This window comes from Chanos chanos, chromosome 5 (genome assembly GCF_902362185.1).
Source record: "Chanos chanos chromosome 5, fChaCha1.1, whole genome shotgun sequence".
Classification (NCBI taxonomy): Eukaryota; Metazoa; Chordata; class Actinopteri; order Gonorynchiformes; family Chanidae; genus Chanos; species Chanos chanos.
In genome coordinates, this window is record NC_044499.1 from 41,303,315 (window position 1) to 41,365,063 (window position 61,749).

General features: G+C 41.1%; 3 protein-coding genes across 3 annotated transcripts; 1 reads left to right on the forward strand and 2 right to left on the reverse strand.

Annotated features, from left to right (window-relative positions):
* Positions 1-19,919: 19,919 nt before the first annotated feature.
* On the reverse strand, positions 19,920-20,816 carry LOC115812552 (gap junction delta-3 protein-like). The gene has a single exon (XM_030775033.1). The coding sequence runs from the start codon at positions 20,814-20,816 to the stop codon at positions 19,920-19,922; it is 897 nt and encodes a 298-aa protein (XP_030630893.1).
* A 1,994-nt stretch (positions 20,817-22,810) lies between these two features.
* On the reverse strand, positions 22,811-35,889 carry top2a (DNA topoisomerase II alpha). The gene is made up of 35 exons (XM_030775035.1): positions 35,863-35,889; positions 35,223-35,369; positions 34,825-34,915; positions 34,539-34,602; positions 34,292-34,437; positions 33,972-34,069; positions 33,619-33,831; positions 33,127-33,300; positions 32,930-33,031; positions 32,437-32,574; positions 32,066-32,204; positions 31,748-31,905; positions 31,432-31,557; positions 31,122-31,232; positions 30,864-30,969; positions 30,487-30,596; positions 30,273-30,365; positions 29,654-29,768; positions 29,002-29,123; positions 28,650-28,798; positions 28,171-28,402; positions 27,875-28,009; positions 27,310-27,510; positions 26,971-27,166; positions 26,621-26,712; positions 26,345-26,485; positions 26,173-26,256; positions 25,767-25,971; positions 25,302-25,421; positions 25,070-25,222; positions 24,085-24,253; positions 23,924-23,979; positions 23,649-23,783; positions 23,150-23,385; positions 22,811-22,963 (listed from the first exon to the last, which is right to left on the reverse strand). The coding sequence occupies exons 1-35, from the start codon at positions 35,887-35,889 to the stop codon at positions 22,811-22,813; spliced, it is 4,737 nt and encodes a 1,578-aa protein (XP_030630895.1).
* Positions 35,890-47,814: 11,925 nt separating this feature from the next.
* Positions 47,815-48,615, forward strand: lrrc3ca (leucine rich repeat containing 3Ca). The gene has a single exon (XM_030775833.1). The coding sequence runs from the start codon at positions 47,815-47,817 to the stop codon at positions 48,613-48,615; it is 801 nt and encodes a 266-aa protein (XP_030631693.1).
* Positions 48,616-61,749: the final 13,134 nt, after the last annotated feature.

The following is a 61,749-nucleotide window of genomic DNA, read 5'->3' on the forward strand; positions in this document are numbered from 1 at the left end:
AGTCTCATGGGTCTATGATGTGTGCTTTACTTCTCATGAATATGCCAGTTTGAAGTGCTTTAGTCTATGTCACTTTCGCATTTCTGTAAAATGAAGAAGTTTCAGATTCTATGTGTATTATTTTATTAGGGGGCACTTTACTGAAGTATCTAGAGAAACCAGTCAAGCCGATTCCATTGTGTACCGTCTGTACTTAATTACGTTTACATTTGAAAGAGAACTGGTGTAGTGCAGCCTCAGCATTTGAGTCATCTCATAATATTTACATAGATGCAGCATGTGGAATGACACCGGCTTTTGTGAAACCATGCATTCAAGAGCATAAACTGCGTCATTTCAAAGATAAAAGGGAAACGACAATATGATGCAGCATTTTAATCATGTCTGTCAGTAAATGACATTTGTAAAAGGAAGAGACAAGCACTGTTGTAAAAGCCAAAGCATATTGCTGTTTCCTCTTTCCACATACATTTGGAGAATCCTTTGCTGCAATCATTTGGCAACCAAGATGAATATTTGTCATTCCAGCAGCAATCCAGAAGCGTCAAAAATAAACAAAACGAATGTTACATGCAAGCGGGAGAAGATTCTATGGTGCTCGTGTAGCATTTCTGTTTGTGTGGTACAAGACAACAGAGCTCAAACAAGACACAAAACAACAATCCTTCAACTTCATGATTTATCTTTACTTTCCCGAAAGAAATGAGGACACATAAAACAGTTTTTGTTGTTTCGTTGTTGTTGTTTTTTTTTAAGTGAAGTCTCTGTTAAAAGAATGGGGTCGGATCAGAGCCGTTTTGTAATGCTATTTGGCTCTGTGGCGGAGAAGCTGGAGAGGTTGAGGGAGGTAAACGAATAGCGCCACTGCTTCGGGGGCGGAGAAACTGAGCTGATTGATATCCTGTGAGCAACAAACTCAAGTGACCCCATTCCCTGTTCTCTCTCTCTCCCTCTCTCTCTCTCTCTCTCTCTCTCTCTCTCTCCCTCCCTATCTCCCTCCCTCCCTCTCTCCTTTCCTCCCTCCCTCCCTCTCTCCTTTCCTACCTCCCTCTTCTGCTCAGCTAACACGCTAGTCTGCTGTCCAGCCAGCCAGATCTCTGGACCGCAGCCTGTAATTGTGTGTGCTAACAGAACAATTCTGCATATAAGAGAATTGAAAACCACAGGAAAAAAAACAAACCCAATTGAGGATCATCAGTATGAAAGTTATGACACTGACAATGACAATAACTATGACAATAACTATGAAGATGAAGAGGAGTAGTTGTTGGACTTCTGTGTGTGTGTGTGTGTGTGTGTGTGTGTGTGTGTGTGTGTGTGTGAGCATTAATTAAGAAATTGTGGAATTTGCTCACACATACACGTATGCATGCACACATTAACATAATACACTCACACATACACGTATGCATGCACACATTAACATAATACACAAACACACAAACCACCATCACCAGCACCACCGCCACCTCTTTCAAACTCCTTCTCAGTTAGCCTATAAAAGGATGAAGCCGTCTTTTAAACTGGAGTTAAACAGCTGGTGGTCTGAAACACTTAAGCCTCATGGCTGGAGAAAGCATTGAAACAGATCCCCTCTCTAATAGTCCTGAAACAGACCCCTCTCTGAGAGAGAAAAGAGCCTCTCTTTTGACAGTCTGAAGAGCCTCTGGAAGTGTACAGAAATCAGTACAATAGTGAGTGAAGACAGACACACAGTGGCAATTGGATGGGGAGATGAAACACAAAGCGATGTATTCTAGTTTACTCTCTGCAACAGAAACCTCCCATGTCCTGCTATGTATACACACACACACACACACACACACAGACTGAGAGAGAAATGCTCAATGTAATGGACAGACACAGATACTTGACAAAATTATACCATGACAACCGTCCCTTTTAAATGTGTGCGATAGATTCTTTATACGTAGTTGTAAAGAGCTGTAAAACACGCAGAATTGGTATGACATTGTAATTACTCACATCCAAACATGTCATGGCATAGCAGGTTACTTGATATTTGTCAAGGGCGATTATGAAAACTTTATCTCACCTAGTGACATTTTACATCCTTAAACGTCAGCGTAGTGACTACAGTTCAATGGTAGTGAAATTTCCTTGTTGCATTAACACGCGCACACACGCGCCCACACACGTGCACATAGAGGGGGGAGGGGGAGGGGGGAGAGGGTAGAAAGAAAATTTCTCTCTTTCTCTCTTTTTCTCTATTTTCTTTTCTCTCTGTGGACAGGTCATTTTCAGAAGCCTGTTTCTCTTGGTGCTGCCAGCCATCTAGCGGGTAATCCTGGGAGAGTGTGGCTGTAATCAGACAGCCAGTGGAAGTAATGGCACATTAACGACACTTCTGCAGGGGGCAATGAGCTGGAACAACAGTGGCAAGACTAATCACTAATCAATTTCAACAAATCTAATTAACTATTAATTAGCCTCCGGGGTGTAAGAGGCCTCCAAGAGGGCAAGGGATTGAGAGATGAGTGAACCAGCACGGGGAAAAGAGGGAGAAAAGGATAGAGGGATAGAGAGAGAGAGAGAGAGAGAGAGAGAGAGAGAGAGAGAGAGAGAGAGAGACAGACAAACAGAAAGAGAGAAAACTACATATGTAAAATGGGTTTGAGAGTATATGATGTTTTCACACCAGTGTTGTGAAAGAGTCTTTAAAGACAGGAGACTCTATCCTCAGTTTCAACTCTAACCTTGTCTAAGGTCAGATATGCCGAGTGTCAATCTCATCATTATGTAAAATTAGACAAAATCTATAACTAATCCCTGACAAGTCAAGACCAACCACTTGGCTGGAAATGACTGACAGTAGGGCTGCCTTAGCGGAGATGCCGATAGTAAACCCCCCCCCCCCCCCCCCCCCTACACACACACACACACACACACATACACACACATGCACACACAGCCTGTTTTGGGGTTTGATGTGTTAATTCTCTATAAAAACAGCGGCTTGAATGGTTGAAGGCAACAACTTTCTAGTGTGAAACAAGAAGAAAAAAAAAACTAGTGTAAAAAGGCAAAACCACAGAGGCTGGGTGAGTCCAAAAGCTGTGAAACACACACACACACACACACACACACAGGGGCACACGCACACACCACTTCTGAACACCAATAAATGGGCTTCGTAAACTGCAATTAAAACCCTGGGCACTAATTTAGTGGAAATGGCAGCCTGTAAAAACAGAGTGAGTGTAAGAGAGGGAGATGGAGAGTGAGAGAAGGAGGAAGGGAGAGAGGGAGGAGTGAGAAAACGAAAGAGGGATTGGACCACAGCAGTTAAGTTGAACTGACTCATTTTTGCCTCCAGTCATTTAAAACAGTATTTTGCTCCCTGCTGTGAGCAACCCAAATCCTGTTTAAAACACCGTATACACCACGCCAAGTGAGCATCTCACAAAATTTAATCAATTTGGCTGATTCAAAATAACACGGATCATACTGTAACGTAATGATAAGCGGCAATGTCTCGCTGAAAACTGTTGGAAATGAATACGGTTATCACACATACAGTCTTATACTTTATGATTATGACTTACAGAACATGGATGACAGCAAAACGTGACTGACACCCAATTTGACATCAAGTCAAGAGCTTTTTCATTGCAGGTTGTTGTGCATACTCCCTTGCTTAGTAGGTAGTTTTACACTCGGTGCCGTTACAGAAAGAGAGAGAGAGAGAGAGAGAGACAGAGAAAGAAAGAAAGAAAGGAAGAAAGAAAGAAAGAAAGAAAGAAAGAAAGAAAGAAAGAAAGGAAAAAATAATAAGCACGAAGAAAGAGTGTAAGAGGTGAAAATTGAGAGGAAGGTAAGGAACATATGGTGAGCTTTTTAAGATATGTTTAGGCTTCCGTGCTCGTCCTGAAAGTGTGATAAAAACAGAAGCATGAGGCGGATGTGTATGTGGTTTCGGTGTTTTGAATCACAAGTTGAATCTCTGAGCCATATCTGTCTTTCCTGTGTTAAGGTACCGCTCCCTAATACTGAGGACAGTCATAGGCCATGACTGATTTACCAGCTAATACACAAGAAACAGTCCCACCCAAAGTACTAATTTCAGAATCTGTAAGTGAGCAGGTCTAAAGATTGAGATGTTGGCATAGATGGGGGCACAGATCGTTAGACATGGACTGGCACAAGGCAACCAATCGGTGTCCGCCTGGCAGTGTATTAATCCCTTCACTAGAGTCACGTTTCAGCCGATCAGGAGAGCACCAGATGGCACAGCCTGGGCCAAATGAGAACACATAGTAATCTCTGTGTGTGTGTGTGTGTGTGTGTGTGTGTGTGTGTGTGTGTGTGTGTGTGTGTGTGTGTGTGGATAGACAGAGAGAGCAGACAGAGAGAGAAGTAATCAAAAAATCACATGATCTGATCCACATATTCTGTCTACTTCAGCGTTGTGACAAACATTAAATTAAAAGTAAAAGCAGCTTTTCAAAACAACGTGTTTCATTTAAACGTTTGCATACCTATGGCATTACCTCTTACGTGTTAATGTCGTACTAACACATCAATATTTACAGATAAGATCAGACAATAGGGTGCCCAAAAAAACTCTTGTGTATTGTGGGACATATGAAAGTCCTTCAATAGTACTGAGGCATGATGGGATTGCTGTTCTGGATGAGGATCAGGAAGGATGATGCCAAATCTGATGTGTGTGTGTGTGTGCGTGTGTGTGTGTGTGTGTGTGTGTGCATGTATGTGCTGGGGTGTGGGGCGGGGGCTCAGGGTTAAGTGACATATCCTTTTAATCGGAACAGAAGACAGGAATGAGTCACAAAGAGGGAAAGTTCAGTTCTTCTCTGTGCAAGAGAGATGCACCCTAACCACAGAAAACTAAAGACGGAAAATTAACATCAGTGATATTTGAGATTTTAAGATTTTAAGCTAATCATTGCCATCTTCTTTCAGTACAGTTGACTAATTTAGTATTAACCATAGAAATGAACATTGTGACACTGATCAGACAGATGTAGTTATGATAATGTGTTTTTTTTAAAAAAAAAAAAACATACTGGCATAACAATATGTCTTGCATCAGGATTACAAATCAGAATTAGATGAGTGTTTATTTGGCGGTCTCCAGATGTGAAGCAAGAGAACAAGAGAGAGGAAGCAAGACAAAGAGGGAGCGAGAGAGAGAGAGAGAGAGAGAGAGAGAGAGAGAGAGAGAGAGAGAGATTAAGGCTGCAGTGTCCTGTTTAGATTTGGTCCAGAGTCAACATGGAGCTAATGGACCAACTGACAGGGCAAAGCCAGATAGACAGATGTGGACCAGGAGCTCACACTGACTTCTTTTTTTTTTTTTTGTACTTAAGCTCACTTTCCTCCTCCCCTTTCCTCTGCCAAAAACCAGGTGTGTACAAAACTGCACCCTCTCCTCAAGTCTCCCTCGTAATACAACAGTTTTCCATTCTCTTCAGATATAGTTCAACAATTTTCCTGCACACTTCACACAACACGAAGGCAAGGCCTATAAGCCATAAATGAGCACAGTTCATTTGTGTGAATGTGTATTAAATAGTGAGTGAGAGGTAAATTAGATGGCAGAAAAGCAAGCTCATAGGTCTGCTCACGGCTCATTAGCCTCACTGTCATTAGCTAGCTGTTACCCATGTATTAGAGAGTATGCCATATAAATCCATGAATTAACATTAGTCAAGTAAATGGGAAATCATTGTAGATGTAGGTAATTCTCTCTCTCTCTCTCTCTCTCTCTCTCTCTCTCCCCCTCTCTCTTTTTCTCTCTCCCCCTCTCTGTCTCTCTCTCACACTCTTGCACTCTCTCTCTCGCACACACACACACACACACACACACTTTACGAGTTCTGTGGTAAATAAAGGCACTTGAATGAGACAGAGATGATGTTTGTCTTTGTAAACATGAATGTTCTTCAGCATTGCCTTTTTAATTTCACTCCTTTACCTCCCCACTCTCAGAGCGCTGCAGACGTTATTGGGCAGCGCGGTCACAGGACCTAAACAGAACAGGCCAGGATTAAACTTCATACGAAGGGCATATACGACATTGTGTGATTCTCACAGTCTGGAGCGCTCTGGTCTGAGACTCGGTAACAGATTCTCAGGGCACTATGCTTCCAGCCTGTGTCCCACTTACTGAGTCACACACCACGTTACATCACAGCGGGGGACGTTTTAAACTTTAAAGTCCTCCCTCCCTTACAGCCCTTCGGCAGAGCAGATTCACTCAGGAAGACAGCAGATAAACCATGCAAACCAGCGAGGGATAGCCGCGCTCTTTCTGCTTTCAAACGAGCCCATCCTTTCTTCTTTGCCCTCCACCGATGCCTCTTATTACTCCTCCACCACCACCCCCCCCCCCCATCCTCCACCCCCTGCCACAACCTCCCTTTTACACTCCTTTAAAGAGGGAGCAGGTTCGGCAGAGCGGAAAGCGCAGCTATGGTCTGATGTTATGGCTGACTGAGGGATGCGAGAAAGACGTGAAACTAAATAAAAAAGTAAAACAGGGCAAACGAGATGAGAATTGCCTTCCGAGCTCACACTCGAGAGGATAGGAAGACATATATAGACACCATGAGAAATGGAAAATGTGGTGTGTGTAATGGTATTTGACTGTGAAAATGTGTGTATGTCTGGGTGAGAGAGAGAGAGAGTGAGAGAGAGTGAGAGAGAGAGAGAGTAAGAAAACAGAAAAAAGAAAAGATTCAATCATGCCACCTTTTCGTTTCTTCCAACCTCAGTTTTTTTCAGTCTACTGAACACTTTTCTTCATGGTCACTGATCAAATGTTCTTTTTAAAAACATAAAGTTCATGTATTTTTAGTCAATTGGAACTTCATCCTTGAAACACATTGACGGATACACACAGGCATATAATCAATAGAGCCAAGACCACTGCTGAAAAAAGGGAAACTCTTACACACGCACCCCACAGAAACATCAAGTCAGACCTATTTCTTGTGAGTGTTACTGTGGCGAATGGTCATTGACTGTAGCACACAGCCCTCAAACACCAAGCCAGATCAATCAGACATATTGATTCAAATGTGGTTGCAATGTGTAAGCATGTGCCTATGTATATTTACGTGTGTACGTGTGTGTGTGTGTGTGTGTGGGTGTGTGTGTGTGTTTAATAGACATTATACACACATACATACATACACACACACACACACACACCCACAAGTGTTTCAGCACAGCATTCATATGTACACATAACCTGCATCGAAAATGTATGCTTTTTTACAGCCTGTTGCCTGAATCATACAGTATTCTTCATAGTCCTGGCACTAGATGTGGCACTATACACATCTATCAGTTCTCATCTTATCAACTGGACACACAGACACACAGGAAGTTAGCTCCCACAGTCAATACATTTAGAAGCATGGTGTTAGTCTGGGAGAGTAATGTTTATGAGAGATGTGCCTCGCAGCTCTTTGGGTACTGCACCTTATGTAGAATCACCTTATAAAGATGACTTTTTGTTTGTAAAAATTAATTATAGCACTCCATTGTCTCTATTCAAGACAATGCTTCCATTAAAATCAAGATAAAGAAATATCAATATCAGGTGGGAGACAGACAAAGAACAGAGAGGGGAGGGATAGAAAAATGAATAGATGATAGCATGTCACTGGAATAAAACACAGTCCTGCTCCTCTTCTTCATCTGGGACAGAAAGGAAAAACACACCACAGCAAAAACAAAGCATAACATCTCAGATGCATGTTAGGGAAAGAGAGAGTGAGAGCGAGAGAGAGAGACAGACAGACAGACAGACAGAGACAGAGACAGAGAGAGGGAGAATGAGAGAGAGAGATGATCAGCCCGCAAAACGATTGAAACATGAACTGCCTGCCTTTATGGTTCAAGAACAATGTCTTGCATTCTTTTCTCTGACCACAAAACTGCCAGGCACTCTTTCTCTGTCCCTCTCTCTCTCTCTCTCTTGCTTTCTCTCTCTCACACACACACACACACACACACACAAACACACACACTAACACACACACACACATACACACACACTGACACACACACATCTCTATAGGTCTCTTACTCTAGACTTGAAAGAGTGTTGAGCATGTTGGGGGTGCAATGAAAGCGTGTCTTTTTATCAGGTGGGGGACTACACACAGAGGGGGTGTGTGTGTGTACGCGAGTGTATGTGTGTATGTGGAAGATTTATTTGCCGTTGTCGGAAAACTTTGACCCCAAAGTTGTAAATCTGTCAGAGAAGTCTAGCCGGCCCAACAGGAAACGAGGGGGGGGGGGGTGGCGTAAGCACAGCCAGAGCTCAGCCATTTCAAAAGGAGCAGTTTGAGGAGAGAGACATTTACAATCCTGCAACTGATCCCCTTCCACCCACCAGCTGGAGAATCCTCTGCCCCTCACAGCAAAAAGAAGGCTTTACAATGCCTACATGTTGCATAGAGCAACACACATATGGATATATGCTACTGTGTGTGTGTGTGTGTGTGTGTGTGTGTGTGTGTGTGTGTGTGTGCGTGTGTGTATGTGTCTGTCTGTCTGTCTGTGTGTGTGTGCGTGCATGCGTGTGTACGATGCATGTCTACTATTACTCTGATATTTGACCAAACTATTTCCGCAGTCAAATGTGGAAGTGTCTTATCCAACCTGATAAGGATGGATCTCTCTCTCTCTCTCTCTCTCTCTCTCTATATATATATATATATATATATATATATATATATATAACTCATTCTCTGTCTACTCTAAAAAAGTCTTTCTCAAAATAGAGGCGTGAAGCTGTGACAAAGAATTCTCAAGTGTGTGAATGTAGAGGAGTACCTCCTCTGTGATCTGTGTGTGTTTGTGCATGTGCTTGTGGAGAAGAGCACTTTAGCAGTGGGCCTTACTCCCTCTGCCTGTGACTCTCCTCCTCTTGGAGTCTGGCACAGGCCCAAGTGATCAGACACGCTGCAGGGGGATAAAAAGACAATTCTGTGGGCTTGCTCTTCACCCGTTGTCCTGGTCTGAGGCCTGGTCTGGGAAAGGCAGAGGTTGGCTGAGAGTAGCACGCCGTCACTGAGCAGTCTGCAGACAGCAGACAGTGGAAGTGAATAGTGTTGTCAAAATTACAAAAAAAAACCCCAACAACATAAAAACAAACGTTGACTTCGTAGAGAAGAAGTAGCCCTCAAAATATCAACCAAAATAAGAGCAAAAAGTACCAAGGCAAAAAAAAAAACGTAGACGTAGCACCGGGCCACGAGTGATCCAGTTGTTTCACAGACTTCATGTCACACTCCAGAAAAAGTGACCAGAACAACGTCAAATGTTCCGGCTTATTCGCCATGGAAAACAGAAAGATCACCCCAGTATTCCAACTGCATCTCCTAGTTCAGTCAGACAGGCCTAGTATCAACATTTGTCAAGTTGTATTTGTATTTGTATTTGTATTTGTCAAGTACAGTCCAAAAATGGTTTGTTAAGACATGCGTTCAACTGACTTTCACTGACAGTCTCCAGCGAACAGGCAAGGGAATCGCATTCCTTTTGATTTCCAGAGGAGATGCCTGTTCGCGCTAAGTGTCGGCAGTTTAAGTGATTTTCACAGATTGCCCCAGAAACAAACATTTACATTTTTTGTTGTGAAAATTAAAAACACATCTACTAATATGCATTTTCTTTAGATTTACCCACTGCCCCAGCCACTCTAATTGGACAACCAGTTTGTAAAAATTCAACACAAATCAAGACATGTGAGCATCAATATATGACGACAGGAGAGTTACAAGATCTGACTATTTTATCTCTGTAAATGTATTTGTGTGAAAAGCAAAGAGTGTTGTCTGCAGAAATTTAAAGGTAAAAATTCTTGCAATTTCTACCTCAGCACTTAAAACGAATGAAATGTATTGCATAATAACACCTGACGGTTCTGCTCTGACACACAACCGAGAACAACAATCGCACAAATACACTGAGGTAATCCGATTTTTGGACAGCAGAATACAGACCCTTTACAAAAGAGAGCTGGATGTCATAACCTACAGCAATAATTGTTTTTTATCATGACAGAGTCCAGCCCATAAAATGTGGGTCCACTAATGAGAAAACCTCACTTTAATAGGACAGTGTATTGATCACTCTGGTACTGCATATACAGAGATGAAAATGTGTGTGTGTGTATGCGTGCATGTGCGTGTGACTATCACCTTTGTGATGAATAAATGGTGTTTATCATGATCGAGAGTGACAAGACGTGTGAAAGAGAGTGAGGAGAAAAACATTGAAAGTGTCCAATGAGGTGACTTTGTCTGTGTGTGTCTGCATGCGTGTGTGTCTTCACCACTTTTTGAGTGCGAGAGTGCAATTCAGGCACCTATCTCCACAGAGACACTGAAGTGTCAACTTCACACACAACACGTTACTACTAGGGTATGGGTGACAGAGATATACAAGTGTGTGCTCACTCTGTGAAACCACAGTCACGCAATGCCTGTGGATTTGCAAACGATGGTTTGTTAACCAGTAGCGTTACGGCACAGACCAGATACATCAGATGAAATGTTTAAGTGTGTGTCTGAGATAAAGAAGGAGATGGGGAGAAAATCAGATAAGAATTAATAAGTGTTTTCAAAACAAGCAAATATGTCACTCTTAGTGATGAAGTCAAGAGATCTGCTTAGCACCAGAGACCAACTTCTAGTTCTAGATTAATGGAAAAAAAACACATTGTACAAGATGACAGCTTTAGAAAACGAATGAAAACTAAATATTGTGTAAACTTCTTTTTTTTTGTAGCCTGTATGATTGAATGGACTTTCAGGTCTTGCTGAAAAGTACAGGGATTGAATAGAATGTGGTAACGGGATGTATACATCACGCTATTTTCCATATCTCTATCAGAAAATGAGTCCGAGTTGATTTTCCAGTGTGATAACACAATTTTACATGAAGTATTTCATTCAAATGATATTTCAAGACTCTCATGTTACAGTGAGAGGTATGCTGATTCACCAGAAAAGGCGTTTGCTGGTCCACTGGTCTGGTTCCGGTAAGGTGGGCAGGGCTGCCAGTATTTTTGGGGTTGTGGAGAAGAATTGGGAGGGGTGGCTGAATAATGTGTTGTGTTTGGGGAACTTGTTGTGGTAACAGATACTCATGCGGCTTTGCAAGGACAGAAGTGAAAGTTTGCATTTGCAGATGGAAGTCGCTGACACGTTCAGCTGAGCAGATGTGAAGATCTTCTGAGATTAAAACAACTTCTGAAGAACACTTGAATTTGGCAGAAGCGTCCTTGAAAAAAGAAGTTCTCCCTGATGCTCGTACAGCTACGCTACTTTAAAGTTCATTGTGAGAATATTCTAGAAGAAACTTTGTTCCTCCTGTGGGACTGCCTTGTTCTCTCTATGTCTCACTACTCAGATTTCAACTAGGAACATCACAGAGAAAATACAATTAAATAAGTAAATATCTCTCACACTTTGTCTTAGATGCTCAGGGTTATCTGAGGTGGGTGCGATTGTGAAAACTGTGACACGGGTTGGTTTTGGGGAAGTGGGTGACCACACAATGCCTCACTTTGACAATCAGACAGCAAAACAGCACTGCAGAGTTTCCAAAGACTGTATTTCATATGTATCTCATACTCACTAGCGACTGTGGGTCGGATTGAACTTTTTAGAGACAAGCTGTTGAAGAGAAACAAAGAAAGAAAAATGGATGAAGTCTGTCACCTATCTGAGGGAAACTTTCCATTTCCCACCCCCCCCCCCCCCTATTCTCTGAATCCAAAAGTCAGAGCTGTATCCCTCTCACTTTCTCCCTCTCTCTTTCTCCCTCTCATTTTCTCCCTCCCCTAAGCCCTCACGCTCAGTGTAAAATCAACAAGAGCCAGCAGGAAATGAGAGATCTCTACAGGAGATAACAAGCAGAGAAGGAAAGAGAAGGAAGAGAGAGAGAGAGAGAGAGAGAGAGAGAGGAGGAGGTCAGGAATACCATGGAGAAATTGAGGGTTTTGGCCAAATTTCACTCTATTCCCTGTCTCTCTCTCTCTCTCTCTCTTTTTCACTCTTTCCTGAACATACAAAGAATGAAGTCCCAGATGGATCAGTGCTGTTTTTGCCTGGTTGTGTTTTTTGTTCTGTGTTGTGTCTACAAAACAATGTGAACAATGTTGTGCTATTTTTGTAATTTTGCATGATTGTGCTAGGGATTAATGTACTGGTATGTGTTTAGACCGGTGTTTTGTTTAGTAGGGTTAAGGTGTTGTGACAGTAACGTGTATGTAACGCTTGTATTACATGTTTATGCATTCCATCTAGTGTTCCGTAGGGCTATGTGTGCAACACTGTTTTGTGAAGTTTGGTTCAGAGTGTTTTTGGTGATTCAAAAATTCCTTTACATGTTCAAGCTCTCATATGGGATATGGTCACAACACAGTCTCTTCATTTTAATGCATTTTTACACCAACATGAAAAAAACTTCAGAAAGATTCAAACACACCTTAGTGGTTTGAGAGAAGAAAAACAAAAGGCAGTCATGTAAGTTAGGTGGGAAGGAGCAATAATTAAAAACTACAACAACAACAACAACAACAACAACAAATCATTCAATTAAGCAAGAGAAGATCAAAATACAATAGTTTTAATAGCTTCTGCTTCCTCTTCCTGGTCTTTCCACAGAGGACCTGCTCTGTTCGGCTGTTCTACTTTCTCTCACCTGGTTAGACATGACACCCCTCCCTTTTTCTCTGAGTGCTGTGTCTCTTCCCCAGGAGAATGTCTGGTTGTTCTAAGAGGTTCTGTCAGACTAACAGACTTCTCTCTCTCTCTCCTCTCTCAGTGATTTGTGTTTGGTCACAAGTACTGAATGACGGAACCATAAAGGTTCACCATGTTCTGTCGACCGGTAATATGCCAGGAAAAGTTCTAAATGCATGCTAGCAAACACGTGTTATTCCACAGGAGTATACATGTAGGAGAAAAATATTATATAATCATTTTTTTATGGTTTAATATACTTTTTTACAATACAAAGTATTTTCTACAGTTTGTAGTTTGTGAATATAACTCCTTTGTGTGTGTATGTGTGTGTGTGTGTGTGTCCAGTAATCAGTATAAGTGTGTGCTGATTGTCTTTTTTAGTGGGGGGGGGGGGGGGGGGGGGGGGGGGCTGGATCAGTAACTCTGTAGGGGATGCACACAGCAACCTTTTCTCTCAACAACCTCTTCTCCTGTTCCTCCTCTCCTCCTGTTCCTCCCCTCCTCCTGTCTTTCTCTCCTCTTCTCTGTGTCACATCACATTTGGCAGAGGGTTTAAGGAAAAGGGCAGCATGACTGTAGATGACTCAAAGCTCCAGGCTGACAGGCAGGCTTGCTGTAAAGGTTACCCAAAGAGGGGGGCCTCGAGACGGGCTGTCACGCCGCCCTCGCCGGCCTATCCCTGGAGAACCAGCCGTCACTCCACCGCTCGTCACAAACTCACCTGTTCGTGCTCTTAGAAACTCCTTGTACAATTACAGATTAACACACGTTCATACCGAATAGACACAAACATGTACAAATGGCACAACAAGAAATGTACAAACATATGACGAAACATTGGCAAAAGCAGACACTACTAAAAGCCCTCAAGTGATAGTGAAATACAACAAACGTGTGCACTGCTAAGTGTTTGGTAAGAAGCATAGAGCCAACAACCCCATCTAGAGGTCAAAGAGGTCTACAGTGAGAATCTCAAAGACAAACAAGAGAGAATACACACACATAAACACACATTTACAAACTATGACACAGAGGATAACGGAGAACTTCAATTACACTGTGAATTAATATATATATATTATACATATATATATATATATAAACCACTCTACTATAAACTGGAACATTGCTGTTAAAGTGGTTGCAATGTTCTTCCAATATACATAAACACAGTGATAACACAGTAAACTCATTAGTGTTTCATTAACATTGTATATATGAGTTATAAGAGTGTGTAAACCGAATGGTATACACTCTCAGAGTTCAGTTAACACTGTCAAATTTTAAAACCCTCAAATACGCTCAGTGTGTACAACTATCTCTTCATTTCCCTCTTTTTCTAGCCCTCCATTTATAAAACGCTGACACTTTCTCTACCACTTAACTCAAACATCCTAAACTTTTCCCCTCTCTCTCTCTCTCTTTATCTTTTCTGAGATCTCACAGCACTCTGGCATTAATGTTTAGACTGGACTGCAGACCGCACACACTTCAGCATGTTTGGTGAAGCCATTCATTCATTAAATTATATAATGGGGGGGCGGGGAGGGGGCGCATAGATGGCAGGGGTGGGGGGGGGGGGGGGGGGTCCTAAGGGCTCGTTGACCCAAAAGAGAGCCAGAGAGTTTTCCAGAAAACTGGGCATGATTCACCGCTGCTGACAATGTGTCCTGAAGGTCTGTCATTTAGCATATGATCACGCCAGGTCATTTTATCTGCACAGAGGGTGTCATGAAGCTATTTTCTGCATACGTTGTATACATCCTCTGTGCTGAGCCAAGTTGGTTTCAAAATATTAATATCTTAAAAAGTCACCCAGTAAAACATCTTTATTGGGAGAGGAACACAGAAATAATTCATCAGAACTACGCCATGGAGCAGCAGGTCTCTATATGACCCTCGAGTGAGACAGAATGTTTTTTCCTTTATTCAGGAACGACATAATTCGGTGGCTTGTTATATTTATTGTTCTTTGCATTATTCCGTATTATAGTGTTTACAGTGTTTAATCATCAGCTTTGTGTCGGGTCTCTGATTTGCTAGACAGAGCAGAGCACATATACTGGTGCAGAAAAACACATGAATGGATGGTTAAGCTTTGTTTCCAAGCAGACTTGAAAGGTGTGTTCATTCATTGGCAGGCTGACCATGGGTGTGTGCAGTGATTCCGGTGGTATGGTGGTATTTTTGCCCTGTCACATCACATTAGGGCGCAGCCCCGTGTAACACACTGCAAGAGACGGATTTGGACGCACGCAGACGCACAGAGATGGGTGCATACAGACGATTTCTCTTTTTTTCCTCTGTCGTGCCCACACACACACACACACACACACACACACACGAGAAAAAAAAAAAAAGATGTAAACTGAAACAAGCACTCAGATACACTCACATGTAGAAATACACAGACAAAACCACACCTACAAGGACACACACACACACACACACACACACACAGAGCTCTCACAGGAGCACAGTAACACTACATCCAAAACATAGAGGAAGGAAGGAAACTAGAAAGCAGGAAGGATATTGTCCTCCAATAGAGGGCTATTCCTCATGAATCCCCTGCTGTTTCCCCCTTTGGCTGCTCCCACTCAGACACTAGTTAGTTACACCTCTATTGCTTTTCTATGCTGCATAATTAGAGCAGAATGTTTCGGCTGAAGTGAAGCGCATTTGAACAAACACAACGGTGATTTGTATAAGGACAGGACGTGAGTCACTGTGCGTAATGATAGCGACATCACTGACGCTGTAGGCATATGTACAGCGATCATGGCAAACTGGTTTCCCTGTGACATACAAAACAGCTCCAGATAATGCTGGGAAGTAAGAGTGGACTTAGGGTTTTTGTGTGTGTGCGTGCGTGTGTGTGTGTGCCTATGTGTGTATGAAAGAGTCATGTTCCACATGGGCAAAATGCACAAGGTGGGTTTCGCAGCCAAACAAACAGTCCTGACATGAGACATGAAGTAATCACTCAGAGAGAAGGAGAAAGCGAGAAAAATAGAGAAGAACGAAAGGGGAGTAGGGAGAGAGAAAGACAGAGACACAGAAATAGAATACAAAAGACAAAAAAAGGACAAATGAAAAAGATACAGAAAGTTGAGATAGACTGATAGAGAGAGAGAGAGAGAGAGAGAGAGAGAGAGAGAGAGAGAGAGAGAGAGAGAGAGAGAGAGACTTGGGGCCACAGGAGATGGTGTGAAAGCCCAAGAGACGACAAACCAGGGTGGGAAAAAGAGAGTGAGGGAGGAGGGTATGGAGGGAGATTTACTTGCTCTCCTCTCTTCCTCTCTTCCATGCAGGGAATCGCTCGTTCAGATGACCTAAATTCAGCTCCAGACAGCACACAGGCCTGCGAGGATTAAGAGAGAGGGAGGGAAAAAAGAGAGAGAAAAAGAGAAAAGTTTGAACCGTTAATCTTTTTTCCCCTCTTTCAGCAGCAGAACAGTTACGTAAAAGGCATCTATAATTCCCTTCCATGCGGATCAAAGAGGAACAAGGCCTCACAATCTGCATACGTGCTGCTGCAGCCTGAGGCATGGTGTGTGTATGTGTGTGTGTGTGTGAGGAAGAGAGAGAGTGAGGAAAGACCTACTTATTTTCCATCCACTTTAACTAATGAATTAGCCTATATTAAGTATAGCCACCACTGCAGAATACATTCCTTTATTTTACAGTTATTGGTGAAGGTTGAATGTCAAATCTATGTATAAAATAATTCAGTTGTGGCACTAAGAAGGAAGGCTGTCCCTCACAGTCACAGAGAGGTCACACTCACCTTTAGATGTACTGAAAACAACCACACCTATCCAGCTACTGCTGATAACATCAGACAGCGTCACTAACAATGGGCAACATCAAAAACACATATTTTATGACAAATTTGATCACTATTTCATGTGTGTAGGCACTCTTTGTGCTGAAAACAGGGAAATGGGTGAACCAGGTTCTTCTGCAGAGACAGAAACTGAATGGGGGTTAAGGTTAACTTATCAGCTGAGCAACATTTACACTTTAAAGCATCAACACATGGTGTCAGGTCTGACACTACAACTTGATCTTTAAGCAAAGACAATGCTTCCCCCTAGTGTCAAGATTGGAATATTGCTTTAAATGTGTCAAAGGCAGTGTTTCTAAGTACTGCTCCTAGTGGCCCATACCTGCACATTCAGGTCTTTCCCTGTCCTAATACACCTACTTCATCAGTGCCTTTATAATTAGCCATAACTCATTAATCCAATCAGATGAGTTAAAACAGGGTAGGATCTAAAAGCGCCATTGAACCTTTAGGAGCTGGATTGGCAAACCTTGCATTAGGCTATAAGATTTACTTATTGTAAACTCTGTTCAGCAAATATTTATAATAAAACATAAACTTCAGTTTTGAATATAATGCATTTTACAGCGATGTAGGAACACAGCTTTTCTGCCCCCCTGGCAGGTGACACAGAAATGCCAGAGATTATTTATAACAGACAGCAAATATTACCTAGAAATGCAATACATTGTATGACTCACTCAAAGATGACACGCGTTGCTATTTAGGGACAAGTCCTCTGTCCAGTATTTCAGTGCTAAACTACAGGTGCTGACAAAAAAAAACATTTTTCTGTCCCCTCAAATGTGTGAGCTGAGGCTAACCATTTTTGAATAAAATATATTGAAACACTTGCCCAAGCAGGAAAAAATTCACAGAACACAGTATGTCAAGAAATGTGAAATACTTTATTGCAAAAACACACACAAAAAAAGAAAATTGATCCATTCAACTGAAGAGCAACATGAAATGTACATATGTATATATATATAAACAGCTTTTAAAAGAAAGGTTCATAATTATGAGGGAAGAGTATGTAGTATATTAAGCTCATTCTCCTAAGACAATCTAATTCATAATGAGGGAAGAACTACTGATGAGACTGATTTGAGATCAGTGTTTGAGGGCAGGGCTGGACTGCCTCACATTCATCAACACACACATGCACTTTTGTCTATGTTCATATTACATTACATTATATCCTGTGCATTTGGCTGGTCTGCGGAGCGCAAGTGTTGTGTCAGTCAGCAGGATTGCAACTCGACAGTATTTGCGTCATCTGTCGGAGTTGATCGACGGAGTTCATCGCTTTACAAACAGAGAGGAGACCACAGTACTGATAGAAAGCTGCCCATGTTTCAGTTTGTAATCCTTTTTTACAGCAACGATAACATAAACACTCACTCAAACTCACTCTCCCTTAAACACTTATATTATAAATGTCAACATCTCTCTTTTCTTCTTTTTCTCACAATAACGAACAACAGGCATGACTGATTCACAAAAGTGATACTCTAGGCTGTTAAAGCAGAACATTTGGGAAATGTAGCAGAGCAGGTTTCATTATTCCTCTCCCTTTCACAGCACATTCTCATCTCTTTGATGCAAGTGTCTGTAACACTCATGTAGAGATTCACTGAAACGCAGTCTAATAAGAACATGGTTGCAGCATATAACAAGACCCTTTGACTGCATTAAAAAGTAAAATACATGTGGAAAAATTGCAGCGCAAACAGCATCATAAATTGTGTAATGACTGACTCACACAGTCTTTGACACAACTATTACACATGAGGGGTAACCACAGAGGTCTGTTTGAAGAGCAATAGTACGTTTGTTGAGTGCATTTTGACCATGAGCAACTGCCACCCTTAAAAAAAAAGGATATGAAATCTTTGGGTCTATATTGTAAAGTATAACTGTGGTTTCTTAGTTACTCACAACAAACAGTGATTTTTCCTCCTAATTTGGCATGCATTGTTGAGGAATTGTAAGTGAAACTACTCAAGCAATTCAAAACTTGTACAATACTCAGGATCAAGCTGGACTAAGGCAATAGTCAATGCTGCGTCATTCTCAGTACTTATCAGTTCCTGTAAATGTCACAGAACCCTTTTGTTCTTTTGTTATATATAATCTAAGACTACTTCAGCTAACAGAAAACTACAGAAGAGTTATCACACATTTTCTGTCAAAAACACAAGACAGGTAGTCAAACTGTCTTCAAAACTCATGTCTCAACACGTGACACTATATGAGGCAATCTGTTCAACTACATAAACATGAACCTTTGCCAAAAAATGATTTAAGAAAGAGAATATTCCAGATGAATCCAAATCACACCCAAGCATGAGAAGAAGTGGAAATCATTAAGATTTATTGGAAGAACTTTAATTTCTTATAGAGTAATGTTAAGGTTTCATACTGATATTGCTTCAAATTTGGTTTAAGGCTAATTCTGCTTGTCCAATTCCTGATCTTAATCCCTCAGAGATGAGATACAGAGCTAGCCCAGGAAGAGCAGTCAGAGTTCATTTCTGCCAACGCCATACCCACGATGAGAATCGAAAACGGGCCTTTCCTGTTTTTTTTTTCACCCAGGATACAACAGAGACAAAGAGAGAGAGAGAGAGAGAGAGAGAGAGAGAGAGAGAGAGGGAGAGAGAGAGATCTCCACTTGGACATGTTTTGACTCCGACACCCAAACTGACTCCATGTCATTTCCCTGAAAACACAGGTCCATATACCAGTCATAGCAATGGACTTCCACAAATACCCTTACCACACTTGACAGTCAACTGAACGATTAAGGCTATTTTAAGTCTCACTTAGACAACCTACTGAAAGCCTGTTTGAGGCATCAGAACAGGAAAAGATTTAAAAAAAAAAAAAAAGTGTTGAAGCACGAGTAGAGAAAAAGATATAAGCTCAAGTTGCTTTTGCAATAAAGAGTTGAACTGTCATCTTGTGCACATATGCAAGCCATTGAACATAAACTAAACACAATAATGTATAGTAATTTCTTTCTCTTTAGCAAAAAAAGGAAAAACATGGAATAACGTCAAAATGACATCATTTATTGATGGTCTGAAATTGAAGATGCCATTTTGCCATTTTGATTTCATTTGTCAAGTAATAAGTGAAACTGTGGAATTGAATTAAGCAACCAGTGAGTCATTACAAATGATTGTGGTTTCAACTGTGGAGATGCAATATTCTGAAAAATATATATTTCATATTAAAACAAAAAAAACAGAACCCTAAACAAACACAACCTGAAAAGCCAAATCCTCTCTCACATGTAACGACATGAACAAACACACATGGTCTGAACCTCATACCATCAATGAGTTGCTCTTCTGGCCGTAGTATCCCTTGAAACTTCTGCGTCCATTGCTGGGATACTTCTTGATGGAGCTGCTCCGCATGGAGCTCCCCTTTATCCGTCCACTCACCCCGGAGACAGACAGAGCTTCTTTGGCCTTTGCCTGCTCTCCCGTCTCCTCCTGTGCCAGATTCTGCAGGTTCTGGGAATAATATCCCTTCTCAGAGCCTTCATTGGTTTCCGAACTATCCCAAAATGCAGAGTCCCTCATCTGGCCGGCTTTGCACGAGACGTGAATGAGTTCCGCGAAGCTGGAGAAAGCTGAGAGCACTCCCACGGCAAAGTAGAAACAAAGGAGCACGGTCTTCTCCATTGGTCGAGATGTAAAGCAGTCCACCGTGTAAGGGCACGGGTAACGGCTGCAGGGGTACTGTGCCTCCACACGGAAACCATACAACCACCACTGGCCAACCACAAAGCCCACCTCCGCCAACAGCCGGAAGCCAACGTTAATCAGGTAGAGACGTTTGAGGTGTTGCTCCTGCTTGCTTTCCAGAACACTGCTATAGGTGGTCCCCAAACTTCGAGAAAGAACCTTTCGCTTATTGTGGTGGTGCATGGTGTATACAACAAAAAGCAGAGAGGGAGTGGAAATAAGCACAATGTGGAAAACCCAGAAACGGTACTGTGAAATGGGGAACGCTTCATCGTAACACACCTGTTTACAGCCTGGCTGCAGAGTGTTACACACAAACTCCTCTTGCTCATCTTCAAACAAGTCACTGGCAACTGTCCCCAGGATCAGCATTCTAAACACCAGCATAAGAAGCAGCCAGAATCGACCTAGCATGGGGGAGTGGGCCTGGAGAGTCCCAAATAGTCCACTTAAAAAGGCCCACTCAGCCATGGTGAGGAGCAGAGAGGACAGTCCAGCACTGAACCAAACCTATGCCCTTCTTAGGGCTTTAAGGGACAAATTGACCACTGGCTGTTTTCTGAAGATGAAAGCTGAAGAAGTGTAAGTTTTCCTTCCTTTTCATGCAGTCCATGAGAGGTTGTAATCAGTACTATTAAGACAATGTAATCCAGCTCCAAACTGTGGTCCACAAATAAAGGTCAACTCCATAAATATGAAGTTGAGTGAGTATCTGTCAGTATGTGTAGGAGCATGTATCTGCAGATGAGGTACAACCTGGGAGAGTTAACACTGTAGGAAACACAACAAAGGTTCTACTGTGGATAAACATTTTTCTGATAACATTGTATTTAAAGTCACAAACAAGACCACATCCCACTAGAGGAAAAATATACATACATTTTAGTAGAGCTAAACAAAAAAAATGTTACCTCGTTTTCCAGCTTCTTTTCTGCCTGGCGTCGATAAACTATAACATAGTAAGAAGACACCTGCTTTGGTCTCCACATGAAAGTCAACCACCTTACAGATTTCCATGATCAAACAGAATCCAGTCCATTACCGTCAATACCGCCGGTATCAGAATGAAAACGAATGAAAAGATAGTGTCGGAAAAACTCAATGAACTGTGCAATATGTATCTTCAATATGAGCTGTTAGATATGCCGACAGTAAAACTTCTGCATATGGGACGAGAAGTTCTGTGTTTAAACAAGACACTCCTTGCACACGCCAACTGGTACCCGAAAATAGTTTTTGGTGACACAGCGCAAAGGGCGATACTGTGGGGAAACAGGATCAGCGCGCGGAAATGCCTGTCATATCCTTATCAGAAATATCAAAGAAGTGAGCAAAATTAATGTTTATACAACTAGCTGCTTTCTTAATGAGCGTCTCAGACGGCTTCCCTAATTGCAGGAAATGTATCTATGAGCGCAGTACAAACCGGTAACCACAACTTGAAACAAACACCACGGATAGTCCATACTTCAGAAGAAACACCATACGTCTTAAACGACCTAGTCTGATAAATCCAACAGTGTTAGTCTACATTGCTCTTCATCTGAATGTTCAGTCATAACACTCCGCCTAAAATCTTCATTTCGACGAAGACAAAACTGAACATGAACGCACAGAAAATAAGTGAACGCCTTTGCAATACTCTGCAACCGAATAAAAGTCAGTAATAATACTTTTAAAATTATAAAAAGCCTCAAAATTGGGAAAGCCTTTACCTGTGGGGACCGACGAAATGTAAAGACTCCCTGAAGCCCTACTCGAGACTGTATCCAATTTGTTCGCATAATTATGAAACTGGAACCTATGTGAATCACTAAATCACGCACTGGGATTGAAACTTTACCTAAAATAGCAGTAGTTCCGATTACGGAAAAAAAACCACATTGATAGTCAGCCAAGACTCATGGGAACGAGTTAGGTTGTTGTTTTTGTTTTGTTTGTTTTTTTTCCTAATTATAACATAAGTTATGAGTGTTACGCCCAAATGTCACCACCAAGGAGTCCAACGAGTATGACTGCAAGCTTTATTCAAAAACAGTGAATACAAACGCTGAGAGACAGAAATAATATTTACATGACAGTACATAACAAGGACAAAACATGAAAAACGCGGTTAAAATGACATCAAAATGTAAACAAAATATTTTCTCTTCAAAGATGGACATTACTAACCATGGTTGGCCAACAGATCAAGTGTCTGCTCCCCAACTATTCTACCACCTGTTAAGGTTGTTTTTCTTGTTTTTTTTAAAAAAGGGCTTCTGAAAAATGCTGTACACATAAAAACTGTTTGAAAAATCAAATATTAGTAACATTACAGTCACATAATATGCATTCAAGTACTATCAATGCAGCATATCAGTGACAGGAGCTGTCTTTTGTGTATACGCGTTGTACAGTGCCTTTATTTAATTTCTTTGGGAACAATTTTTTTTTTTTAAATTGTGCATAGGAAGAATGGCTGCCTAAAAGCCAAAGTCGTCATCTGAGTCTGAGTCCAGGTTGTAGGTGACTGGCTTCCTGGAGCGCCCAGGTTTGACCTTAGGAGCCACAACCGGTGAGGTTAGCTCTTGGTCTGAGAGTGCAAAGCTTTCATCGTCCTCCCACTTCTTGGTTTTCTGGAAGATGAAGTTGCGTACATCAGTTACATCCGGTGAAATCAAAATGCAACTTGTATAGCGGTCGTAAATTGAGAGACAATATAATCGGACACATTATTTTCTAACTAAGACTGTGCTGTGAAGACAGGAGGTCAAACTGTTTGAGGCCCAAGCATCTATTGGAAATTCTCAATTTTGGCTTACCTTCCCCCCTTTGGTCTTTCCCTTGAGACGGTCCATTAGGTTACCGGAATCACTAGATGATTCGTCACTGTCAAGGGCAGGTTTCCTCTTACGATTGGCTGGCTGCTTAGCCACAACAGGAGCAGGAGCAGGAGCAGAGCTCTCAGATTCGCTAGAAGTTGTCATGGCAATAGCAGCTTTTTTGGAGGTGGACACAGACTTGGACAAAGCAGCCATGATGGAAGGCTGCTTAACATCTACATAAAAAAAAAAAAAAAAAAAAAAAAAAAAACCCAGACAGGCAAATAACAGTCAGGAAAGAGGAAACAAACGGATACACTGTATCATATCCCACTGTAACACTTAAGCGTGAATTAACAGTTTACAACAACTACTGAAAACATTTAAAAGACAGTCTTTCCAGAACCGACAAATTAGTCTTCTGATTCAAAACCATGTATTTCAGAGCACTGACAAAGAGATGTGTAACTACAATGCTATTCATGATATATTCTGGTACCTGTTCCTTTTTTCTTGGGAGCAGCTGGCTTCTTAGCTGTTGTCTTCTTGGCAGTTCCTTCATTTTGTTTCTTTGAAGTTGTTTCTTTCGGCTTGGGTGGTGGTTTGGATGAGATTACATCTTCATTGGGCTGAGCTGCATGCACAGATATAACAAGACTACTCTTAGTCTGAGGACCAGTCAAGAGACAGGTTTTACAAAGAACTGCCAAAAGCTTAAGTGTGCAAAGGTCAACATGATGACATTTGACATTATCAGTTTGAAAAGGCACTTACATCTGCTTTTCGGCACATCTTTTTCAGCCTTTGGTCTGCTCTTCACTACTTTTTTCCTAAAAGATTTTTTTAGGCAATTATAAATCTCAGTATGTTTCGAAGAGTGAAGAGTAAACTTAAGAAAACAGGAGAGAAACGGGGGAGGAAAGGCGAGGTCTTACGGGGGCTGGGGTGCAGGCGAGTCCAGATCACTGTCGGCTCCACCGCTGGGTTCAGGCACAAATTCATCATCTTCCTCCCCACTGCTGGCAGCTTTAGTCACTTTTCCACTCTTCCCCCAGTCCTCAAACTCATCCTCACTACTGGACAAGCTGTACTTAGTGGTAGCACCTAACAATACCACAGACAGAGAGACACGATGGTCTATGCAGGAGAGCCAGGGCAACAGCATATGGAGACAATATGTGATGTGTGATAAACATGCTGCATATACAGCTCTTTATGGTTGTACTTTAAGCAATGATACAAGTTTGTTGTGTTCCCCCTTTTAGTATCCGCCACTTCTTGACAAGCACAAAAGTCAGTCTTTGCGAATAGTTATCTCTTCTATAACTAAAGTATAGCCACACAACGGATGTGCTTCCCCTGTTTTAGTACCAAATTTTTCTGCTGCTCCACTTCCATTTTCTGCCTTGGCTGTTTCTTCAGGACTACTCATTTTAGTAGTTTGTTGCTTGACTGTTTCACATGGCTTGTGTTTCTCTTTGCCTTTCTGCTCATACCACTCTAGTTGTATCACCACACACAAGTTTACACACTGTAGACTGCACAAACTTTAGAGTAGGGGCTATTCCTCTGCTCAATGCTACCCTGGACACTTTCCTTTATAAATAGAGGTTGTTCTGATATCGCAGTCTTTTGCGACGTGTTTCTGGTGGAAATTCATTAGACGACGACAATAAAAATATCATTTAATAAAAATACCTGCTCTCACCCAGTGTACTAACAACCAGCATTTTATATCAAGAGCTTTGAAAGCAAATTAAGGAATCAACAGGCACTAAGTTTGCATTGTGTGTGTTTAGAAAAAAAAAAAAGAGAGAGAGAGAGAGAGAGAGATCGGCGAGAGTTCTGGAATGTGACTGAGTGAGAGATATATTGAAAGAGAAAATAACTGTGTGTGTAATCAAAAAAGAAAGTCCTCACTCTTCAGCTGACGCTTGGGTCTTTCTTTGGGTGCAACCTCGATGGCCTCTTCATCCCCATCTGAAGCTGAGTCTTCATCGTCAGACCAAGGATTCTTCTTCTGCTTCTTCGCAGGCTTAAATTGCAGGGTGGTCTGTTTTCCACTCTTTGCAGCTGAAAGACAGTAGTGATCATACTTTAATCAAACATAACTACATGAGCTAGTAATTGGACTGAATCTCTCTTTCTTTACCTGTCTCCTTGGCAGGCTCTTTCTTAGCTTTCTTGGTGAGTCGTGCAGCTAATCCCAGCTCTTTTCCACCATCTTTCTCTTCATCATCAAACTCCATCTTCATCACTACTCCCTCTTCCTCTGCCTAGAAATGCCAGGTAATAGAAAGCTGATTAACACACAAACAAACTTCGTCAGTCTCCTATGCATCTCAGATTTTGTTTCATGGATTGAGTGCAGAGTAGGTACATGAGTACCATGGACAAATCTAGATAGCATTTGCTTAGATCAAAGACCAGTGTTTACATACTGGTATCACATTTTTTCTTTGAAAAGATAGATACAGAGGTCGTTTTCATTAAATGAAAGTACAGCACCCTACATAAAGTGGGTGGCTAAACTCTTTAAATGTGGATTGTGATAGAAAAAAAACCCCTAAAAAATAGACGCAGTTGCACACAGAGACTCAGACCTTGGTGGATTTGCCTTTCCTCCCTAGGCCTTTCTTGCTGTCGGCTTTCTTGTTGGCCTGGTCCTTCATGGCGCTGGTGACGCGTGGGATGACTCGGCGGCCCTGAGGTGTGGGCATGGTCTCTTCTTTCACCTTAACCACCTTGGTCCGGCCTCCCTTCCCCTTCACCTGTGTCACCGCAACACCTGCTGCCTCCTGCCGCTCCTTCTCCTCAACACGCTGCATTCACACGCACACACAGTGAAAATTCTCAGTTACATCATTTCGTTGTGACTCATCACCAGTAGAGAGGCACACACACAGAGCCACATGGTCTCCCATTGCCAGGCCCCATTTGAGAACTGCATTCAAGACAACGTTGGTAAGTTATTACAATGCTTGTACTGTTGCTTGGAAAGACAAGTAAGAATTAGCATTAACCTCTAGCTCCTCGGTGAAAGCAGCCAGGTCCTCTCGCCACAGATCAGATGGGTTCTTCCTTTTCAGCGTATTCAGCTCAGTGAGCTAGAAAGAGAGAGGGAGAGAGTTTAAAACTGTACCACACGCAGATGGGCCAAAGAAACAAATGAATCACTGAGAACTGCTAGTTTACCTTATTGTCTCTCTGTTTGCAGAGTTCATCTTTCTTCTCTTTAGTGAGGAACCACATAGGCATGTTCAGCAGGTAGTTATAGTCTGGGCCTGAGGATTCTTCCTCCTTCTCCTCATCTTCCTCTCCCTCCTCCTCTTGATCCTAGTGGAGGAACATCAAAGAAGTGAAAATACTAGGATGAAAAACAACACTGAAATTGATTTTAAGAGGTTTATTCTCATGTGAGAAGCGTGTTATTTGGAGTTAATGGACTTGTTTTTGAGGAGCCTGGTTTACCTTCTCCTGAGCTTGTTTCCAGGCTTTTACAGGGTCAGAGTCATAGCCCATTTCCTGAAGCATGCGGATCAGCTCCTTCTTAGGCTTATTCTCTGAAAACAGGAGGACGGTGTTTGAGAACTTGAATGACTAATAACTAATACCTGCAGAAAATTTGTTTTCCCTACTTATACTGCTGTTGTGTTATTGACATGAATGTTACATCAAAAACAGAGGGCCAAAAAAGGAGAGGAATACAGGAACAAGAACGTTTCAGACTCCCTACAACATTATGTAATTCTGGATAAAGCACGTCATGGAAAATTTAACTGATGAGACAGGAAGAGGAGGGGGGGGTCTGAGATCCTCACCGATTACCAGAGTTCCCTGGATCTTCTCCAGAATGAATCTTGCCTGATTGGTCAGTTTGGCGCTCTCGGCTCCAAGCATACCCAGCAACCAATCCTTCCTCAGTTGGTAGTACTTCATTCTCAGCTCAAAGAAGTCCTTCAGGATGTCCTGCACTGACTCATACTTCTTCAGACTGCCCACATGGTCAAACAGGACCTGAGGAAAACATGATGAAAAAGGATAAAAAACCAAAATGGCCACAATCTCTCTCCAACTGCTCCCTAAGACTATTCAGAACTAGCGTGGTGATAAATTATGTATTTATTTGTCAAAGCTGATATGAGAGTGTGGGCGTTTACCATAGAGTTGCAGGTGAGGGGGTTCTGCAGCTTAAAAACCTTGTGGAGTCCTGCAGCCTCCACTTCTCTCAGTCTATCTTCAGTCATTGTGACCACGAAGCGTACAGTGGTGTCTGTGTGGTACTCCTTATAGTCAGTGATCAGTGGAGGAGCTTTATCTGAGCCGTTCAACATTACTTCCAGAACATTCTCTTTGTAGGTCTGAGAAAGAGACACATAACATTCCCAAGTATAGATGAGAAACTGGTGAGAAAAGCTATTAACAATTTTGATTCATGAACAACATTCCTATCATGCTAAATATCAACATAAGATGGATCTGACTCAAATACTTCTTCGTAAAATAGACTGTAACCCATAATTTACAGAAGAACTCGACATAAGCAAGACAAAGACACTTACATTAGCAGTATCACCAACTACAAAGAAATATTATTTCCTCTTAACCATGCTATCTAAAATAATAACAATAATAATAATAACAATAATAAAGCTCTTGTTCACTAGCTAATAACTCTATAAACTGTTTGTAGTCTTCTCACTCGGAGGGACAGCTCTGGCTTACCTGAGTCCAAGTTTTAACAGGCAGCTCAGAGATTTCAATGGTGGTCGAGTTGATGATGGCCACCTCTCCACTGTTAATGTATTGATTACTCATCACCTCCTCAATAGTGCCCTTAAAGCCCTTATAGCTGGGCAGCTGAAAAAGACAAGTGTCACAGTGAACCAATGCAATCACTGAACAGATACTCCAGCAAGTCATTCAACACTCAGACACTGATATTGTGTTGATATGTTTATAATCCTGTTATGGTCCACTATAGGATGTTCATTTATACACGTTCAACGGGGTTTCCTCACCATAGGTAGTGGTTCCTCTCCATTCAGCATGCGGTGGATGTTGTTGACAATCTCACGCACATCAAAGTTAGGGATGCGACTAGCCCAGCCAGTCCCAATTCCATCTGCACCATTTACCAGCACTGTGGGGATGATTGGAATGTACCACTCTGGCTCCACACGCAGATTGTCATCAAAGTTGTATTTGAGCAGGTTATCGTCCACAGCAGGGAAGAGCAGACGAGCCAGAGAACTGCAGCAGTGCAGTCAACGGTTAATATAAATACACTATACAACCTTCATGCAGCAAAGTTTAATGAGTCAATAACTGCAATGTCATCTGATTTGATCTCTTCTGCTGGGATGACGAATATTTATAGTGGACATACTGTATATGTGTCATCTTGTTGAGTGAATCTGTACAACTTTGTATAACTGTATAAATCTTACACTTCAGATACTGACAATTCGAATACAGTATCAAAAGAGAGGAGGCTGACCTGAGCATGGTGAAGATGTATCGAGGACTGGCAGAGTCTTTGCCACCATGGAGACGGGTGCCAAACTGACCCAGAGGTTGCAAAAGGTTCAAATTGTTGCTTCCCACAAAATTCTGAGCCAAACCAATAATTGTCATCATGAGAGACATCTAAGAAAACAGTGAAAGAGTAAGAGAGAGAGTGGAGAGACAGAAAAAGAGAGAGAGTTTAAACAATGGCCTTTCCATGTAAAATGACACAGATATGTACATGAACCTCACTGCACCCAAGTAGCATCACTGAGAAACTAATGGACTAATAGGCCCCTCTGGTCTCAGTGAGAGGCTTGTGTACAGACTCCATGGTCATTCACCTCTCCGTGATGATAGGCTGACATTTCAGCCACAGAACCAGCCAGCTGGGCCACCTTCACTTCACGCTTGTCATTCCGCTTAAAGCAGCAGAACAACACCTTCCTCTGACCAGGCTTCAACCCTGACACACACACACACATACAAAGAACACAGAGGGCTGTAAACAAAAACACTGTAAAAGACAAAGGACTATACAGATGTGGTTTTTTTTTTTTAAGATCACCACAACTTTGGGCACCATATAATACAAGAGATGTTCTCAACCCCAAAATAATTCATCAGGTTATAGTTATATATATATATACACACACACATTTCTTGAAGTAGTTTGTTGTTCATTCGATCAACAGAATGCTCTACACTCAGAGAGATTCATATGGCTGAAGACAACTCAAAGACAAAAACACTGGAACTGAATGAAAGTTGAGTGCAGAGTCTGTCTGTGCAGCCCATTATACATTAATTTATTCACCTGATGCACTGTACTGAGTTGGTTTTTCTCTGTCTGTTCAATCAATACTTGGTTTCTAAGCTCTCACATTTAATTGAAAAAGATGACTCGACAGTACTCAGGTCGGTCTTTTGGTCTCTCTCTCTCTAAATCTAAAATGACTATCGTCTGGAAATGTGTAAATCTCTTAAATCTCTCACCATCCACAAGGCAGGGAATGGAGCGCTCATTGTCAGAGTTGGAATACAAAACAAGTTCTTTGTTGACAAAGTCATGGTAGGACAGGTACTTTGTTTCCTGGCCATACAGGTACTCCTATGTAAGGAGGGAGAGAGAAACACACAACATGAGAGTGAACATGATTGAGTAACAAAAAAAATCAACACCTGACAGGTTGTAACAGTGTCACAGTTAGTTAATTAATTAGTATAAGATGATGTTCCAATCTGCATTATAGGGCTTTTTTTTCCCATCATTATGCTCTTAAATTTGTATGTCATTCACAGCCACACAGTAGCACTTACAACCACAGCACATGAGTTCAGTTTAGTCTGCTGTTTCATGTCAGCTTAGCTATGCACACATTGTATGTATGTATTCATTATGTAACTCTGTTTGGGGAAAAGTAAATATGTTCAATCTGTGTGGTTAAAACTTCATCATCTACTCTTAGAGCTCAGTTAAAGATACCAGCGTGGTGCTGTTCTAGATTTACATATTCAGTACAGGAGTATTCAGACACGGTTATGATAACAATGCCTGAAGGGACAGTGAGCTACTTTCAGAGCCAGGGTTAGTCTGAACCGGGTCATGGCTCACCTCAGGCAGGTTGTGTTCCCTACGCTGGCGTCTGTTGATCATGAAACTGGTAAGCCATTCCTTACGTTCCTCAATCTTTTTCTTACTAAAGGCCTAAGGAGAAAGAGAAGAGAGAAACAGAGAGAGAGAGATGAGAAGAGGTGTTAAGAGGGGGAAGACACAGTAAAGATATACTGATGAATTTTACAGCGGTCAGAAAGCCAGTGCTGTTTACCAGGGTGATTGCCTCATCGTCGGCAGGACCAGAATACTTAAAGGGGATGCGATGTCTCGCCATGTCAGAAAAATACTCTTTAGCCTCCTTTGAAGTGCTGGTACCCAAACCTGCACGGTGCACAGGACAGCAAAGAAATCACTTAAAAACATTCTCCTGAGTGGCAAACAGGGTACATCAAATCAGAACATGCCCGTGAGAATTTGAAGACCTACAAAAACAGAGACCCATCATTTTACTGTAAGAGTCTTAGATGCCACCACCTTAAAACCTTGTGCACAGAAAAACAAAAGCACATGTGTGCATTCAGGCCAACGTTGACAGTAGATTGGCTGCTTACGTTTGGAGTTGCACTACCACAGGTGTTTGGGACAAACCTTTGTAGTACTTGATTTTCCAGGATTTGTAGTTTGGCTGGTTGGCTTTCCACTCGTTAAACTCTGGGATACTGTAAAAGGACAGCTCCTGCTTCTTACTGGACACCTGTCAGAGGAGACCCAGGTATGTGGAGAGAGAAAGATGTGAAAGGAGAAACAGATGTTTAAAGATGGAGAAATCCCTCTTAAATGAAAGGAGCCAATTAAATCTCAAAGCAATCTAAATTCTCTCTCTCTCTCTCACACTCACACACACACCTTGATGATGGGAGTGATGAACTCCTCCAGGAAGTTGTGGTGTAGCAGGGAAGGCCAGTTATGATGGATGAAGTTAATCAGAAGACCTTTAATGTGAGATCCATCCTGATCCTAAACATGCCACACACAGTTAACATTCATCAATACAGCAAAGCACTCCAAAGCCGGATTACAACTCTACACTGAGGAAAATCTAGAGCATGACCAAAAAAAAAAAAAAACCCCACCAGGAACAAAAACATGACTGTCAGAAGGGCAGAGTAATCATTTAAATACCACATCGGTGAAAGTGATCATGACCAACGCTAACCTGATCTGTCATTATCATGAGCTTGCCATAGCGTAGGCTCTTCAGTGATTCAGGATCACTGTAGTTCTTGCGGTACTGCAGACCAAGGATCTTAATGATGTTGTTGATCTCAGCATTTTCCATTATCTGTGGAACAGAGACACCGAAGACTTACAATAAAGCTGGGACTTCGGCTTTACATCTCTCAAAGCAAACCAGCTTTGGCCTCGGTATTGTGCAAGGATAACGGCTAAATAAAGCAGTAACGCTCAAACTATAATCAATACTGTAGGGCCCCACTGAGGCTGTATAAACAGAGACTTGTCCGTGTACTCACTTGTTTGTGTGAAGCTTCCCGAACATTCAACATTTTACCACGGAGTGGGAAGACCCCATAGCGATCACGACCTACCACACCAAGTCCAGACACAGCTAAGGATTTAGCTGAGTCTCCCTCAGTGAGGATCAGCGTGCAGCCAGATGAATTCTTACCCCCTAGAGACAGAGAGAACATCATACACCGGATTTGGATGTGAGGAGTGTAAAGTGCATACTGTATCCTTCACAGAATTTTATAACTGTCACTGACAACCGATGTGTCTCTCTCAGTCCAGCAAATAAAAGTATAGGACAAGGGACTTTGTAAGCATCTTACCTGCATCGTTCGCATCATCCAGTTTGGGAACACCTTTTATCTTGGTGTGTTTTACAGCAGAACACTTCTTATTGAGTTGGGTCTGAGCCTTAAACTTCACCCAGTTCATTATGCTCTCCACAATACCACAGTTATTCACCTGGACATCAGAGACACAGGGGCAGACATATGTTCAGTTATACACAAAACTTAATTATGCATATCCAATATAATACAAACATTGGCAAGAGAAAGATCTAGATGGTGTTATTCTCTTAAAAAAAAAAAAAAGCATATGAAGACAGAAGTAAATGTGCTCAGAGCAAAAGAGGAAAAGAAACAGAAAACAGGGGAATCTCACGCAGGAGAAATACAGTGTTTCTCTGTCGCACCTGCTTGATGAACTTCTCACTGAGGGGGCAAGTGGAGCCAAAGCTCTTCTGCTGCAGCGTCATGTTTTCTTTGGTCTGAGAGTCAAAGCTGGGGTTCTCAATCAGACAGTTCACAAACAGCCACATGTGGTTCTTCACCTAGGGAGTCACAGACACAGACATACAGTAAGTGAATACACTGTGACAACTTGATGACAGCTGGTGAGAAAAAGTGTTTGAGCTGGACCATAAAAACAAAGACACAAAGAGAAGGATCATTGTGTCAGCAAATCATGCTGTTTTTGCTTTTTCAAAGCTATGCATCTTAGGAGAATACATACCTTTTGAACACAATGGCTTTGTTAATAAACAGTATAGTCAAGGGAAGGACACCACAATGTTGGACCTATTCCAGTTCATGACCACATTAGAACTATAACTACTTTTTTATTTTGAAAATTAGACAGAAACAGTGCTGCTTATCCACAGTATGGAGGAGTGAGTGTGGTTGTACCTGGAAGGGTTTGACTACCACTCCGGCCTTGTTCTTCTTCTTCACCACTTCTATGAGTTTAGACACCACCTGGTCTGCTACATAGTCTGTGTGTCGCCCACCCTAAGAGACAGGCATCCGTAGCAGGATTATTTAGTGTTACTGAGGAGAAGACTGCCCTGCCAGATACAAAATCAAGCGTGCGCTGCATGTCGTACCTTGGTTGTGGCAATGCTGTTGACAAAGCTAACTTGCTGGAAGCCCTTTTCACTCAGGGTCAGACACACTTCCCAGCGTTCGTTCACCGCTTCGTGCACCACAGTCAGTGGATTGCCCTGCTCATCCACTTTATCCTTCACATACAGGTCCACATAACTCCGAAAGCCATTTACCTAAGATCAAGTGATTCAGAGAAAGAAAGACAGAAATAAAGAAAATAAGCACGCTATGATCCCTCTTTGTGATATTAAGGTTTATTTGACACTTGAATTCAACCAAAAATCAAAAGATGAGCAGACACATTAGACTGCAGCTAATTTATAAAGGAATGAACAGGAGGCCTGCGATGGACTGGCGACCTGTCAAGGGTGTTTCCCTGCCTTTCGCCCAATGAGCGCTGGGATAGGCTCTAGCACCCCCACGAACCTAATCAGGCTAAGCGGCTTAGAAAATGAATGAATAAATGAATGAACAGGAAGCGGAGTACTCACAGGCAGCCTCTTGCCATTGAGGAAGACACGGACGCCTTTAGTTGAGCCAGCAATGTCATAGGCGCGTCTAGTCAACAAGGCGACGGTATCTCTGTCCAGAGCCTGCATCTTAAACTTACTCAGGTCTGGCTGGAAAGTGATGCAGGTAAAATCGTCTCCATCAAAGGGCTTGATCTTGCACTCACCAGCACGGCCCATGTTATCATACCATGTCTGTGCAGAGGAAAAGAGTACACCGCATCAATAATTGGTTTTTCATATTACCTAAAGAAAATGACTCATTTGCCATGACTGCATCAAATTCAGACAACACAAAGAAAATGAGCTGTGTAACCAGAATTTTTTGTCCTGACCTGTTTAAAAGAGTGTCTTGACTCTTTGCAAGCTGTCTCCACAGTGAACTTAGTACTGAAGATATTGCACAGTTTGGCACCATATCCGTTACGGCCACCTTAAATTATAGCGACAATAAAAAAGGCTCAGTGAAACTGTGAAAGAATAGAAGTGATGTGTTAAAAGGTTCCTAACCAACACTAGTAAAAGTATTTCAGAACAGCACTGACACACTCTCTCACTCAGCCCTGGGCTGTCTGGACTCCAAAACATAATTTCTATTCCATAACATTTATAGCAAGGAAGATGAGGTAAGGTGTACATAACACAAAGCCCTCACCTGTGACCTTTTTTTGGTCATCATCGTAATTACTGGAGGTCAAGAGTTGTCCAAAGATGAGAGCAGGAACAAAGACTTTCTCCACCTTGTGTTCCACCACAGGGATACCCTTCCCATTGTTCCACACGCTGATGGCGTTATTCTCACTGTGGCATTCAAACACAGCATTCCGTTCAGTTCCATTGCCTTTTTACAGCCATGTCTACACTGACCTTGGAACTGTGAAGTTACTTTCAATAATACTCACGAGTCAATGTTGACCTTGATGCAGTTCATGTTTTTGTCCCTCTGTTTGTTGTCAGCAGCATTCACTGAGGGGGAAAAGGATACAGAATAAAAGAAGGGAAATCGCGACACTGCCACAAACAATAATCGCTTTATAAAATGAGTGAATGACACCAAAGTTACATCTTAATACAATATTCAAACACAGCAACATTTCTCCCTTTCAAATGAACCATATAAAGGATGCCAGACTCTGCGTGCACATGTACAAATCCCACCTCCAGTGGTGCAGACACAATTCAACTCACCCAATATCTCATCAAAGATCTTGTAGAGGCCTGGCACAAAGGTGACGTCTCGACAGTTCATCCCAGCATCTTCATCATACACCCACATTTGCTGAAGGAAAACAACAGGAAAATATTTAGCACACAGGGATGCGTCAAGAGCAGAAAATACTTGAAAGGTGTGGGTTCCCCCCCCCCCAAACGGAGAAAGTACAAATAGGCAACATATCCATGCACAGTCTAGTCATTTATCCATGTTCAAACTGTCCTCATGCCTCCTATGAAATCCAAGTTGGTTATTTAAGAAATATTAAAAGAGAGTGACTGAAAGACAAAACAAAAAAACACCCACTCTTATAGTACAGGACTCTGTGCGTGCGTGCATGCATGCGTATGCAGGGTCAGAATGTGCTATTCACCTGAGTGACCGGCTCTACAGAACCAATGTAAGTGTCTGGCCGAAGCAGAATGTGCTCCAGCTGGGTCTTCTTCTGGTAGATCCGCTCTACAGACAAACGTTTCTCATCCTTCTTTGACTTAGCGAGAGCCTTGTTCTCAAAAAGAGTCTTAGTGGGGAGTGACGAAGTTAGACATACAGATTAATTTATACATGAAGCAACAGGTTACATGCATTTTTCTGACAAAGACTTGTGCACTTCATGGTTAATAAGGATGACAGTATCCATTATTGCACCTCAATAAAAGATGGAGAACTGATTTACTAATTACAAGGATGAACTGGAAATTCCTAATACTTATACTAAGTTTGAAAAAGAAAACACAGCGGGTAAATAACGGAGGCCCTCGCACAAATTTCATTCACTTTGGTGCCTCAGTTATTTTTGGTCCTGTCACGTGTCGACGTTTATTTTCAGAATTCAAGTTAAATGACAGATAGCTGATTAGCTTTGCTGTCTAAATCCGCACTGACATAATCGAACTACTAGAAATAACGCTAAATTATCAGAGGACACTGACATTTTGAAAAGACAGAAAGGTCACCCCAAAAACCATAAGAAAACAGAGGAGAAATTCCATCTTCAACAGTTCTGAATTTACCTTAAATGGTCCAGCCGTTTCAGCCATTGCTTCTCCTTAACGACGAACTAACAAGAGACGTGCACAAACAACAAACTTGTATTAAATTAACCGCGTTTGCTAATGTAGCTTTCTTGACGGAAGGGAATCGACTAAAACGAACGATACCTGGACGCGACTTTATTTTAAACTTAGAAAAAATCCATAAACGAGTATTTAACACGGTCCCTATTATTGTTAAGCTCACCAACTCTCTAAACCAGACCTCTATCAGTTCTCCGACTACTAACGCCTGTCTCTGTGATAGTTTTCTAACCTTTTTTAAAATTTCAAAAAAGACGCGATCTTCCCTCCCGCCAAGTGTGAAAGCCAATCACCGCGCAGAACGCGTAGTCTAGTTCAATTTTTGTCCAATGCTGTCAGATGTTCCACCCACGAGTACATAGAGACCAATAAAAACTCTACGTCGTGACAAAATCTGCCCTAAACGTTTTATAAGTTTAGGAAGTTTCTTCTTGTGCTTTTGTGGTACAGTTGCAGAAATTTCACCGACTTTAGCCATTTGAAAAATAGAACAAAATACCCTATGACATCATCATTTTTAATGAATAGGGTTGTGGCACTTCGTTTTTCTTCACAGGAAAACGGTAAGCATTCACTTCCCAGTGTGACTGTATGAAATGAACACTGGAGGGAGCAATTTTCATGCTAATGGATCCACATGTATTAGGTTAGATTAATAATCAGGTTGCTGCTAAGGGACCATAGATTCTCATTTCGTAGAGAAAAATTTCCATTTAACTTAATCCCAGCCTGATACTGAATAATGGACTGACGATATATATTATAGATGGTATCACATATCAACTGAATGGCCAGATAGGGTATTATTTCTTTTACCTTTCTGGAATACTGACGTCATATTTGTTTACAGTCGATTTCACGGCCTTGTAGTATGTGCATGGACATTGAGAAGTAAGGCAGTATAGGCTATGCGACCATTTGTGTCTAGAGAAAGGAAAAGGTAGTATCTAGATTCCCTGTTTCACTCAAAGGCTTTTAAGGATAGAAGTCACACGAAACCCCTTATGATGCAGGGATGTGCTTGTCCTTGTCCCTTTAAAGAAAGTCCTTGATAGAACAGGAGGAGACTCAGATGAAAAATGTAAAGCAACAAAAAGATATGAACACACAGAAAAAGCCGAAGGTAAACAGGGAGAGAGAGAGAGAGAAAAAAAAATGAAATTTATTCCAGTGACTTGGCTTATGAATTTCAGGAGATGAATTGCTGTATTTCTTGGGTGCGAAACAGAGATCGAAACAGAAAAATCAGATGCAAGGAAAATAATTTGTGTGAGGAATAATCAGGGCCTGTCATGTCAGTAGGAACAGCTACATGGATATCCTGCCTGCATCAGCGATTTCTCCAAGAAGATCAGGTTTTTGGAAAGTTTCTGCCAGAGCTTGAGCATACTTTTTTTTTCCATACAGAGAAAATCACAGAAATACAAGGATGGGATTTAACAAAGCAGTAGTAAATTAGCAGGCACAGAATGGTCAGATTCAGTATACACACCCACACAGTGGTAGGCAGCTACACTGAGCTGTGCGGTGTGCTAAAATAGGAGCCCATGTGAATTTGCTGAAGTGCATTAGTACTGCAAGAGGATGGACACTCAGGTAGCTTTTCCTGTTTATTAATTAATGCTGGAGTTTCTTTTCTCAGGGCTTGATACTGCCTGAAGGGATAGCGGTAGGGGAGGAAGGGGACGAAAGAAAGAAAGAAAGAGAGTAAAGAGAAGAGGAATACATGAGGTATCTCTAGCATGTGTGCGTAGCTGTCAAAAAAAGCACAAATGGTTGACCTGGTATTGCCTTGTCATGGATGGAGGTTGGGACCTTGAGGATTGAATGGAATTTTTTTTGGAATGGAAGTGAAAGACTTGATACTTATCTCAAAATACCTACGTGACGTAACAGCCCCCCCCCCCCCCCCCCCCCCCCCCCAAAAAAAGCTTTCAAATCGAGCCCCACTCCAATACTACACATGTTGTGAACAAGGTCAGTTGTATTGAGTTTTTAAAACACTGAGTAACAGGAGCTGAAGTTTCACAAATGAAAGAGTACCATGCTCTGCTATTACTTAAATACTTGCACCATCCAACAAATTTTTACCTTTGATGTTAATTATGACGTAACAAACACGTTAATAAATATTTAAAAAAGTCCAGGGTTTGAGCTTTGCTTGTGTCAAGTAGAATGCTTTTGTTCTTGTTCTCTTGTGGATGTTTTAGAAGGTGTCCTTTTGATTCATATATGCTTGATGTACAACCAATTTTAATACTGCATAATTCATGTAGGAATGCAACTTGATTTTACAATTTTGTCTGAGGGCTGCATAACTGAGCAGTAAAAGATGGGCTCATTTAAGCCTTGGCGTAATAAGCGTCCGTGAAAATATGACCTGTCAGCATGAAATAATGTTGTAACTCATCATACCCCATTGTTCGTCCAATCCTCATCATGTTCTGGCAAAGTCACATAGTGGACTGGAGATTTAGAGGCGTCTAAGTGACCTTTTGATGCTCATACCCTGCTATGCCACCCCTGTATGAAACTCACTCTCAACTTCATGGGAAAGTGTACTGATTGCTTTGAAAGGGCAACAAGAAGTAGAGAGTAAATGCTTTGCTTCCTTTTCCTGTCTGTGACCAGCTGATTGTGTAAGGTATTCACAATGGAGGCAAAGTTTTTATCTAAGGTATATCTACTGCAAGGTCTGATCTGCACACTGCCTTGCCGTGCTGAGATGACCTTCTAAAATAATTAGCAAAGGAAGGCTTATGTACACATTTTTTTGTTTTGCTTCTGGTGGGATCAAAGGGCAAGAGATGGGAACTGATTTTGCAGTCTCTGTACATGCATTTGCTAAAATGGGATAAGATTCGCTCTCCAACGGGAGCCTTTCCTAACAAATGTATTCACCAGACATCAGTGTCTCTGCTTCGTCTCTGCTGCCTTTTGCACTGAGCTTTCCATTCATATAAATAAACAAAATCTCAAACACTGATTTCCGACCACAGGACAGGCCCGTAATTTTTGATCCGTGAGACTGAGTGTTTGGAAGTGCTCCATCCTTGGTCTGAAGCACATATCGATTTCTGCCTGTTTGGAATAATGAGAATTTGTATTTATTTTAATCTAATGAGATAGAAAACAAATGATCTCAAAGAAGGAGTGGGTATAAGAAACCAAATGAGGAATTTATCAAACTAAACAGTGTATTCAGGTATTAAAGCTACAATATCAAGGACATTTGTGCCATGCCTTTCTTTAGTAAGGTATCAAGATGACTGACACCCCCCCCCTCCCCCCCAACAAAAAAAAACCCCACGAAAAGCACAGGCACACTTCTGATTAAAACTGTAGAGACTGTACAAAATTTGAATAAATTGCTGCACTGTCATACCCACAAAGACAAGGCGCTCTTTGATGTTCTTCAGGGACAGGGAAGAGGCATGGAGAGGGGAGGGAGAGTTTGAGATAAAGAGCTTGGCAGGAGAGAGAGTGCCTTGATCTCATTAAGAAGGCCATGTTTGATTTAGATGCCGAAGGGGCCACAGAGGAAAACCCTGTAACAACATCGAGATAACATTTAAGCAACGCTGGCGTAACGTACAGTGTAGAACGTCCTGCATCAGCTGAATTTCTACTCTAACACTTCGTATTAATAAGCTGCATGTACCTTACAATGTCTGTTTTGAAGTGAGGGATTCAGGTCAAAGTGAAGGTTATGGACAGCACTCTGAATATTCACTCTGAATAATGAAGGTCTGTAAAACTTTGATCTGCCTCCATATCAACATTAACTACCACTTTTATCTATTTCTAACTCAAGATCTCTAACATACCCGTTTGCTCTTAAGCAAAAGTCAAACGGGGAAATAGATGAACTCCAAGACTGTGGTCCCACACCATGATTGGATAGGTATTACAGAGAGGTCACCAGTTCACTCCTGTCTTTAAAATAAATTGCATTTTTGGTGGGTCTTACATGGTAAAATAAATCATGTACATTTAATCAAGGCTGAAAGGTGCTTGAGGCTTACGCATGCATTTGTCTGCAGAAAAAGGAAGGAATGCTGTTTCAAATCTCCAGAGGAGTTCTCATCTTTAAAAGGGTCTGTGACCTTTCAATGAGTACAGTACAATACGAATAAGATTTTATCAGTTCCTCCATGGTCAGCCACTGAGGAATTTGCCAGACCCTTGCATATTTCCCCTTTCTACTCAATGCTGTTCGTGACAGCCTAAAGATTTCCCAGACGGTTTTTATTTAAAGATCTTCTCAAAATATCTTAAGACTTCTGTAACATTTATTTGAACCCTAACGTAAGTCATTTATTTATGGGGCTAAAACAAACAGGCACGTAAAAACACAAAGCTCTTAAGAATGAGGTTGTTTTGTCTACAAAGTACTTTATTCAGATGTGTCTCTCTGTTTCTCTCTTGTCAATAACCAACCAATCACATTTTCAGAGATACCTGTATCCAGAGTTAGAGAGAGAGACTCCTTGTATTTTGTTTAAATATAATCCTCAAAGAAAGTCCTTTCTCTGAGTGGCCTTTTGGTTTTAAAAGAAAAGCAGTATTGATAACGCTATCATCATTGGTATTCCAATTCATTAATGATTTTAATGCTGTTAATTAAATTCAAAGAAATGGAACCATGAAGTAATATATACCAATATAGTAATCCTCACCCTGAAATAGATTTAGTAGTTTGACGTATTTTGAGTTGAAAATGAAGTATTGATTTTCATTGCACTAGTCCCTCACCTTTGGGCCCAGACCTCACCCGTAATCCTACTGCTCCAGCCTGTCTCTGTGCTATCAGGGCAGCTGAGGATTCATGCTGATGGAATGCCCTTATCACAGTGCCACATGATGGACACGCTGGCAAGTCAAAGCTAATAAGTTCTCTACCTTACTTATCCATACTAAAGAAATGCAAGCCACATATCACAGTGTAGAGTAATAATCGTTCGTGTTTATTACTGAATATCAAATGGACATTTCTGATCATTTAAAATCAAATGGTTTTTTTTTTTTGTAAATGACCTGGCTATTTTTTCTGTAATTTTCTACATTACAAGGTCTGACATACTACATCCATACAGCCCTAAAACTGTTAGAATGTTATTTTAAACAAATTCTGAGCATAGGTGATTTATATGGGGATATCTACAATAGAGTCCTTTATGAAAATCAGTGTATGGATCTGCCAATATACTGCGGACTGGAGGCACGAGTTAGCTCTAACTCAGAGCATGAGTTAGATCTATAGGTTAATATACGCAACCCACACACAGTAAAACACTGTCTCCCTGAGTGCAGCAACAGACTGCAGATCAATCAGGACTATCAAACCTCCTTAGGTAAACCATCACATCAAATAGCTGTCATGCTGTGTGAATGTTTATTTGTATGAATTGTAGAATGAGTTTGAGAAAGAGAGACAGGGTTAGAAAGGCTTGCAAGAGTACAGAACACACAAATTTAATATTTATGTTTAGCATTTTTTTTTTATGTTTAGCATTTTTTTTTCTCTACACAGTGCCTCAGTCACTATGTAGGTGCACATATTATTACTGCAGTCTTAGTACCTTTCCTCAACTACATACATTTTCTAAATTGTGCTTTGTCATAGCTGATGATAATGAGCTTAGTTGTTAACCTAAGCTCTTTGGGAGAGAAAAGAGATTAAATCACTGAAACAGTACCAGCAGATGTTTACAGTTATTTTTGCACATACGCACACGCGCACACACACACACACACAAACTCATCATATATCATACTGAGGAGAAAAAAAAACAGGAACTCCAAAAATCCACAGGAGCAGGATCAACGGCTAAGGAATCACACGTATACCAAATGAATTTCCAATATGTTGGTCAAGTCACAATTTAAATGTCTGTTTAGAAAATTATTCATAAATGGATTTATACAGGTAGGGGAGGGCACTGTGATCTTTTCACTGGCTGACCTTCAAACGTGAATGGATGGAGACCACAGGCTCAGCAGCATTTCTGGAAAAAAAAAAAAAAGAAAGAAAGAAAATCTCCACAGAGACATCTTCATGCTGTTGTTCACAGAGAGATAGTGGTATGTGGGTGTCTTTTCTGCCTTTTTTATTTTTTACCCTTTTTTGTTAGGATGACGAAGTGATTACAGTTGACTAATGTGAACTACTAGGCTATTTAGACAACTGTAGCTCATTACCCAAAACATGAAATAGGAGCGCGTTTATACCTTGCTGTCTGGTCTCAAGACGCGCAATCAGTCAGTTGTTTTATCATGATTAACAAGGCTGGCTTTGGCTTGTTGTGTTGTACTTATCAATGCCTTCTCGTTTTTTCCCTACTGCCAATTTATGTCGCTCCTGCTATGATGCCTGCTCTCTGGTTGCGTGGAAACTAAAAAGGTCTCTTATCAGCGTGTGCGCGAGTCAAGGCTCACTCACGACGCAGAGGAAACATGGATAGAGCAGTGGTATAATTTTGTGCGACAGACAGAGGGGTGGGAGTCTGAACCCCCTCACTGAAATATTTCAAAACATTCCTGCACTTTTACAGTTTATCAAAAATCAGGAGCTCTTCTGAAAGCAATAAAAGCTCAAGAGTCAGGCTACTTCACACATGAAAATTGTGGAAACAGTTGACCTAACATTACCTTAAAGCATAATTAAAGCAAGTTTAACCCTCTCTTTTTCTCTTTATTCAGCGTAGGAGACACTGGCTATAATGGTGTGGCGTGACATAAAGACGGAATTGTTTCTAAATACATTAACCAACTTAACTGGTGATATAATTCCTGGCCGCAGAAATCTTGGTAAACTGTGCCAAGGTGTATAGCTAATACGATGCACTGCTTGTGAGCATAACTACATGTGTCAGATAATTCCAGCCTGCTCGCCGCTGGCTCTATACCTCGTGGTGGCTTCAGCCTCTCCCGTAGTAATCGTACGTTTACATTACCAAATACTGTACCCGTGGCTTTTTGTCACAGACTCGCAATCGGGGCGCACAAGTACTCGCTGCCTATTCGAGACAGACTTAGGTATACGGGGGAGTGACTTACAACACTATATGTTTGGCAAGTAGGCGTGTCAGTCGAAACAGTCACATAGGAGCTCCGCAGACTAACCCCGGTGTTATAGTAGAGGGATTCGCGCAGTTTAAACATGAAAAATCCACTCTGCTGGCATGGGAGATTAAAAATTCTTACTTCAAAAATCAGCAGGACGCGTTCCCCCCATCCCCCGCCAGCTACACTTATGGTACAGCGCAGGATCTGAAGACTGACTGGGAGCAGCGAGACGGGTTTCTGAAAGCGGAGTTGTTTTCAAAGCCCAAATACAATAAGCGTGGATTTGCAAAATTTAGAGGAAAACAGAGTTTGCCGCTTCCGTCATGAGCAGAAGACAACCATCGGCATAAGTTCTATGTAAGTTGACCTCTCCTTTTCTCTGACAAATAGCCTAATGGAAACGCCTGACTTTAACTTAGTGTAGGCTCGCTGCAGCCTATGCTCGCTTTAGCTCCTCATTTACTTATAGGTCTTCCTTGGCTCTCTCTCGGGTAAAGAATATGTGGCGTGAAGTGTTCAGTGTTCACCTGCTAAAGCCTGTTGCTTTAGTAGGTGAACACAGAAGAATGATGGGCATGAGAGCTTAATGATGAAGTGGTCATCATCATCATCACCATCATCATCATCATCATGAGAATTACATGTTATGATTATAGTAATACGACGGGCTATCGACTGCTACAATGGACTGTCCATGAATTTAATACGGTCCCCCTCAGCTGTCTGTTAAAATTGGCTGTGTCGTTATGATCTGAAATAGACAGTGGAAGTTAAATATCGTTCCTTCTGTTGATTTATTATGAGCTGTCAATACATTACCTTTCCCATGAGGACAGATCAGAACTGCCATAGTCATCGCGGCTCCGAAGGATTTGCAGAACCACGCACGCACGCCTTGTTATTAATCGATATTAGTGTAGCCTAAATTAGCAAAAGAAACGAAAAACGAAGACGACATACGCATGAAAGTGTAAAGTACTGTTTTACTGAAACAGTTTTAGTTTAACCTAAAGAGCGAATAATTCTGTTCATTATTTGCCTATAGTTCGTCGCATGTTTTTGTCAAAAGGCAGACGTTATAACTTGGAGTAACACCGTACGCAATTGATTTTCGTGCTACTGATTCTCTTCGGACCTTTTCTTGACATCTCAATGGACCTCGGAAAAAGACACTGATTGCTCAGTAAATGCATGACAATGTGACGGCTACTATTGAGAACATCTGCAAACATTCTGTGATGAAGAGCTAGAGATTTTTTTTTTTTTTCATTCCGTTTCATTCAGTTATTTTGTGCCAGAAAATGCTTTTCGTCGATGAAATTTAAATTCTTTGCTATTTTGGTGAGGATAAGGATCTCATACCGAGACAGAGTTTTCTTAAGCTCGATATTTCCGCTAAGCTTTGAATAAAAAAAATATATTAGTGTCATGCTAATTAAAAATGCATACGAATACACTATGTCTTTATTTCTTCATTTAGGCCTATATATCTAATCTTGTTCATGCATGGTATTATTTTAGCACACTGTAATAGGTAGCAAGACCACTGTGAACCTCACTTTCGAGTTCAAATAAATTCTGTCATTTAAAATTGATTAATTGCAATCAAGGAGGAGGCAGATGGATTTTCGGCATCAGAGGCATAATTTATGTTGAGATTACGTTTTCTTATGTTTTACTTTTCAGGAGGTTAATGACTGGAGGCTTTTGTTTTAGTCTAAGAGCAAAGTCGTTTCTACGATTACTCTTCTACAGCGTCATTTTCAAGTCTAACCCCGAACACTGTCCATGATTTTTGTCATCATCCTGCTTACAAGGATCACGTTACAATTTGACCTGCTGTAAATTATTGTGGCATTTCTTACATGGGTTCACACCCACATCCTTTTAATCCATTATCTTCTTCCTTTAACATCCCTGAACCTCTTAACCTCTTTTTTTTATGCCTCTCCTCTTTCTCTCTGTCTGTAATGTAACCGTCTCTCCTCAGATCCCCTTTCTCCCTCTCTCTTTCACACACCTCATGTGCACATCCTCTGAACTCACCTCTTCTCTCCCTCTATCTGTCTGTCTCTGTCTGTATGTCTCTCTCTCTCTCTCACACACACACACACAAAACAGTGCTTGGAATCATCCCCTTACTCACTTGTACATTTGTTTAAATCCCTGTGTCTGTCTGCTGATTCCTTATTCACCATCCTGCATTGCACTTCCTTCCTTTCTTCTGTGTCCAACACACAACATCCCTTACTAAAATATCATGTCAGTTCCATATGGTGCCTTTATTGTCAAAACTGTTACTTTTTTTGTCCTCCAAAATGTTAATTTTCAGTTTTTGTTTCTTAAACTCTGTAAATTAAGTTGTCTTTTGTTCCTTTATTTCAGTTTTGCCCATGCGCTTTATCTAAGGCAGTCCCTACACTTTAAAGGGATTGTGGAAGTGCTTTGCTTTTCTTGCTTGTTTTGGCCATTGTACGTATGAGAAATGAGGTGGATTAACATCTCCATGTCACTGGGTGGCACTTTGGCAATGACTGATCCTCTCAATATCAGCAAGGAGCTCAAAGGATATGACCCCCCCCCTCTCTCTCTCTCTCTCCCTCTCTCTCTCTCTCTCTCTCTCTCTCTCCCTCTTGCAGTTCATTACAGGGGCCATTTCCCTGGCATGCACACAACTGCTGGAGCACAATACGTCTTATTAGACCCCTCCACCCCTACCCCTTTAGGCAACTCCCACTCGTTACATGATACTAAGAGGTACTTAGAGATCGATTTCATTTTTAATCTATGTAAGTGGATCTCGTAGGGTCCGTGGTCTTCGTTTTTCAGAGGTGCAGAAGTCAGTTCAAGCTAGTGTATGTTTCATCCTTGATGCGTTGAGAAACTGAGTGTCTCTGGATGACTGATGAGCCGCTGAGTGTTGGCTTTGGTAGCTGCTGGACAGCGGATGTAGAGTGTCAGGCAGGCTGCTTCTCCTGTCTCAACTTGAGTTTTTCTTCAAAGGATTAGTAAGCGGATAGCCTGTTTTTATAAGCTGCTCTAGTATTCATGAGTTCAGGTGGGAAGAGTGTTTTTTGTTTTTTTTAGAGGTCAACAAGCAAATTACAGGGAATTACAGAACACACAAACAAATTGTCTCTTTGTGTCACTTGCACTACAGCAGGGTGTTGAGTGAAACAGTTATTATGAATTACTGATTATGACTCCTATTAGAGTGAATAACCAAAAACACACGTAGTGTTTCAGGAGTTTGAGTCATGTTCTTTAGGCGGGGTCTCACACCTCATGACGTATTCTGTGATTTTGTTGGTGTTAAACTGGTGAGGACCATTTCAGATCAGTGTTTATTGTGAGAGAAAAAGCTGACTGGAAACGTACTAAACAAATATCTGTTAGTCACAGGAATACAATAATGTGAATCTGGAGACTCTGTTCAAACTGGTGCTCTTTTGATTGCTGATTTCTTAGTTTATAGTAAACAGTTTTTTTTTAAAGATATTTAGAGTATATGAAACATTGCATTGCTTTCTTTTGTTTGACATTGTTATGAGTATAATTAGGGCCTGGTGTTTCAACAGCGTTTGTCACAATAATCATTCTCTTGGAAACAGTATAATTCTGGTTGTGTAATTTGAGCGTGTTTCGCTCAGCTTAATTGTTATGCTTTTCTATTAATTTCTCTGATAGAGAATAGATAATTATAGTGTGAATACTTACCTGTGAAACTGTTATTGAAACCTTGTCATGGAGTCTTGTGGGGAAAACAACGTGTCCACCTTAAGAGCTCTGAAAAACTAGCTGCTAAAATTGGCAATGGAATGTACCGAGCACTGTCAATTGGAGGAAAATATTTCATTGTAGTTGCCTCTTCTTTTAAGCTGCTCAGCTGAGGTTAAGTATGCTTCCTAGATCTAAACTATAGAACAACTCTGATTTGAGATTCCGCTGATAACTTTATGAAGGACTATGACAAAGACAACCAGGAGAAACCTTCAAACTGCTTTTTATCTGTCAAATAGTACATTTAGTTTGGTCCCTTGTCATCTCTCGTCAGATCTGGATTACTTTAATGCCTCTGGCAGAGTTTTGAAATAGGCCAGTCCTACAGGGATTCCAGTCATACAGCACTGGCTTGTGGGTAGAGTGTTGCTGCCCCTTACCTGTAGCCACCTTGTACAGATATTCTTCTTTCATTCTGGATTAATCTTGTCCATCATGTAAATAAGCCATGTGTCTAACAGAGAGAGAGAGAGACAGGGGGAGAGAGAAACTTACAAAGAGCAAGAGAAACAAATCTCTGCTGCTTTCTAGGAGCAATTAGAGCAACTTGCCTCCATCTGTGCATGAAATAACACACTGCAGCTCACAGGATGTTTCAGCCATCAATCACTAGCTTGTTATTTAGTCTGTATGTGTAAGTGTCTTTGTGTGTGTGTGTGTGTGTTGGATAGAAGAGATGTAATTTATGTTAATTAGAGGGTATGAGAGATGGATAATGTACATACTCTCGAAAGAGGCTCATAAGTGTTTGCATGACACATCAATAGTGGAAAGATTTAAAAGCTCACAGAGGTGCTTAACAAATAACCTGTGGGATTAGAGACGCACCATTAAAATTCTATGAATCATCCAACATTATGAGGGAATGAGGCATTCATATAGTCTGCTGATATTGTCAGCGGTGCATACTCTTCCTCATCAATCACATTCTCTGTTTTTCCTCCAGGTTCGACTGTTATTGGGGAGGTTGACATCAGCCACAGTATTCTATGCTCTTACCTGCTGGTGGTCCTCCAAAGGGAGTATGCTCACTATCCTACAATGCCACTGCCATCGGATTGGCTTTTACGGCACTCTGTGGTCATGTGGTTGCTTCTGCAGAGCTTGGTGCTAATGACCCTCTGCTTCCACCATGCAGCCACATCCTGCTCTAAACATTGCTACTGCTCAGACAGCGAAGGGCAGTCGGGGGGCAAGACGATGCGTTGCAGCAACCTGCGTCTCACGGAGATCCCTCGGGACATACCTAATGACACGCGCCGTCTCTATCTGGACTACAACCTCCTCACCAGTGTCCCTGCCAACACCTTCCAGAACCTTCCCTTACTTACTGAACTCGACTTGTCTCACAACGAGTTGGCTAAGTTGGAGCCCGGTGCATTCCGGGGCCTGGCTGCCTCTCTGCAGTTTCTGGACCTTTCCTCCAACAAACTTGAGACCCTTGACCCGGAGGCGTTTGAGGGTGTGCAGGCACGTTCCAACCTGACCAACAACCCTTGGCGTTGTGACTGTGCGCTGCAGATGGCAATGCCACGCTTGGCCCTGGAACCTGTGTCGTTGAAAGGCATTGTGTGTGAGACTTCAGTGCCTGAGGATGCAGGTGTTCAGGGCGAGCCCTTCCTGCTGGCCAAAGACCTGGACCTATGTGTCGCACTGAAGAAGACCACGGATGTGGCCATGCTGGTCACTATGTTTGGCTGGTTCACCATGGTCATTTCCTACCTGGTCTACTACGTGCGGCACAACCAGGAGGATGCCAGGCGCCACCTGGAGTATCTCAAGTCTCTGCCCAGCAGGCAGGGCAAATCTGAGGAGTCTTCCACCATCAGCACTGTGGTATAGCAGCCAGCCACTTAGAGGATTGATGGGGGAAACTCCTCAGGCTTTCAGACTCAAATGGGAATGGGCCAGGTTCTAGGAATCTGTTTTCCTGGACAGAGTTATAACAGCCAAGACCACATGCAGTCAATGCCAGGATGGACAACTAAAGACAAAGTTTAATGGATTAGGGGCTCTCAGATGTTCAACTACTTGCACAGAATGGCTCAGATCAGTCCAACAACCTCAAATAAAGCCAACCAGTATAGTCGACCAGTTTGCTTAGTTAAATGGGCCTAGTGATCAATGGATACTATACTCTCAGCCTTGGAACCATGTGGGAAAGCCCAGGACCAGCAATGTTCTTTGCTTATGTGGGAGGTACAAGAGAGGATGCAAAAGTGCCTGAAGTATATGCACAGAAGGAGGGGAATCATGCAGCCGTCTAATCTAATCCATATGAATAATTGATCCTGGAGTGGCTGGCATCTGAGTTTATGTTGGCTGAGTGGGCTGTCTGCTCTGTGCACTTTTAAAGGAGAGTATTTAAAGGAAAGGTCTCCCCCCCCCCCCCCCCCCCCCCCCCCCCCCCAGTTATACTCCATTTGGCTGCAAGTGCATTGAGCGTAAAACACTCTTCCTCCTCAGCATTTACGAGAGAATTTCTGTTGTTTTCCCTCCTACATCCATCAAAGTTGTAAACAAGCATATACATGACAGTCATTTTTAGGCTGCAACATACAACCCCTCTTTACAAAAGTCAGAAAAATGTTTTATACACTGATGCATAATAGATAAGTTTTTATGCAAGAAAAAAAAAGATCATTGCCTTTCTCTCATGACTGACAACATGAGAGATGCAAGAAGTGACAGTAAACTGTTATTCTGTCCTCTAATCTATCCACATTCAGACTCAGAATGAGCAATCATAGTTTCAGTTAATCCAATTGTGTAAAAAAAGTTAGACCTCCAGTCTGGGTTCTGATATACCGAAGAGTTGATGATTTTGTCAAACTTTGTGTTCTGATCTTCCATTGCCTTTCAATTTAGAGGGCTGTGTATAGATGCCTTCATATATACATGCATCTCAAGACAGGATACTCTTCTTGAAAACAGATAGGGTGCAGAGGCCAGACCGTTTCATTGCAGTGTAACTTTCTCTTCTAAAATGATAAGGGAAGGTGGGGCAAAATTCTTTCTGTTTTTTGTTTATTTATGAAAAGGATATTGGAGTTAAATTCGTAATATTTATACAATTTTCTACTGTCATTACATGCTCTGCAATTACACTACAATTCTGTGATAAACAGTACATTTGAATGTGGGGGAAGAACAGACATTAAATTGTATCCCATATGATTATGAATAAAGAATAAATACAAACAGATTTGAACCAATACAAGTCAGTGTTATGTGGGACCTTCAAACTGCAAAGAAATATCTACCAACTGAACAAACCTACCTACTAACGCTACTGATTGTACTACACTGATTACATTTAATGCTTGATAAAATATTATTTAAAATGAATAACAGGTACAGCGTTGTTTTCTGTTGTCTCTTATCTTGAATGAGCTGTCATTGATCAAAACATTACCTTTCATCACCACATTATCCTATATCAATTTGTAAGGTAAGTCGCCCGATTTTATATACATGTGTTAATGAACATGTATTAAGATGAATAAATGAATTGTGCCAGGGTTTTGTTGGAAGTTGAGATAACTAAATTAATTCATTTGGTTAATCAGATATTGACAACAGCCTGGTCATAAAATATGAATGGGTTTGTTTCATATCCACAGAGGGTGACATGACAGGTGTCACAGGTCCTGGCAACACTCGCAGTGAACCCACATCCCTGGCCCCTCACTCGTCTATTGTTCCCTTTCTATTTTTCTTACTTCAAAAAATGCTGAGTGTTTTTTTTTTCTTTTTTTTGTTAAACACACAGTGTTACAACTAATCCCTCACTATAGCGATATCACTCATGTCTGGCTTACAGCCACTGGGAGCTATTAAACTAGTTCGATATTTAGGAGAGGGATAAATGGAATGACAGTAGATATATAAACATAAATTCATAACTATACAGCTTGCCTAGAAATGTCAGCATTAGAACTGATCCCATTCTCCGCTCTTTCCTCATAATGAGCAACAGTGAGTGTTTAGGAGGCAAAACATGGCCGTACCAGTGTCTTGAATGTACTCAATGCAACAGTGTGGTTGTATAACACAGCCTTGTGAGATGAGAAGATAGGTAACACTCTTTGTTGTTGTAGTTCAGCGTTAGAAATATGAGGATCTTTCATTGCCCAGACCTGCTCCCACATCAGAACTTAATACATGCCATGGTCTCATGCTTTGATCCTGGTGTCCATTTCTTTTAGTTGTACATGAGGGTGTTCACCTCTTGGGTTGATTCCTCAGACAAGCATTAAGGCTCCTCCTCTTCTTGTTTGGAAAATCATCCCAATAAATGTTTAATTGAAGACACATTTTTTAATTTGTCTGTATACAGGTTGCCTTTTACATAAAATAATAAAATAAACCAAGAAAATGAGCTGTCATCTCAAATCCTTCAAATAACTGTAGTAATGTTTGTTTAATGACGGAATGTGAAGGGAACACTCGACACCAGTGTGTTTAAATAATCGGGAAAATGTATTGAAGCATAACCGAAAAGTTTTGTTTGTTTGTTTGTTTGTTTGTTTGCTTTTTTAATCATGTCACACAGTGATCCTGTTTTACAAAGACTGTCTCCCTGTCAAGGAGACCCCTACCCATCTCAGCAACTCGATAAGTGATTCGTTCGATTGTAGTCAAAGTGTTTGAATGCAGTCTGGTCCCCACAATCTCAGAATTGTGGGGGTGCACTGAGTGCTCTTGGACAGAGAGCACATTGTATTACAATATATATGAAGTCACTTGCTTGTGTACTTGAAGTATAAATTGGCTTTTATCATGCATTCAGAATTAGCACATGAGCATTCACAGACTTTTATTCATCAAGCGTACAGTACAATCAAATCATTCGTAAAGATGGTTATGAAGGTTATTACAAAGATTTTAAAAAATACCCTAAAACAAAATGAATGGATTGTGGTCCTTCTTAAGCAAAGGCACAATGTGTGTGTTTATGTGTGCATGATGTGACACAGTGCCTTGTGAAGATATTTTCCTGAAAGCCAAAAGCGCATAGACTAAAACAAAGAAATAGACACTTGTGCAACCCATAAAGTAAACACAGACTCTGAGAAGAAGTGTGAATGGAAAAATTAAGGAATGGTGAATACACGTCTGTACGTGTATTTGTGTGTGATGGAGTGTTTGTGAGCTTTGACACTCACACGTACACCTCCAGGGTAAGCTTGAGTAACGTTATCACAGGTGCTGTGTGTTCTGCTCGAAGACATAGCGAGTCATTGAGTGACATGAGGTTACTAGAGACGATAGGCACAATACACCTGGCATCGCACAGAGCCAACAGGCACAGTCACAATGGTCTCCACTGAAACCAGAAACACCCACTGAAATTACACCAGTAATCAACTGGAAAGAATAATCTTTACTTTATAATTGTCAAACACCAGAAATGACAAATTGTAATACATGTTACAATCTTTCAGAAATAATTCCAGACCTTGGTTTTGGTTTTGCATCCTGAAACTGAAATGTTTGCTATGTTTGAGATACATTTTACTGGCAACCGAAACATTATGTAAACACAGGTTGAATCTCAGGCCTGTGAGTGACAGCTTCCTCATTAGACAGATCACTGTGAGCGAGAAGCATAGCACTAGTTAACATGACTGTCCCTCTGTCTGTACCTATGCCCTTATGTGCATTGCTCCGTCTCAAGGAGAGAGAGAGAGAGAGAGAGAGAGTGAGAGAAAGAGAGAGAGAGAGAGATCGCATTGTACCTTGGGGTCATCCCTTTAGCGAAGCCGTCTGGCGAGGGCATTCCCATGGGAACATGCAACACGAGCGCAGAAGGGGAAAAAAAAAAAAAAAACATGACCCGCTAGTCTAGTTACAGCCAACTCCAGAAATAGTACATTCAATCCAACTGACAGGATGACTCAGGAACTCAAACACACATCTCTCAATTAGATCTCACTTTATCAGAAATGGAACAGACTCAGCATGTGATTGCAGATCATGAAATCTGGTTGGCTCTTAAGAACTGCAGATAAATTAGCCGGACAGTGATTCTGAGTAAGGCAAAAAGTATTTCACAAGGTATTTTGTTTGATTAAAAGAAAAAACAAGATCACATTATTCAGAATGGATATTTAACAACATTATTATGTGACGCTATGAGCCATTCCAATGCCAGGGCCACACTCAAACATGCAAGAAAAACACTCCGATATAAGATTAATGCTGTTAGAAGGACCACAATACAGCACTCGGTATAATGGTCACTGCATTATGGAAGAAGTGCTTACTGGCAAAGAACTCTGCAAGAGGTTCCTAATTTATTACACTTTGTAAATAATTATCATATCAGAAATCTCTTCGCAAATGGCTAGATTCAGGCAGAGCAAACTTGAACAGAAGGTTTGGGAGCTTTGCAGAGAGGGTGAGGGAGGAGGGAATCTCCCTTTTGTGTGACTCAAACCTAATGAAAATGAACAGGGGCACCTATGTCTCTGTATGATGTCAACAGTTAAACCAATTTACCTCCCCATGTGGAGATTTCATTGCGGTCCTGGCAGTCAAAGATGGTTTTTATATTGCTTTCAATAAAGTACCAAATATTGTGGAGCCACACATCCAAGTGCACCCAATGCACAAAGCACATACCATGCACAGAGAAAGCATTTGAGACTTAATGAGACCTCAACTAACCAATGAGGTAGCAAGTATCAGGAGCAAGAATGGAATATGGTGACACATCATAGTCAAATTGGTTCCAATGTCAACACCTCTGCTGTAGTCCCTTTTGTTGTTTTTTTTTTTTATTACAGGGGTTGCCCTACTCCCTCCATTTTCTTCTTTCATCCACCCCCCCCATCTTATCTGCTCATATTCTCCTCTTCTGTTTCATTTATTATTCACCTCTCTTTCAACCTTTTCTCTTCATCTGTTTTCTCTCAACTTGTTTGACTTGCCACCCTTGTTCTCATGTCATGCTTTTGTTCAGATTTTTCTACATCCCCCCTCTCTCACTCTTCTGAGTTGGAGGACGGGCCCAAGGATATTTGGTTTTTTTTGGAGACACTACATAGAGTCAGTTGCTGCTACATCCATCCTTAATGTCTCTCAGTTGAATCAACCAAGCATGAAATGGCATCCCAGTGCTCCTTCACAATAATAAACACATTCTCATGCCTGGAAAAACAGTTTCTTATATGTGCCTCATTAAATGAAAAAAAAACAAAAAAACCCAAACATTTTTAATAATCGTGTCGTTTTAATATCTAAAACCAATCACCGCACGACGTTGCCAAGAATGTTATTAAAACTCCGTAAGCAGGGAACTAATTAAGACTGGACCATCAGTCCCTGCTCAAACATAATGAAAAAAGACTTAGGAAAGAAACACACTCTGCATGTGCTTATGTGTTTATGAGCTTTATCTCAGCATGGTTGCAGTCGGTGTGTGGATATAATGCAGAGCTCTTTGCTAGAACAGCGAGACCTACTCCTGTCAGACCCTGCTAAGCCTCTTCTCCCTCCTGTCGCCTATAGTCTGCATTTTTCCTCGATTGGGTTTGCAGGGCGTGCATTGATCCTGTCGGAGCACAGCTAAGCTCAAGGAAACCTAAATCAAATACACCCTCATGTGACAAGAGGGAGACTCAGCGCCACTGAAATATAGATGGTAAGCCTTCCCTTGCTGACATCTCACTCTCACACACACACACACACACACACACATACACATGCACACACACCACTCACATCAAGTAAGTGTATCATCAAAGACACAAGCAACTTCTGTTTGGCAAACATTTTTAAACATGTGACTTACATATGTTTGCCTTTTAACTGTAGTCAAAGCCCGTTAGTAATTTTTTCCGACGGTGCGGCGGAAGAATGGGCTAAGATGTCTTCTGTGTGTCTACGTGTGTGTAAGAGTGTGTTTGCAAGGGAAACAAGGAATAAGAGAAAGAGAGAGAGGTAGTTTGACAGGTAATGTTACACCCTGTACCTAACACACACACCTGTACCTGCAGGTTAATTTACATTTCAGACCAGCTCACCTTGCAGACCAAGGGCGAGGGGAGGGGTGATTGTAAGTGTGTAAGTGTGTGTGTGTGTGTGTGGCTGTGTGGCTGTGTGACTGTGCATGTGTCTTTCTGCATTTGTGTGTGTGTCTTACTGAAGGTGCCAGACTTGGTTTATGGAAGCCATTTTTTTTCCTCTGATACATTTTTTTTTCTTTTTTCTTTTTTAGTTTTCCTCTGGTACACTTGTTCTCCTATGCTCTGTTACTTTTTCTCTGAATGACAAAAAACACTCACTAATAACGGTTATCTATAGCTTAACAATACCAGATATTCCATTTGAATCTCCCCATTCATCTGTTCATTACAATATCTCTATCTCATCTCATCTGTCATGTCTTTCCTCTTTCATTTTCCTTTTCCTTTTTATTTGTGCTGCCTCCTCATTCTGTCCCACAGCGCCCTCTACCTGGTAGAGTACGTTACAAATTTTCTCATTTGGTTTGACTTAAATTTCAAGGTGGTACACCCAAGCCCTGAAATTCAACACACACATACCAAAATCTTTTCAAAAATCTAAATACACTGAAATTGCTCAGATATCATGCACAAACGTTAAACTACTTTTGCTCTGACCACATTTTTTATCTCCTCTTGGTAGAATAAAGCTAGGTTATGGAGGTGAGTTATGGTAGGTCCAGTAATGGTCAGCAGGTTGAGTATGAGGGTAATTGTCTGGTACTTGTTATGTTATTGCAGCTTCGGTCATTCAAGTTTTATGAAATAGAGATTCTCAGCGCTGTCAAATACGCGGAAGCTTCTACCCACAGGACATTACAGTAGTAGGTCAAATGCCACCATAAACAACTGGTTTTAAGTGATATAAACCAAAAGGATGCGTGCATAAAACATTACTGCAGGCTACTCTACCTTCACTTACTAACATACAATACATATTCAAGACTTGAGCTCATTTTGCTATTGGCTGTAAAACAGTAAGTTTGTTGTGAATAAAGGACTGGTTATTGAATTTAAAAAAAAAGAAGTCTATTGCTCTAAGTGCTCAATTTCTGTACTGCTTTGACGGTTTGAAGAAAATAGTGTATTGTTTTGAGAAAATTGATGTGAACAGCTGAGAATAGCTGTAATAATGTTACAGGTATGTTGTTTTGTTTCATGAATTTGACCAGTGTATTGGTGATATATAATCACTGATTTGCTTGCCTGACAGACATTGGCTGTTTGTTTTGATTGTTCTGCTTGTGGTGTGATTGCAAATCAGTGAAAATTGCCAGCAGATGTTCAACAGCTGCATCCTAAGAACAATGTTCAGATCAACTGAGCAAATCAAGAAAATGACATATACGTTTTCTCTAATTGCTCAGAATGAAAGCTGTGTTTGTGTGGCTGAAAAAAAAAAAAGCTACGGACTATCACTTCAGTATTACAGTTTGCCCGGATTGGCTCACTTCCATCCTCCTACTGTGTAATTTGTTACACATGTCAGTGCTCGTTTCCATAGAAACTGTTTCCACCCCTATTCCGCCAGTGCTATCTCCATATCTCTTCTGCCTGTGTAGAGTGACTATGTTTGAACCATTACATAACAACCTGAAACTCTCTCCCACTCTCTCAGCATGTGTTTGCTGTTATAATAACTGAGTGAATGGTAGACAAGATGGCATTAGCTCTGATCTTTCTCACATTTTGCCCCGGGATTAGTGCTGCGGTATTTGTATCACAGCCACGGATTTATTCAAACAAACAGCTTGAGGTGAAACAAATAATGGCTGAGCAACAATTAAAATAAAACTATGGCCAAATGAAACCTTACGTCTTGTTGACTCTGAATCTGACAAATCATCATAAATGAATAAGACGTCGAAAAAGAGAGCCTAAAGTAATATAGCGATGAAATCTCTTCCAGGAATAGATGGAAATGTTTACGTGTTTTACACACTGTATCTGTAAACTCACATATTGTTCATTTACAGCACTAGAAGTCACACAAGATTTCATGACTGTTTGTGTTTATTTCTGTATTTATTCTCTACTGTGACCATTTTGTCGCCTGTTTTATTGTACCTCCTAACACTTGTCTTTTGGGGTACTTCCGTGAGCATCCACCTAATGCAGACACAGTGTTTATGTACAGTCAGAGTTACATTAGAGCCACTTGTGAATGATGTTTTTAGGGGAGCAAGAATTACAGATCGAGAAGTGGACACTGAGAATGCACAGACATGTGTGGACAGGTATTGATTTAAGAAAAGGCTGTTCCACACAGTCCTAAAACAAATATGCAGTCAGTGAGTCACTGAGTTCTAAATTTACTGATGTTTCATCCTTACTTTCATGTAAGAAGCATTTTGTGAAAAGGCGACTGTTTTAGTTTCGACTGTTCTTATCATGAGTCCTTTCGCAAACACACACACACACACACACACTCACACACACACACACACACACACACACTCCACGGTCTCTCTCTCTCTCTCTGTTTGCTATCTGTGTGTGTCTCTGTGGCTTTTTCTCTTTTTCTCTGTTTCACACACAGTCTTTCTTTCACATTCCAAACTTGCTACTGGTTCTAGCCATGTGCTCAGCCTGTCCTGAAAATACACAGAATTGTGAAATTCGCAGCACACGGACAAAAAAGCAGAAATGATGTCAGTGACTGATCAGTATATTCATCCACAATCCACAATTAAATATTACATCAGATAGACTAGGAAATCACAGAAGTTAAAAATAGCCAAGATGTCATTTTAAGATCAAGGAGATACATCCACTCTGCTTCCTTCACTAATGTTGAGTGGATAGGATACCACTGGGGGGCAGTGAGATATAAACTAGAGATCACTGATTACTGGTTTTACTCTTTGTCTCATATGTCTCTCTTTCTTACAGAGGGACGGCCAGACATGATGCTCCCCTAATTATATTCCATTCTGTTGCCATTTATTTACTTTGACTGTATTTGCAAAGCAGTAAAAATCACAACGTGACCACAGCTAAATCACTGAAAGTTAAAGACAAGCTAATATTGCAGTAAGTAAAATACAGTAACAGTGATATTAAGAGATGTGAGAGTGGCAATGCTGTAACTTGCTAACCCTAATTGGAATTTTATATATTGCTAATTTCAAAGAAATGGATTTTAGAAATACATGTCAATGACTGTACAGATATTTCACCAAAAAAAGTGCTTTGTGGTCCCAATATTATCTGTCGTTGTGCTTTGATCACATGTTATTTTATTTTGGATATCCATTATTTTTGGTCTGTGTTTTTCAGTGGATAAATCTTCACTTCCTGTCGATCTGTCACTGTTTTGTATCTCTGATGGTGAAAGATACGTTTTTAATGCATTTATTTCACTGGGCCACATTCTGTTTTTCTTTATTCTACGTTAACACTCCAGTTGGAGAGGACATAGTTTATTTGTCCCAATCTCTCTCTCTCTCTCCCATTCCAGATGCTCCTCGCACAGCATTTATTTTCTTTCTTTCTTTCTTTCTTTCTTTCTTTCTATCTGACCACCGAAATAATAAAACATTATCCATTTCCATGGTTAATTAGACTCTGCAAACTGTCTTTAGATTTAACGCAAAAACCATTTGGGTTGAAATGCCCTAGGAAAGCACTCCAGCAGTAAAAAAGAGCTGTTATAAGTGGTTACAAGTGTATGAAATTCTGAAGAAAGGGGGATATGAGCAAAATTACATCATTCCTGTGATCAGCAACTGAAACAAAATTAAAATGAAAAAATTACAACATCTGGGACATTAAATACCTTCATTTGTGTATTCTGGTTTTTGGTTTCAGGTTTACCAACTTCATTAATCTGGAATGAAATAGCCTACTTCAGCAGCAAGTCAAGAATTTGTAATTTGGAAAAAGTCAGAATTCACAACTTGCAACAGTCATGGCTGCCATTTTGAAATTTAAGATTTTCACTCATTTAAGGGCTAAATCAATGTAAAGCCATTGGGATGATGTTCTAGATTTTAATACAGCATAAACCCAACAACAGTGATGTTCACAAATAGAAATCAATATCATGAATCATCAATTCAATCTAATCTACTGTGAGGCTCCACAGGAAACACATGTAACCATGATGAAATTGGCTGTCGTGTGACAAGACACCTGATTTAAGCAATGGTGGTTTATAAGTCAGGCAGCATATTCACAACTAACGGAATTTATGAATATGTACCCACAGGATAATATTTCATCATCACGATAGTCATCACATCACAGTTATCACTAAGGAATTTCCCTTGGTGAATAGTACTTAAGCAAGCCTGTTTATTGGAGAGCATTATTGGTGCACTTGACCTGAGCTTTAAAACTGTATAATCATTATGAATTTCTACCTTGGTGAGTAGCTACAGGGTTTTATTCTTGTATGTTCTTAACGTGAATACGTGGTGAGATTATTTTATTTAGTTACTTCAGGTCAATGTAAAAATTGACCTGAAGTAATATTTCTTTTTACATTTTTTTTAAAAGAATTGATTGAAATGATTTTTGTGACTCCGGATATGGATCTAATAACCTTATTAGACTGCGCACGAGTCGCAGTGTGCATAGGCTCCTCACGCTGACCGTTCACGAAGAGTGGGATGTCCTAGATCTAGCTAGCCAAGTTTTAGTGGTCTAACCATCTGTCTCTCCTCATCTGTCACAGTTCTCCTGCTAGCTCAGTGGAGTGTATGCAAAGTTGCTCGTTCTGCACCGCTGCGTCTTTTAATGGACAATCCGGAGTTCCAGGACGTTGTGGACATAAGTCACAGCTTGACCGAGAAGATATTAAATTCTGTACCAGGAACGCATAAATCATGCGTCCATGTAGAGGTGAGTGTACTCTGGAACGTTGCATACCATCTACCTCTTTGGAACTAGCATGGTACTTTGGAAGAACAATCGCTTGATTCCTCGAAGGCTTGCATAACAAGGCGTAGTCAAATTTGGATGTTTTTACTTATCTGCCTTTAAAGTAGGTTTGACTTCGGATACTGTATGTGGTTTTAAATAGGAATCACTAAATGAAAATATATTACGACGTGAAACAAGATTTGCGATCATGTCAAACGTTCGTTGTGAGCGCAATAACCAAAAGGGGACACTAACGTGCGTCGGTGGCAGTGGTGAAAATGGTGTGCATATATTTTTAGTAAAACAATTTATCTGTCTTCCACAGAGTTTATCTCTTGAGTCAAAGAAAGGTACCGGTAATCTGGATTACATGGTGAAGTTACTCAATATCCCCGTTCCCCTTACAATCAAACCGCTCTCCGACAACTTTTCTCTGGTAAGTTCCTCCTAACGAAAGAAAACTGTTGCAGTTGGATACATTTAAAAAAAAATATATATATAACTTTGTTAATATGCTGTGGCCACAGGACCCAGAACTGAAACTATTATTAAAGATATGATCTACATTTCTCTGCAAATGACATAAAATCTGTTGTGCTTTTGGTGTATTACTACTGTCAAGAAAACACTACAGAAATGTATCTTTGATTGTAATCTATTTATTATGACTCATTGCTGTTTCTAGCCGGTTCCACCGCTATGCATTTGAAAGAACTGAAAGTGTTGTCCATGTGGGTTGGTCTCATTGAAGTTTAATAGAGTTTAAATAATCTGTTGCCTTTTCTCTCATTTTCAGGAGATGTTTTTGAATTACACTGCAGAGGGTCTTCAGCTGCAGATAGAAGTGCTCAAGGTCCTAATTGTCCAGCTGGAAGAAGCAGAAAAAATGGAAGTTCTGCAACGTGATGTCATGGATCTACTCGCTCACATCAATAAGGTAAGGCTTGACAGCTTGCCCTGCTTAATATCATACAGTAATATTATATCATGGAGAGATCTGACATTCAGAACACAGTACGGTTACATATGTATGAATATGACGGCAATGAAAGTATAGTAGTTTGTTCCTGAAGTACTCCACCAGGTGTCACATCTCAAATAAATGCAAGTATGGATTTGGATTCTTCTTCTGTAAAATGACACATTGATACAGCTTCATAGATAGTTTGTTTTTTATGCATAAACTGTACGGTGAACCAACAGAATGCTCTTGTGCTGCCTTAAATGCATCAGAATCCGTAGTCGTCATTTCCTCGCAAGGTCCCCTCGGGGTAGTGCTATCAATGTTGGATGAACCAGTCTCAGCCAGCGTGAGCTTGTGTGTGTATTAATGGCCTCTGCCATGTGTTTTTCAGCTTAAGCGCTTGGCTGGGTTGGAGAGCAGCAAGCAAACTGTGAATATTGACCTGACCTCCCGTCTGACCAGTGAATATGAGGTTCAGGTGGCTACTCACCTGACCCTGTTGCAACTACAGCACTTTTGCCGAGATGTACTCTACAACCTGCGCAAACTGAGCCCTGCTGACCCATAGCCCTAACAGACCTAAATTTCACCATTCAGCTCTACTCCAGCCGCCTGGTTTCAATCAGGTTATCTGGGGCTGAATACTGAAGCATCTGAATGTTTCATATTGGATCTCAGCCTATGTAGGCTACTTATGTTTGGTTTCATACACTCTTTTAAATCATGTCTGTGGTCTATGTCACAAAGAAGAGCCCGATGATGGGTCAAGCTCTAGGTCAATTAATGTGTAAAATAGAAAAAAATGTTATACCTTTCAGCTGTCCAGGAACAGTATGGAAAAAGGTTTATTCGAAACAGGCTGTATATTGAGAGAGCTACATACTTGTCTCAATAGATCCTATATATGTTTCATTTTAGAAACAGTTTCTCTTTAAGCACATTGGAGTGGAGGAGTGACTGGATATTTGATTTTTTTATTTATTTGTGTTGGCCTCACAAACAGTATTTTTTTTGTGAAGCACAGGATTTTTGTGTCATGTGTTATGCTTGTGTGGGAACGAGTCACACAATGAATCCCTGGTCACTGGACTTGCATGGTGGTCTCCATGAGAAAGTAACTGGTATCTGATCACT

Excerpts from the sequence above, each read along its gene's own strand:
- LOC115812552 (XM_030775033.1), bottom strand. The coding sequence starts at position 20,816 with ATGGCTGAGTGGGCCTTTTTAAGTGGACTATTTGGGACTCTCCAGGCC.
- top2a (XM_030775035.1), bottom strand. The coding sequence starts at position 35,889 with ATGGCTGAAACGGCTGGACCATTTAAG. Across the intron at positions 35,370-35,862 it reads AAACGGCTGGACCATTTAAG|ACTCTTTTTGAGAACAAGGC; the intron begins GTAAATTCAGAA and ends CTCCCCACTAAG. Across the intron at positions 29,769-30,272 it reads GGGAACACAACCTGCCTGAG|GAGTACCTGTATGGCCAGGA; the intron begins GTGAGCCATGAC and ends CTCCTTACATAG.
- lrrc3ca (XM_030775833.1), top strand. The coding sequence starts at position 47,815 with ATGCCACTGCCATCGGATTGGCTTTTACGGCACTCTGTGGTCATGTGG.